The sequence below is a fragment of the Phoxinus phoxinus genome, assembly GCF_949152265.1.
Source record: "Phoxinus phoxinus genome assembly, chromosome: 11".
Classification (NCBI taxonomy): Eukaryota; Metazoa; Chordata; class Actinopteri; order Cypriniformes; family Leuciscidae; genus Phoxinus; species Phoxinus phoxinus.
The window spans coordinates 16,209,786-16,270,112 of record NC_136886.1 but is presented as its reverse complement, the minus strand read 5'-3'; the positions used below and the strand labels follow the sequence as shown (position 1 = coordinate 16,270,112).

Genomic DNA, 60,327 nt, shown 5'->3' with positions numbered 1-60,327 from the left:
ATGCCAAGAATCATTTGTACCTGCCTACAATTCAATGATACAGTAATATGATCATTGCGATGTTTATAACAGTATTTCTCAATCAGGGGGGGCGGAGTCCACTAGGGGGCCACAGATGATTTAAAATGATTATTCAAATTATCTAACTTTATGAAAGTGCTAAAAATAAAAACCACATAAAAATGTGTAAACTGATTGTTTCTTCCTTTTCTTTGCTCTTTTTAATTTCCCACCTCATCAACTATTGTTTTATTAAAGAACAGAGAGTTATTAAAAAGTCTGAAATAAAATATTTGAGGTTAATTAATATTAGTTCATTAATACATTGACGCTGCAGTTTTAAAATATAATTAGGCTAGAACATGCTGGAAGAAATATTATATCTTATATTAGGGGCCTATTAGTCAAGAAATTTGAGAACCACTGCTTTATAAGATTGTTATGGTTAACTTTATCATGCACTCCAATCGATGATGTGCATGCTGTAGGCTACTGTACATACAAAAATGAAATATGCACATTATGATATGCTAATTATGCAGAGTGTCAAAAGTCATTCTTAAATTAGGGGCATCTAATCTCTCTATAGCCAGACTTTTGACTGTCAGCATTAAGTCAGGTTCAGTTTACATCTTAATCTGGCCAAGAACCACACACAGGAAAGGTCTTTACTTGCAACTAAGTTGTTTAAAATGTGTACTTAGTTCACCAACTAGTATTAGTTCTTCCTCACAATGGAAATGCCTGCTTCAGACTAATCCCTGTTGTCATCAGCCACAACGTATATATATATATATATATATATAGTAAATTATACCGGCTCAGTTAGAGTTAAATGTGTGAAAATATATGTAGCAAATCACAATTAATTTCCACAATTAATAGTTCATTTGTTTTAAAATCTATAGAATGAAAAAAATAAATAAATAGTGAAACTGAACCAACATGAAATTAAACTTGAGAAGTCATATTCTAAAAGCCTTCCTAATATAATTCTTACATTTTACATTTATGCATTTGGCAGAGGCATTTATCCAAAGCGACTTACATTGCATTTCACATTTACATCCTTATCAGTTCTTGCTTTCTCTGGGAATTGAACCCATGGTCTTGGCGTTGCAAGCACCAACACTCTACAGGAATTTGTTTACGACTTGTAGCTTAACTTAAAATGTATGACTTGCAGCTTGACTCAGACTTGCCTGTCTTGACTTGGGACCTGAGTTAGAACTTAAATGCAAACAACTTGGTCACACCTGTTTTTTTGTGTGTAATATGCATCTAAAGGTCAGGGAATGGACTGTGGGTGGTCTAATATGTTCTGAATCTATGTGAATCTGAGACACATCCTTGATACATATCCATACTTTAAAATGCTCTTTGTTATTAGACAATCCAGTTGATGTGTTGAGTAATGGCCCCTGGTTTCAATATGAAGGGTTAGAAGTGCTCAGGTCCGGTTACAGCCATGCATTCCATGTCAAGACTCTTCACTTACATGCTTCCAAAGAAAGCAGAGTAACTGTAATTATACAGAACCACCGAAGGATGAAAGCTCTATTTATTTAAAGCAACACAAAACCTAGAAGTAACTTTCCATAAATCATTAAGATATTGAAAGGAAATTCTACATAGGCCTACATGCTGTGTATGAGCAGAGTACCGTGAACTGCATGGGGTTTTAAGTACTATTATTAAAATTATTAACTTAAATGTAATTTGCTTGGGTCATATATAAGCAATGCTGTGGGAATAAGGTTCTGAGACACAGAATAATACAATATAATTTGTATAGTATCCATTAGGCATTACCAGACAAGCCTAGGCTTGTCAAACTGTGTGGGCGGCAGAAGTATCTGTCAAAATTGTGGAAGCACTCCTCTGACATATTCAGTTGGCCTTCAATTTGTACACATTTTTCATAAATGGATCATTGTAAATCTGTGAAAATGTTCTGCTCGTATAGCCATTCATAACATAGTTTCTTTGTGTCTAAAACGCTCTGTAAAATAGCCTCTGACTCTAATGGGCGTCTGATAAAGACACCAGTGTTTGTGTGTGTGGCAGACTTCTCCCCACCCAAACTGTGGCAATGTGACAGCACCCTGTGACTCGACATCCACCCTTCACAAGATTCAAATGACAAAAAGCCATTTCAAAGAGCAAAACAACCAACAAAAGCCAAACTTAGCCATACTTTGTCTTTGCTGGTAACAGTGTGCCTTTGATAAGTTGCCTCATATGAAACAAACTCGGTTACAGAACTGGACGATTAAAACATGTGCTATTATTTGCACTAAACACTGAATAAATATTGATACAGATAAGTTGTGAAGGAATGAGCTTGTGTGACCAGTACAGTATTTTCATTGAAGTTGGCATATGTGAACATATTATTCAAATATTAATTTGAATAATATTAATATTTGAGGCCGGGGTCCCTGGGTTAAAGTTTATTTCAACATTTAGTGAAACATTATTAAAATCAAAAGTTGTGTATTTTAATATTATTTAATGAAATTGTGCTAACATGAACAGTTGTATTTGTATAATGTCACAAAATTAGTAATAGACTGCAACATTATTGTAATTAGGGTTATTGTAATTATTGTAATAGGCTATATAGTTCTATAAAGTTATTCATATATTAAAAACTTGACCAGTTAGTAAGGCCTAATATTTTTTTCTCCATCAATGAAAATAATTCCAAAAGAAGACAAAGCATTAAGCTCTACTTGTCACCTATAAAACTGTGAAATATTAAATATAATAAGAACTCTTGCACACCACTCAAATCAACCAAATGATGTGTAATAAGTAACATGAAATCACAAAGATTCATTTAGTCCTGGCTGATAGTACAGTAAGTAAAGCAGGATTTTGATAATTCCAGCTTTCCATTCAAGAGACTATAAACCTCAATCACAGTCATTTCATTAGCAGACACAGGACAATGGATTATGAGGATTGATCTGATGTCACTCTTCACCTAAATGTCAAACAAATGAGGGATAATGTACAGGCTACATAACTAAAAATGTCATGGTTAGTAAAGTTGTAAAATAAAACTGAATAAAATTAGCTGCATATTCTATATAGTAGGCTACTACCACAGTAAAGCTACCAATATAGCCTACTCTGAACGAGACTGATGTTCTATGTTTCTTATATAATTTCTCCAGATTTCATTACTTAAAGTGAGGATAAACTTAATAAAGACCTCGCTCTTTTACCGTCTGCTTCCTCGCAGCTGCTGAGTGAAGAAACCTGAGCGCTGATTCCTTTGAGCGCAGAGGGAAGGCAGTAGATCAGTAGATCATGTGATCTGTTTGCATATCAAGGTCGCCATTTTGCAGGAAAGTTTGGGAATTTCGGGCACACTAGAAGAAAGAGGAAGTGTTGCGCTGAAGAAGTTTCGCTTACGGACGTGTGGGGATCCAGGACTCCAGTCAGAAGGGAACAGGAGAGATGTATGGACGGCAACCCGTCTACGAGTGAACTTTACTTGCACTCCAACAGGGATTATTAGTATTTTTGCCAATTCTACCACTTCCATTGCAACAGACCGGAGGCAGTTTTTCCAAATATTTGTAATGCACACCGCGTTTTTCTGATTAACTCCATTCATTCGTCTGCAGAAAGTTGATATAAGTCCAGAGTTGTATGAAAGTGCCCACGGGGTCCTGCCGCCTCTGACAGCAGGTTATGAGTGAAGTGGTCGTTTATAGTTTTTTTTCTTGTATTGGCGGATTATTGCTATTGATCTTTCATTCTCACATGTCACTCTGACCGGGTCAGCGATCACCGGTTGTTGATCACTGCCAAATCAAAGTGACGCGACTCAAAGTGAAAGTGATCGGTCATTCATTCCAATGCTTTACAACAGTCGCCTTTTAAAAAGTGTGGGACTTTAAATCTTTGAGTCTTGATCATGCCAGTGAGAAAGAAAGGTGAGGTGTCTTTAAAAATGTAGCCTATAAATTCCGTATAGGCAATATTTTAGTAAATGAGTGAAATAAAGAAATCTTTTTTCTTTTCTTTCTTAATCTATATTTTAAACATCTTATTTTGTTCTGTTTGGCCAGTGTTTTTCAGCAGATTTTTATAATGATTTAATTTTATTTTTCAGATGCTCAGAGGGCACTGCAGCTTCTGGAGGAATACAGAACTAAACTTAGTCAGACTGGAGACCCTCATCTCAGACTTTCAATTGAGAGAGTCATCGACATATTTCAGAGTACACTTTTCCAGGCTCTTATAGGTAAGTTGCTGTTAGAACAACCAATTTTTTTTCCTCGAATAAGTTTCTTAGCATTTTGTCTTGTGCTGAAATGGTGGAACAGGTTTGACTTCAACATTATTTGTTTGACAAGTTCAGTGGTGTGTTACAGCAGCATTATTTTAGTTTATTTAACTGCAAATGACGCACAGCATTTTAAATTTGTTGTGGAAATGTTTTTCTCAAATAACAAATAGAGAACATTGAAAGAAGCAGGATTTCAATACTCACGGAAAGCATTATAAAATGGATAGTACACCCAGAAATTAAAATTCTGCCATCAGAATATGAGTAGCCCAAACAGTTGATGGATGGAGTTTGGTTACTCATATTCTTCAAAATATCATATTTTGTGTTCAGCAGAATAATGAAGTTCATAAAGGCTTGGAACAACTTGAGGATAAGTAAACTTTGACAACATTTTCATTTTTGTGTCAATTATCCCTTTAGGTTTTAGAAAAATCATGGGCATTTTGGGTTTTGCTTAGTGGTTTTTGTAGGTAGGCTATATATATATATATATATATTTTTTTTTTAGACCTTATCCAGTAATTACAATGCATGGACAAGTGCTGGAAATGCAAGAGGAAAAGGTTTGTCAAAAAGTGTCTTTGATTGTATTAACTGGGAATAGACTAAACTATGTTTTGTGTTTAATCATTTCAAGTAATTTTCGTCAATTTGGGAAAATCCTTTGAGTTTCGCTTTTAAGCTGGGTCTTTTGGGAGTTTATGTAATTAGGATAAAACGGAAGAAGAAATTACTGGTGATAAGCAATGTACAAAGTCCAACGGTACATATCCGGAAATAACTATGAAATAATAACTTGAAATATTTTTGTATATTTGTTTTATACTGCCTGCTCTGTGCACAGTGTTAGTGTGCATCTTTAAAAGGTGGTGGTGAGATATTTGACATGGATTTTTGCAGTTGTAAACTGTTAACAGTAGCATGGCCCTATTGTAATTTAGAACATCTTTATATGCCCACACTGACTTGACAAATCAAAGCACAGCGGTGCATACTTAAATCCCTCAATACTTAATTAAGAAGCATTGAAATGCATCATTGCTCTATTTAGTTTCCAGTTATGCTGTGCTCAGTGGGTTACAACTCAGTGCATTCTTACCATTATGTTTTCCATGATTTGAACTCCTTATTTTGCTTGGACTGATCTCTGCATGAATCCATGGAAGTGCTGGTAACAACCAAAAAAAAGTATTTGTTTCATGGTGTTATTATTAGTCCATTGTATTATTAGTCCATATAGTCCGTGTTGGCTAAAAACATCTATAAGGACTCAACATTATCTCTGAAAAGCCAAAATAATGTAAAAAAAAAAAAAAAAAAAAAAAGATTTAATCAGAATCTTATGCCACTCTGCACACAGAAATCCTTAGTGAGTTACATGCACATCGGCTGCTATGTGTGTGGGAAGACATGGTGTGCAGTGCAGCCCACTTTTACAAAAATGTAAAGATGAATTTAGTTGACATTTTCAAATAAATTCTGTACTGCTGTGTTGAAGGCAGCATAATGGTCAATGGATGGATGGCTCCTTTTTTTGGTGCAGCGCGATATATATATATATATATATAAATTATTATAAAAAATGTTTTACCATGTATTAGCAGTAATGCCACTTGACACTGAAATATATCTTTGGTGTAGATGGTGATAAATTAAATAATTTTGCTTGTAAATGTCTCCCTGTATCCCTTTATTAATGTAAAACACATTATTTTATAAATTTGCATCGCGCCCCTAACATGTTTTATTGTGTGTGCATTCATGTATGGATGTCTCTGAAACATTGGTATAAATTTGTTCTTGTAATTTATAAGGTATTTATAAGGTATTTTTAAGAAAGTTAGATTCTGTGATCATTTATAGGGATTATAGCTGTATTGGTGGCTATATAATCTCATGTACTTCATTACAACCTGTTAATTCTTTCAGATATCCAGGAATTTTATGAAGTGAGCCTCCAGGATAATGAGGATAAGCCCATAGAGCCATCAAGCCTTAAAACCAGAGAACATTTTCCTCCTGTTAATGAATGGAATCTCTCTGGCTCTCCCAGCACCACTGGCCTATCAGAAACTGTGCCCAACATCTGCACTCAAAGCGAAGAGGTAAGCAGAATATTATGTTGTTATATAGCCTATGCTTCATAGAATTTCATGTTTGCTGTATGCAGTGCATGTATCTTGAATGCTGTTATTGATTTTCTGCGTGCAGAGTAATTGCTGCCAATTATGACACCATTGTTGATGCTGAAACGGACAAGAATAAATGGTTTTATTCTTGTGAAAGTAGTTGTTGTTCATTCAATGATTCATTCAAAAATAGTGATTCATTCCGAATGAAGCACTACTTCTGTGTTGCTCATATAAACTCAACTGTTGATCCTTCAGGTTTGTAGACCATTTTCATTGGAGGATCAAAAATAGACAAGGTATCTGGCATTGTTGTCTAATATTAAAGTTAAATTAACTTTTTGTTTTTAAGCTGTGTTGATATTTGGAAAAGCAGGATGATTGTGAGTGTTATATTGCTTCACTATATAACTTGGATTGTGGTTGCTTTCTGTATTTGTAGAGTAGTGCTATGTAAGATCATTCAGAGACGTATCATAATGTTATTTTTAAAAATCATGGTAATGATTCAGCTCTGTTGAACCTACTTCAAAACCTCCAGTATTTGTTAAACTTGTGCTTAAAAAGAAATTGAGGATGTAATGCCCCTTAATTAATATGCATAATTCGGAATGTGTGAAGTTTTAAATCTTTGACTAAACTGATTGCAGTTTAAATGTGTTACTTTAAAATAGTACATAGGAGTTCTGTGACTCTATGCAGAATATTTAAAGTTTCCTTGTTATTTAATCATTTCTCATTTAAATTGTATAAGGACTGGTCATGCGTTTTTCATTTAAGTTGTTGCTCACATTTTCGAGAGTGGGTAGACTTTCCTTCTGTTGGGATTGGAAGTGATCTGCCACACTTTGGATAGAAATGAGACTATGCATTGTCAAAACACTTTCTATGAAGTCTCAAATGAATCAGATGAGTGTTTGAATGTAGATAATTTCATGTTTCCACTGGCAGGCTGGCACAGAGGATGTGCTTATAGCTTTGTGGTGTTTTATTTTTTCCTTCAAACCTCTGTCTCTCCACAATGATTGAAAGCATGTAAGCAACTGTAATTGGGTCTAACATACCCTTTTCCAAAAAATGTGTTTAACTATAGCTTTCTGGATATTTTTATGGAACTATGGTTTCAAATAAATGCACCTTTTAATAAGGGCAGCAGTAGCTTTTAGAAATGTGAAGATATTGTAACAAAGTAATTTTTGTTTGTTTGATTAAATGAATATTATATAGGCTAACTAAATTGATCAAGAAAAATCAGCTTGAAGGACTGCTGTAAGGATCGGTTGTTATCGACCAGTTTGCACTATTTGTCTACAGGCCTGTTCACACCAAGGACGATAACCGTAAAGATAACCATAAAGATATAGTTCTAAAAATCATTCTCAATATTAAAGAATAGATGAGTTCACACCACAGCTAAAACGATAACGGCACAGATAAACAATTATCGTTGGAATCACTTTGAGAACTATTTTATCCAGCTGATGAACATTAAAAATTTTTGACAGCCAATCAGAATCCATCCTGTTGTAATGAGCTTGAGCATTTAAAGTGATTGGCGAGCAAGCGCTGAGAATAAACAGAACCATGTTGTCCTCTGGTGTGGACGCTTTATAATCGTTCTTGGTGTGAATGGTCCTATGCTAATCAATCAGTGAACATTTTCCTGCCTTTGGCCCCCAAATGCGTTAAACTTATTTATTTAGGCAAAACACTAGGATGCAAATAATAGCCTACAATGGCATGTTTTTTTATTCATATTACTTGTATTGTAAATTTTGGTTTTGTAAATTAAAGTTTGTATCTTCCTTTGAAAAAGATAAAAACATTTAACATTTATGGGAACAGTGGCATTCTTTTAGATACCATCTAGGCACACAGGTGTGTATATATATATATATATATATATATATATATATATATATATATATATATATATATATATATATATATATATATATATATACGTATATGTATATGTGTGTGTGTGTGTGTGTGTGTGCCTACATAGACGGTATACTAAAAGAATGCCATATCTTATCTTTATCACTTCAAAAAGTTTTAATTGGGAAATGAATACCTTTTTTTACAGATTGTATCTCAGTATAGCACGATTAATCACAAACTTGGTTTGGTCAGGAATGGTGCAGAATTAATTAAACTTTTACACCATTTCGTTGTTGTTTGCGCGTCACCTCAAACATTTAGTGACCCCCCTCTCCCTCCCTCCCTCATATTTAATTGCAAAACATGAAGTCCACAGTTTGATGCTGAAACAGCAGAGTGAGGGCAGAGGCGTTTTAATGCTCGCGGTTACCCACACAGTGACGTGCTGTTGGCGCGCGTGTGTCCAGAGGTGAGGGGAGCACATTATGCTGGCCGGTCTCCCCGCGGTGCTCTTATCAACTCTGAATGCGCGTCAATATGAGTGCAGGCGTCCTCCTCCTCAGCATCCCCGACACACAGCTGAAAAGAAACATGAGGTGATGCAATCTTGACTTCTCTATGGATGCGTACGTTTGCTCAACTGAGAGTAAGTTCATGTCGCGCGCACAATGCATTCATGCATAAGCATTCGCATATTTTAGCGACAGGATAAGAGCAGCTGCTATGAGATGCTGAGAGGTCGCTCTCTGAAGAATGGACTGTTTATGTATCGTTAGCACAAAGGTAAGAAGGCATCTGGAGTTTTTTAATTTTTTAAATGCAGTTTATTATAATGAAACAGTGGCTGTAAGACGATGGCAGATGTGAAACTTTAATAGCCTACTTATTGGTTTCAGTACTATGGCTAGGAGCTTTACTGATTGTGAGACATTTAAAAAAATTTTTTTTGTTGTTGCTTAATTTCTCAAAGACATAGTCTACGATTTAGGATGGGTCCAATGCCCATAGGCAAGATTTACACACCTGCATTTTATAACTAAAGTGACTTAAGTTTTATGGAGACCATTTAGGTTGATTAGCGCTTTATGAACAAAGCTGTTAACTGTTGTCCTTCATGACAAATGTATATGGCATGAGGTGCATGCTTTGCAGATCATCTTTGCGGTCAATCACTTGTGTTAGGGCTTTCAGCATCTCCTAGATTAAGTAAAAATGGTGGTGTGGAACTCCTTTTGAGTGATTGCACGGAGGAGAAAGAACTGGGAGAAAACTAGACCATATTTTTTTTGGCTGCACATCTGAGAGCATGAAATAAGTTGCAGCTGCCTGACAATTTGGATTAGAAATTAGAATAAAAAAATGTAATCAGTAAAGATGCATTACTGTTGATGTTTACTATTATTATCTTATTGGCTGTACTGAAGGCTAATGTGAGTTTGAGATGGGGTGTGCTGATATATACAGGGCAATATTTATTTGTCCTTCCAGGCAAAGATGGCTATATGTGTGTGTGTGTGTGTGTGTGTGTGTGTGTGTATATATAATATTTAGGGATGAGGGCTCCCATTTCAGTGTGGCACAAATGTCTGTCACTCTAGAATTAGGTTAGTTTCAGGGTGTTCTTGGGGTGCTTGAATGTGAGTACTCTTGAGTGGGTGGAATTTGTAAAAGGTGTTTGAAAGATAAAGCTGTTTTCATCATTTAATGCCAATTATGCTCACTCACCACCCTAACAGCATGTTGAAGTGTTTTAAAAACCCAGGCATCTGGAATTACTGAAAGAAATTAGCATAATGAGATCATAATCTACTGTTTTTTTTTAATCCATCACCAGAATGTATTCAACTGGCTAAGTGTGTTTAAGCGCACACCTGCACCAGAGAGTCCTCTTGAATTCAACAGTTATCACAGGTTTGCAAGTAAAGAGAATGTTTGCAGAGCGTGGAACACTTGCAATGTCTGAACACTTACAGGCATGCACTTGAAATATGCTCAACTTAGGGTTATGTAATGTGCTGCTTTAGAGATGATTTTTCTATCTGGAGTGTGTTATATTTGTCTGGAGTGGCAAAAGCAGAACATCTGTGCTGCTGCAAATGCGCAGCCATGACCAACCCTCTACCTGAGGGTGAATCACCCTCCTTTCAAATCTAGCATGCTTGAACTTCCATAGACTTTCCTATGTTCTCATACAAACAAATGACCAGTTATGGATTTCTGGTACTTATTTACCATGGGTTGATTGAGTTATGAGTTGAATTTTTGATCGGATAATTTTGCATGGTCTTAATTAAGTTTAAATCATGACATTTAAAATTCAGTGCATGGTTTTGCACATGCATTTTTTCCCAACAAGAATGTCATTGGGTGTGCAGTGTAAGTGTTTTTAGTATGTATTTTAGTCTCTCTTTTTACTGAGTGGTTTGCCATTTTCAAGAACCTCTCTTTGAAGAACATAATAAGCATGGTTTGCAGAGAGTGGCGGACTGTCAGTTATGTGACTGGTGTGGATGTGACTAAAATATGTCATGTGCTCCTGATTTCAATCTTAGAAAGATACAATGAATTAGCTTTTTTTTCTTTTCAGGAGCTGCTGATTAATTAAAGGGGCAATAATTCATAATTGTATCATTCCTTACCCCATTTATAATGTTAGTCAAGGTGCCTTGTACCAAAAAATAGTTTACTTCTGCATGACCATTGTTCTTCCTTGCCTCGACTCTGGTGTTAAACTAAAATATTAAGTATTTTGCCCCACGATTTTTTTTCCCGTTGGAGGTGGGTGAAAAACCTGATGTAGTCAGTCGTCGTTAACAAAAAGGTTCCAAAAGGTTTTTTTCACAGTGATGCCATAGAAGAACCAATTTGGGTTCCTCAAAGAAATGTTTCATCTTAAAAAGAAATTAAAAAAATCTTACTTTGAAGAACATTTTAATAATCCAATTAACCTTTTTACCAATTAACCTAACGCAATAAAGAGCCATTTTTTCAATGGAAAGGGTCCATGGATGTTAACGTTTCTTCATGGAATAATGGACGGCAAGGCTGTAAGTAGTGGTCAATGCACTGCACCGCAATAACGTACAAACGATGTACGTGCAAAGGCTAGAGAATACCCATAGTGCACTGTGAGAGTCGCGCGCCAAATAAATTCCCACGTCTGCCCAGAAGATGGCGACCTCAGTTGAATCCTCCATCCATTTTCCAAACAGCTGGTCCAATGTGGGTACAGCGTAATATCATACAAAATGCATTCCTTTTTAATTTATAAAATTTAGTTTTATACAGTTTTCATGACAGAGTTCAATATAAATCTTTTCATCTTACTACTGGAGCTGCCAGGTTTCTATGTATCATACATGCATGTATGTATATACCGTGGGGGAAATAATTATTTGATCCCCTGCTGATTTTGTAAGTTTGCCCAATTACAAAGAAATTAAGGGTTTATACGGTAATTTTTATGGTAGGTTTATTTTAACAGGTAGAGACAGAATATCAATAAAAAAATCCAGAAAAACACATTATCTAAAGGTTGCTAATTGATTAGCATTTAATCGAGTGAAATAAGAAAAATTATGGACCTTTCATTTATTTGTATGTGAAATGTTTATGTATGTGTGTGTGCAACGATTAATCGTTGGACATTTGGCATTTTTAATTATTGACATCTGTATAAGTGTCCTAAGTGGGATTTCTAGTGCATTTATTCCCATTATCTGTAGTTTGTGTTCTTATAATAGTAATAGAAGGGCAAATACTGTAATACTTTCTCGTATGCCATCGGTATTAGCTAATATGCATTTATATAATTTAAGCAATTATTTGTATATAATAAATATTTAATTCTACAAACCTCACATACTTTAGCATATCCAGTGGTTAGATCCTCTGAGGTGCATGTGTAGCTTGCATCATAACCTTTGTGCTTGACTTAGTCCAAGCTGTGTGAATGGTATGTGGACTGGATTTCTGCGGTCACTCACGCATGTGACAAACTTTACATCCTTGATTTCAAACCATTCTGCACTATATCCAGTTGGCCACGGCTTTATATAGAACATTAAAGGATTCTGTCAATCGCTTCATGTATAGAGCCTTTAGGGGTTCCCATCATGGGGTCATTTTATGGGTGTAGTTTTTATGAATTAATTTAGTTTTAATTAATTTTTTTAACCAAATTTTATGAATTTAACAGCTGATAAACATTCTTTATCAATAGAAAATTTTTAATAACCAATAAAACATGAAAGTATTATGCAGTCATTAAGGAAATTGATATTTAGTCAAGAACCCCACTGAACCTAAGAGTAGGTCTATGTCATATTCACTGTTCTGTAATGTAAAATTAGCATTAGTTGCTCTTTTTTTTGAAAAAAAATTAATTATAACTAACTTTTTATTCATGTTTTAGGAAGTTCTTTATTTGTGAAAATACTATCATTTTTGTAATTTAAAGATTACAGTAGGTCTGTTTATTTAGCAGAATTTAAGTTAAAGTTTTTTCATATTGATAATTTTTTTATTTTTTTATTTCTAATTTAGCAAAACAATTTAATTGCAGCATGTGCTATTTACTATCTTTTTAATTAAATATATCATATATATATATTGGCTTTATATTGTCCGCTTCGCTTTCTAAGATATCATTGGCATCCGCTAAAAACATGAGCATGGATGGTCTGGGGATAGAGTTTTCAGTTAAAATGTCTACATAGTAAACAAAGAAAACCCTTTTATTTCAAACTCTTATTATCATCATCATCTTGTTGGCTTGACGCTTAACTGATTAAATCGACCTGTTTTGACGAACTATAATTCTATTCTATTTTAAGCTAATGTGTTCCATCAACAAATTCCTGAAATAGTTGTGGACCTGCACAAGTGTAATTTTTATGGATAACCATCAACACTCACATTATCCTGGGATTTGTGGATTTTGAGAGGTTCTCTCTCAGGGCTCTGGTTTATTTGTGTTCTCCTGGTTTTCAAGATTGTGTTTTGCAGATGTTTTGAATTTTCAGTCAATGATATCCTACTACCTAAAAAGCAACAACTTATTTTTGGAACATTTCTGGAACTGTTTAAATATTTTATTCAAGCTGTGATTTAATTAACTTCAGTAGCTAAGTATGTGTGTTCAGAGATGTTCTTACTACTTAGTGGTCTTCCACACCTACTTAGGGGGTCTTAAGAGTGCTGTTGAGAGATCTTTCTTAACTTGTGTAGTACACTCATTTACAATAAATAAATAAATAGGACTTTGTGATACAAATTAAATGCATGTATGAAGTTACAGTTTTTTAGTTAAATGCTTTATTATTGTGCCTATAAGTTGTCAGAGAAAAATGTCCGCCTTGGCTCACCCTTTAAGCTCTAAGTAGCTTAGCATTTATCCCTTAATTGTCTTTGGATAGACCTATTTTTGACTGTGCGAGAATTTGATCTTTGTCTTGGTCAGCTGAAATACACTTGCTACAAGAGTAAGCTGTGGAAGTGTTAATGAGCAGTTGCTTTACTCATTGCGTGGTGTAATTCGTTGAAGACTGGAGAGGACGTCCCCGACTAAATGGAGGATTCAGATGAGGGACAGAATGTAAAGTATCTTGCTTTTAAAATAATTGCTCATTTGTTATGCTGTTGTTATGTTTGTTGTTGTCTTTGAGTGCCGTTTATAGATATAAATATTGCTTGGTTATCCTGTTTTGTGTTGTCGTTTGGACCATGTAAGTGTGGATGTTGTGTACTGTACGGCTATGTGAAACGAAGAGATTTAAAGACTCTTTGGACATTCAAAGACTTGGGGTCCATTTTATATAATGTAGTAATATATTTCTTGGGGTCCATGTCAAATATAATAATGGGTTGTATATATTCTGTACAAATGAAGCAACTATTGTACATATCTTGTTGTTGAGAATTGTATCTTATACAGTTATGTATTACTGTGAATTAAAAATAACTGACTATGGGAATATTAGTGGTTTTTTCGGAAATTTGGGTAAGTGGCACCATGAGGAGGAAGTGATGTTGCTGTTTGTTCCAGTTTGAAGCTCTGTGTCTCGTTCTTCTGAATCTAGGTCTCTTTAGAAGTATGATCTGAGGTTTCACACGAGTCCTGCCTCTAACAGCCTATTTCTTTCAGCAGGAAAGACTTTCTGCTGAAAATATAGCACAAACTGACATTCTTATAAGTTGTACATTCTAAAATTATTCAATGTTAAAGATTGTCCTAATGCTACATCACCTGAAAAATGTATGAAGCGTCTCTAGTGTGTTCTGTCCTGAAAATGAACATTTGGCAGTGGCTTGTTGTGGTTGAACGACTGTCGCTGTGGTTGAACTGAGATTTCATGCAGTGTGGTTGTGTGGTGAAGTCAGCAGGGGTCACAGAGGTCAGCGAGGTGATGTGCGTGTGTCGGTGTCTAGAGCTGCTGGGGTGAAAGCAGGTGGGAGCCGGCGGGCGCTGTGTGTGAGTTCTGCACGCACACTTTCACGCTTAATGAGTCACTTCCCATTCACTTCCACTGGATTTCTCACTGCCCCCACATACACGCATTAGTGCTGGATGCTGTTGCTAAACATTTTTTTGATGATTTTCTTTTTTTGTTTGTTATAGGCCTACGATCCATCTTGATATTTGTGTTTTGGCTGTGCAGTGGTTTGAAGGGTGAATGTGATCATCCAGCATTTGCATTCTCTGACTTCATCTCACTCTTGTGACTACATGCGGTACTCTGTGTCCCCATTCTGGCTCTCTCTCTCTCTGTCTTTCATCTACGCTGTGGCGAGCTTGCAGAGTGGGTGACGCGTATAGGGAGATCTAGTCTGGTGCAGTGAGACCCCCAGCTGTTATGTCTTGACTATCATGCTGTTGGCTGTCTGCTTGAATGTGGACAGAGGAAGCACACTTTGTTGCTTTTGTGGAACACTATTTCTACAAAAATAGACGTACAGAGATGGTCAAACACTTAGCCATAAAACCGCTAGACACAAACTGGATTTATAGTATTGTGCACTATCGTTCCAAAGTTTGGGGTCAGTATGATTTTTTTGAAAGAAAGAATTATTACTTGTATTCAGCAATAATGCATTTAGTTGATCAAAAGTGTCAGTAAAGGCTTAGTATTACTATTTTTCTCTTTCAAATAAATGCTGTTTTTTTAAACTTTCTATTCATCAAAGAATCTTGTAAAAAAAAAAAAATCAGGTTTTCCACAAAAAAAGTTTCCCTTTAAAAGGGTTCACCAAATCAGCATTTTAGAATGATTTCTGAAGGATCATGTGACTGAAGATTTAATGAAGAGGAGTGGGCGGCTATTCATTGGGATTCGGGATTGGTGATATAGACTTAAAAATATATCACAATATTTTCTGTATTTATTGCGATAACTATATCAATGATGTTATAAATATAGTACCATTCACCCGCTGTTTTTGGCTACAAGTGATGGCTGCATGCATTCTTGAGAGCCTCAGAAACACAAACATTGATCTAAAGTAAAACGTTTAAAACCAGTGTTCACTGTGCGTCAAATACACTGCATTCATTGGGATGAACTGAAATAGTGCGCTTTACCAGCGCTCTCAAGCGCTCAGTCAGTGTTCGGTGAGTGAAAATATATAGTGTTTACCAATCCCAGATTGTAAAGGTAGTTCCTCGTTTAGCGATAAACTCCGCCACAGCTTCACGTTCGCCTTCCGCCATATTTGTTTTCACTCTGCATGTGAGCTGCGAATGGGTCCCAAACAGAAATACGTAATCAACTAGGATTTATTGTTATCGTGGGAAAGCTAATTCTTATCATGAGGATTCTTATCGTGCCAACTAATTTCAATTCCATTTGAAATTAGTTGGCAACAATGTTGGATATACTACTTTAGCATGTTCACATACTGCATTTAACATGCTAACAACAACTGCAAAAAGACCCAATCAAAGTGGTTATGACATTCCTTCTTATTATTGCTCTCATATGCTCCTGAGGTTCCCTTGTAGCATTAGTTTTTTCTTTCTTTCACACAAAATAGTTGTATATCTGCAACACTTTCCACCTGTATTGTGGCTTTGTTAGAAATGTTCTGTTTTGGTGCTCTGTTTTAGAGACTCACCAGTAATCGCCCTCTTGATTATTGGGTAATTTCATTGCATCTCTCGCCTCACTGCTCACCTTTTTATATAATGGCGCTTTTATAAAAAAAGTGTGGTTGATGATTTGTTTAAGAGATGGTCGATGGAAATGTCCACTATGGATAAAGTTGAAAAGGTTAAGTTTTTGAATGAGTTTCAAAAAATGCTCTTTTTGCAGTGGGATTTTTTTGTTTTATGTTTGAAACCTACAGTATGTTTTTATAGTGCATGTACATCTGAAAATGCGATTTCTTATGTCATATCCCTTTAAATTTTAAACGGGGACTTGGTGCAATCAATCAGGTTCTATTACACCTAAAGTAAGAACAAGTCATGTCCAGATGAAGTTTTACTCTGCTGGACCAGATTACTGGAAAAAGATAGAGAACTGTGTAGTCTGTGTTGTGCTATTGCTGTACTCTTATAGTTGAACTCCAGTGGAGTTGACAAGGCAGCACAGGCAATCTAATGAGACACCTGCGGTAGAGCTGGAGGCGACTGCCCACCCCTGAGTGCGACCCCGCCGGTCTGAGACGAATAAATTACCTGCCAGTGTGTGAGTATGTAGAGTAAGACTGTCAGCTTGTTTTATGCTGCTGGCCATTGTACATTGCATATTTTAAGCATCACCACAGTCCTTGAAGTCACTCTCAGGGGACTTCACACAAAATCTCCTGAAATACAGCTGCACAGGGGTGATGTTGTACAGAGTTGCCAAGTCCGCTTATATGCGACTGTGCTTGTTTTTAAGAAATACACCACTTCTGTTCACATATTGCTTTATTTGCCCACTTGAATGCGCAAGAAAAAGTGTTTATCTGTTGTTGTTGGCCCCCTTCTGCAAGTTTGGGCTAAGTAAAAAAAAAAAAAAAGTTTCACTTTCCACTAAAATATTTTAAAACAATTTAAAATATATTAAAATATAAATTGTAATTATATTTAACAATATTACTAAGTACTGTATTTTTTATCAAATAAATGCAGCATTGGTGGGCATAAGAGACTTAAAATAAAACATCATAACGACATAACTTTTGAATGGTATTGTATATCAGAATTCTGACTGGCCTTATGTAACATGTATAACGTGTTTCTTGGTCTCTGAGATGCCAGGATCTACTTGGAGTTATATTCATCATCTTCTGGTTTCCTTTGAGTCAGTAAATAATGCACGTAGCCATGGCATTGATTCTGTCAGGAGCATTATGTGTAGCCATTCAGAATTTATTTTGAAGCTCTCACAACTGTAGCTGAAATGACCATCAGATTGACTCACTGAATTTTTATTAGCTCCTCCTTGAATGTAGTATTTTATTTTAAATGACTAGATAGATAGATAGATTGTCAGCCAATACAGAGAATGAGGTTGGCAGATTATATTATGTGCCTCCTTTTTTGTGAGGACTTTAAATTTTGTACATTTTAAGAATGCTGGTGTACACATGGAGAAATATGTCTTTGGCCATTCTGTTGCATCTTGAGCAAGTTTTTTTTCTTGTACCATGAGTATTGTTTAAAAAAAGAAAGAAAAAAAGAAAGAATTTCTGATCATTGTGCGCTATGCATCGTTAACTGAAACTAAAACAATTATAGAAAGATTCCTTACTTGAAATAAAATAAACATTTAACCTTAAGAAAAAATAAAATATAAAAAAGTAAACCCATTTAATTACAGGCATTATACTAAAACTTAACTATAATATGAAAAAAAAAACCTAAGAAAAATGACGAACCCAAAACAAAATAATTAAAGATTGTATATAATAGTATCCCAGACATAATAAAGTAACGCTGGTGCAGTGGATGCTAAATCAGGCTTATTATAAAGGTCTTTAAAACCAACAAGTGGTTCAGACAACACGCCCTCTACTACTATGGCCGTTCATGTCGAGTGCGACGAACTGCTTCCCGTTTTGAGCGTCTCTCTTCCAAAAATGACTTGTAGGCCTCCTGAGAGTCCATTTTTGCACATCCATTTTTGGAATGTCTCATGCCTAGACAAATCCAAATCCCTCAACTGCTGGTCTTGTCTGTCCTGTGATTTGCTCTGAGTTATTGCATCGTGCTCCACGTCCTCCCAGTGTCACATGTCATAGCAGGGTGTTTCCCTGGGTCTGGCCCAACGTGCTGCTTTTTTCAGCTATGCAAGTTGTTCAGCTGGAAACAAACCATTCATCATCGTTTTGATAGGTCTGTGTTTGATGTTTTATTGAAGATGAGGGATTTGTTAATAACAAGGAAGGTTCATGTGGTGGTTGAGGAGAGACCCCGACATGACGTAAGCGCTTTGGGTGTACAGTACAAATGAAAAAGCGCCATTTAAATGACTCACTCACTCACTCACTCACTCACTCACTCATAGATTTTGAATATCACTTTGAGATTCAGAGAACATTTTAATAAAGTGACTGATTAAATCAAGCATGCACTTTAATGTCAGTCAGAAATCTAGTTTCCAGGGCAAACTGTTTTTCAGGATATGTGATGAAATGTAATTTCCTCTTGATCATGACATGTTTAACAGCTTGCTTCTGTGGTAAGTGTAAAAATATGACTAAATCATATGATGATTTGATTATAAAATTTGATTTAATTAATACATTTTCAGGACATCAATTGGCGCTTTTCCACTGCATGGTACGGTACGGTTCGGTACGGCACGGCACGCTTTGGCGCTTTTCCACTGCATGGTACGGTACGGCTCGGTTCGGTACGGCTCACTTATGGCGCATTTCCACTGCATGGTACGGTACGGCACGGCTCGCTTCGGCTCGCTTTAAATGGTACCACCTCTGTTGAGGTTCCAAGCGTACCGTACCGATACTAAATGTGACGTGAAAACACTGCAGATCACTGATTGATCAGACAGAATCGTCACTTCAGCGTCATTGTATTTGCGACACGAGACACTAAACCCGCTATATTTAAATAGCCAGACAACAGCAAACGCGGTACCACATGTTTTTTGAGTTTTTACTTGACAAAAAAAGTAAAAAAAAATCAAACAAGAAATGGCTGAATCGTGGTCAGTGGACGAGGTGCAGACGTTCCTCTCGTTGGTTGCCGAGGAGCGGAAGTAGCACAGCTCTTAGCCGCACACGGCTACCACCGGACCTACAATAACGATCAGTCCCACCCACTTTGAAGCGGTACTAACTGCAGTGGAAAAGCAACCGAGCTAAAGTGAACCGAACCGTGCCGTACCGTACCGAGTTGAGTCGTACCACGCAGTGGAAAAGCGAAGCGAGCCGAACCGCTCCGCGCCGTGTTGAACCGTACCGAGCCGTACCATGCAGTGGAAAAGCGCCAAATGTTTTATAACTGGGCTCAACAGTAATGATTTGTTTTCTATTGCCCCCATTTTGCGCTTGCTAACATTTTCACTGGTACATATTTTTCCTGACACATGATGCATACTACAAAAATAAATAACTAATTCACAACAGCAATGTTCAGGACATCACATGCACAAAATCTGTGTTTACATTTGGAAGGCATTAAATAATGTAAGATATAAGGAGATGCATTTGGGACACCAGCTTTCTAAATCTCTTTTTTTTTCTCCGTACAGTTTGAGGTCATCTCCCCACCACATTAGAAAGGGGATTCAGTATTTATTTTAGTCAACTGAAGCAGCTCTATTTTAAAGAGTTTCCTGTCAGTTCCCTTGGATTTGTAAACTATGATTATAGGACTGTTATATTGCGGCCTCAGTGAAACCATAAATAATGTTCAGCTGCATTTAACCGTTTTTTAGAATTTGAATATCTTTTATATAATCTTATCAGTATCTCGAGGATAATGTATTTTATTTTGCGATTAATAACCAGCTGACTATATTATTCTGCTTAATACACTACCTAAATAAATAAACAAATTTAAATATTCAGGACCACTGTTGGGGTAACGATTACAAGTAACATGTACTTTATAAATGTACACATTTATATTTGAGTTACTTTTTTAAGTTACTTTTCAGTTTAATTAATTTGCTTAAATGTATTGCATTAAACTACTGCATTAAAATATATAATAATTATAATTATCTTGCTAATAATTATGCACAAAATATTAAAGGGCACCTATTATGGAATTTTTTAATTTACCTTTCATGTAGTGTGTAACATAGATCTAAGTGAACAAAAACATCCTGCAAAGTTTGAAATATGAAAGTGCACCGGATATAAAGTTATTGTCTTTCAAAAGTAAGAGTCGACTCTGAGTCATTTTTATGAATCGTTAGAAGACCGAAGCTTTTTCTCTGACTAGATGACGTCAACTTGTAAAGTTATTTGAATACGATACACCCACTTATTGCGCTCCAAGGCCAGGGAAAATATCAGGGCGACGAGACGCTGTGTTCTGAAGTGCGACTCAAAAGCAAACCTTTTTCATCTGCCCAAGGAGGAGTATTTGAAGACTAAGTGGCTACAATTCACTATACCACAGAAGTATAGTCCGAGCCTTGTGCTTTGTTCGCGCCATTTTGAAGACGATTGTTTTACCAACTTAAATGCAATCAAACTTGGATTCGCGAGCTGGCTGATATTGAAGGAAGGTTCAGTTCCAAGTGTATTTGTATCAGCTTCCTCCTCCGTATCACAACCTGTAAGTGTTATTAATAATTTTTGCTTTTATATTTTATGTAGCATGCTTAATAATTATTTTGTTTGTTGTGTAAGCACCGTTTAGCTTCTAGGTCTTCAATGGCAATTGTATTGAGATATGTGAAGTGTTTGTCGTTGTTTTCGGAGTTGTCTAAAGAATAGAGTAATACCTCGTAGTAACGTAACTGCATTTTTTTTTTTGTGTAAAAACGTTATGTTTATGCATAGGGCTAATGCAAACAAAGACTGATTGTGCTTTTACAATATGAACTCTGGGCTATGCTCGCTAACATAACATTAAATTATTTATCTTATTTTTCGTTTTTTACTACAAACTATAAAGCAGTGGACTATAATCATTATTATAACACAATTTAATTGATAAAAGCATCATTGTACTCCGTGTTAAAAATACGTATTATCTCTGTAAACACTGCTGGGTCATCTGACCAATCGCAGATTAGCGTCGCGCAGAGGAGGGGTTTGGAAAAACGAGTCGTTGAACGATTCATTTGGGAGTCGGTGACCAAATCAGGTAAAAATAAATGCATATTATACGAAAACAAAAGTGTTTTTTGTCATTGCATGCATGTAAAACTGTTGTTGGGGACTCCCACAACAACATTAGGAACATTTTAAATGTCATAATAGGTGCCCTTTAAACTGCCATTATATCTCTGTTATTATGAACTAGGAGAAATTGATTCCAATTTCATTGACAATGATCTAATTACAGAATGACTTTCACACCCTTTTTTAGCATTTTATTGCACTCTTTATTATCACAATGGTCAGTGAATTTTCTTCATGTAGTTTTATTTTCAAATAAAACCCACCAAAAAAGTACAAAAGTAACAAAATGCATTACTTTCAATAAAAAGATTTGTACAGTAAGTAATATAACCTGTAATGTTTAGAGATATTTTGATCGTGTGTATATTATAGGCTGTGTTGTTGAATGCATTACTGAATTAAACACTTCTAAAAAAATAAAATAAAACCACACTTGCAAGACTTGGAAGAGAGTGAACTTAGAATATAAGTTAGAACAGCATAAAATTAACTAGTTACTTTTTTAGAGCGTACCATGTAATCGTAACACAACTTTTTAAAAGTTACTTTCCCCAACACTGGACATGACTTATTGATTTTTCTGTATTCATTTATTGTAACATTGTAATATATATTGTAATACAGAACCTGTGTGGTGAAATGATATGAAACTAGCAAAGCTTGGAAGTCAGATGCAAGGGTCATTTAGACAATTTAGTGGCTGTACATTTGGAGCTGATGTAGTGATCCTAGCAGCACTCGTTTTTATTCCTGATTTCTTTCAATATCAAACTCTGTGTTTGAAGTGAGTGTGCTTGCAGAACGGCGAGGTGTCTCTGCCTGCTGAGAGCTCATAGCTGTGGGCTGGACTGATGGAGTGGTGTCAGCGTGGTTTTGCTCGGTGTGGGCGGCAGGAAGGGCTGGAGGTGATATGAAGGAGTCATGAGTCAGCTTGAGCTCTCATAGGTCACCACCTGCACGCTATGTAATCCCTTCATGTTTACAGACAGAGAGACAAAGTGTAGTTTAAGAGTTAAAGAATAAATAAAGGTATTGATATTGGAACTATAAATTAGGGGAAAAAAATTAACAATACAGTCGCCGGAGTCACGAAAATATTCTTAAGAAAGAAGTTAAGAAATTACTACGGAATCTTACTTTGATAACTTTTAAAGGGCCTTTATTATGCTATTTTTAAGTTTACTAATGTTGTTTTGGAGTCTCCTACAACAGGTTTACATGCATCAAAGGTAAAAAAACGGTTTTATTTTCTCATAATATACATTTGCACATCACCAGATTTTCAATGATTCTCAAACGATTCTCCAGATGAATCAATCTCTCTAAATCCCTCCTTTCCACAAGCTATTCTGCTCTGATTGGCCAGACGGCTCAGTCCGTTGTGATTGGTTTACCGCGTACAGCATGTGTCGAAAACAAAAACTCCCATTGCCATAACAACGTCATGACGAACAATGACGTAGATGTTACCATATCAATGCTAGCGCGAGTCCGATGATGAAACACTGGAAGAACTAGTTATTAAACCCGAACCTCCATCGCAAGGACGACTCGAGCAGGACGTTTCTCAGTGATACACTAACGTTACAAATGTAATTCCTCAGCATCAGCATTAACAAGTGCATGTCCATCAACCAATTATTTTACTTGTACTAATTTATTTACTGAGTATTTTTCTAATATATTGCGGTAAACGCGTGGAAACTGTATCAATAACAGTGCATGTAAGTTATGCAATACATTAGCCGAGCTCTAGCGTGAATGACTGATGTAACATAAGCGGTGGTAAAACAAATCTTGCTTAATCTTTACTCAAATTAGTAAGAATGACAGACAATCTGCATTAATAGACACAGTTTTAGGTAATAGTGGCCCACAGCTGATCAGCAGAAGAATTTCAGTTAGACAGTGATAACACGAGTTAGCCAGTTAGCAGGAGACCTACTCAATGTAAAACTCAAAACAAAGTATTTTGAACACCGTCTTTCAAGATTCTTTACATGCTCGTCCTTGGGCAGTGAAAAAAGCTGTCTTTACCTTCACATTGTGGAGCACAGCGTCTTCTCGACATGATGCTGTCCATGCAGTATCCACAGGAATCAGCTGCCGGTTTGAGGTTCGAGTTTTCCCTGGTGTCTGCGCGCGCAATAAGTGGGGCGGGCAATATGCTAATGTTTCGTCTTGATGTCACGACGAAACGGCTTATGACTCGTTTGAAAAACAATAACTTTATATACGGTGCACTTTCAGATTTAAAACTTTGCAGGATGTTTTCATTCACTTAGAGCTAAATGTTACACACTACATGAAAGGTCATTTTCAAAAATCCATAATAGGGGCCCTTTAAGAAGTTCATAATGTTTCGTATTTTGAGCGGCCTGCAGATTACTGTAATAATCATACGTGTACACTCTATTTTCAACTGACTTGACAGGAGTTCAGGACTTGATGTTTAAGTTATTTTAAAAGAGTTTGTCTCAAGATGGAGTTGTCTGTTGCATTCGTTTGTCTATTTTAGGTTTTTGTAAAGTTGTTACTGAATTTGGCAAGATGTCACATCACGTATAATCATGACAGATCATTGTTTACATTGAGCACTGCTGTCAATGTATTTGTGCACATTAGTTATATACATATTATATGTAGCCGGTGTTATGATGAAATATTGCTTAATGACAATAATTCATTTGAAACAACCTAATAAATTCATCTTACTTTTAGGGATTTATGACAAGTTGCAGGTTATCCTAAGTTGTTTACGATGATTTTTTATTAAGATTCTTTTCAACAATCTTAAGAATAAAGCTGTGAACATTCTTGTAATATAAAGCATTACAAAAATGAGAAGAAAACAGCAGTTAAAAATAATGTTATTAAATGTTTTGTGAATCTGGCCCCAAAACTTTTTTCAGGTTATTTTGAAATGTGTGCGGTACCTTTTTCTAGTCTTTCATGTGAACACACACAAACCCCACGTTCTGTGGTGGGTTATATTTTTATCATTGAGTGTCAAAGTAATTTAACACTGCCCTCTGCTGTATCTAGTGAAACCAGGAACTAGTTTTTGGTGGGGGAAAAACACAGGTTGAGTTCTGGTTTAGAGTAAACCGTAAACAAAATCTGAATCTTTCTGATCTCAGAAGTTGAAACGCTGCTGCTCTAAATTCAAGAATGGCAGTGCACAATATGTGTTGCTGCTTGAACTGACATTGTGAATGGTAGTAGAGCCGCACTACTTTAGAGAAGTCACCTGAGAAATATGTTTTGTTTACTTTACACCATTGCTAAAAAAAGCAATGAGATTTGCTTGTAATGTGAGAATGATGTGATATTTGTTTACAATTACAAGGGAATGAGACCCAAAATTATTTGTTTGTTTGTACCGGTAGTTTTTTTTTTCCATTTTCATTTATCTTACACTATAAAAAAGCAACCAATACTTGTTTTTATTCATATTAACATGCTTTTTATTAAAACTAAATAAAATTAAAATTCATTTTTAAACTTTTTGCATTCATTTAAAAGTAACTACAATAATAATATGCAATTAAATGCATATTTCTTAACTGTTGGTTTCCTCATTATTATTATTATTATTATAACTTATTTATATAATAACTTTTTAATGTATTATCAAGTCTGTTGTGTTTGCTTTTTGCCTGTGTTGGCTTTACTTTTTTTGTAATATTCGTAGATTTGGTTCATTATCTTTTTTTTTTTTTTTTGGAAGAGGCACTGTTTCTGCCATTTGCAGAATTATTGAAGCGATCATAAAAAAGTGTCACAGGTTAATTGATAAAACGGTGAGAAACAAGTTGTATATCGTCAAAATGATTCTGTGCTTCACGTTTTGACCACAGAGGGGAGTTCCTCATCTTCTTCCAGAAGTGAAACTGAAGCTCTTTGTGGATTGTAGGAAAGAAAGAGGCCTTTATATCAGTGATACCTCCAGAGCTGTCGCCATAGGTTACCAGGGCTATCCCAGAGAGCTCCCACGTGGCTGTGAACCAGCAAGCGTTCGTCTGCGTGACAGATTGCAGATCGGGGAGGGTGGAAGAGTCAGTCATGCAGACAGGGCCTAAACATACTCTATACCTTTCTGTGGGCTGGAAATCAAAGCAGAGAGGGTATGAGAAGCCAAATACTTGCTGGACTGAATAATCTAGTTTTTGTCATGAAAGACAGAACACTACTACTTCCATCACATCAATGTTCATAACAATGCAACATTTTAAGTGTGGTACCCTCGTGATGTTTCCAGTTAGATGGCCTTAAATGAACCCGTGAGGCATTTCCCCTGCGAGGTATATCCCGTACCGGAGTGTTAACAGGCTTAAGTGCGGCTCAGTTATTCTAAGAAGCCTGACGAGCTGTCAATCTTAATGATTTCCTGCTGAGAACGCATCCCTGCAGCCAGTGTCAAATGCCACAGTGCTAGTGTCATCAGAGGACCTATTTTTAACAGCCTTTTTAACTTGATAATTTAACATTATTAAGTGCAGATTTGTAATTATTTGCCTTGTAAACTTTTTTTTTTAACAAGGTTTGGGAACAGGATGTCTTTCTGTCCTTGTAAGTTGATTTAAATGTACTGTTTTGAAGAGTTGGTTTCTTTACATCTAGCCGCTTGCTGAGCTGCAGTCTTTTTTTGAATGTAGTTGACAGATGGTCTACCCTTGAGGTTAATAATGAGACTGTTGAGTTGGTACAAATGTTCTTCATGATCCATTTTTGTTAGCGCATTTATGCTTTTCTAGCACACTTTTTCTTTTCTGGTGTTACATTTTTCCGAAAACATCTTAAAAATGCAAAGTTATATTTTACATATCAACCATTGTTATTTTAGTGTCACTGAGATACTAGTTTTTAATTTATATTTTTAATTGGTTTATTTTTATATTTTCCGTTTTCATTTTAAAGTTTTAGTAATTTTGTCTTTGTCATTAAAAAAATGTCTAATTTTATACATTTTTTTATATTTTTATTTAACACATCAAGTCAAACTAAATGAAAATGAGATGTTGCTTTGACAACAAGTTGGAATAAAATAGTTATTATTATAGTTATATATATTTTTTTTATTTCAGTTTATCTAACCTGTAATGAAGAAAATTATTTATCAAAATTTATTTTGTTATACATTTAAAAAAATTATTAATTCATGTTTATTCATAATACAGTAATGTTAGTTCATTCATACAACTTGAAATGTTAAAACAATTATTACTAAATGCATATAATACCATTAATATACATTAATAAATACTGATAAAGTATTGATAATTTCATTTTATTAAAAATTAAAAATATAACCCTTATTGTAAAATATATTACCAGTCTGTGTGTATGAATTATGATTTATTATTATTATTATTTTTCTGCATGTGGTCAATCATGGCCAACTAACTATAGTCTATTCATGTTGTTTGAGCATCCCACCATGCTGTTGTGTTTAAGACTGTGTGTAAACTTTAAAAAATTTGTCTTGAGACCCTGAGTTCTGTTCCGTTGCGCTCCATCTAGTTTTTCTATTTCAATTTTTAATGCAAGAAGCATCATATAAATGTCCTGAACGAATCCAGCCTCCATCAGACTGATTAATCGACTAGTCGTTCCGTTCTGATTTTGAAAATATGTAATTTTGCACATCCCTTCTCTATACGTCTTAAATATTTACATGCTCCTTGTCCAGCTTAATGCTATATAAGTTATTTATGAGTACTTTTGTATTAAATCTCTCTGTCTTCTGTTTCATTAATGTCAAAGCTGTAACACAATTGGATTGTTTCAGACCGGTTTCATCACGTCAGCTCTTCCAGACATTCTTTGTTAGGATATGATCGAGAAGATAAATGGCCTGTCACCTGGATTCCTTACCAAAGAAAATGACTTGGTGTCTCACTGAGTATTATATAGAAATACCATGGAACTGTAGAATTACAATATTCATGTACCATGTCCATGGTATTTAGATGGTACGTTGTTTGAGTGCATTTCTGTTCCTCTTCCTGAACTGTGCTTTCTCTGTCTGACACTAATATCTGACCACTGTGTGTCATCATAACACTTAAGTCCAGAGAGTGCAGATTCTCCAAACCAACCAAACCAAAATAAATACACGATTAAAAATGAACTCCTACTGGAAATAAACTTAATCCCACTGATTAAATGTAATCTAATGTCTGTCCTCTTCAGCTAAAACAGTGTTCATGTTGGAATTAACACTTTATTCCTACACTGTAAAGAATGTTTTTAACAAGAACATACTATTTTAATTTTTCTACTTCAAAATTGCACATTTATTTGTGGTACTTGCCATTTATTTGTTTAAAATAATATCAAAGTGACTATTTAAAGGGATACTTCAGCATTTAGCTTTAAGCTTTGTAGTATTTTCGAATTACAATGCTTCCCTCCCTCATGTCCCCCTGAGACGAGAGATTTATGTATTTTTTGTCTGTAAAAAATCCTCAGATGATGCAAAAATCGTCATTTTGCGTCATCGGAGGATTTTTTGGCCAGAGGCTAGAGACTACAGCCAGTAGATGGCGCTAGATCCGCATGTTTACACCCCGCCCATAGAGGGTGGGATCTCACTCACAGAATGTACAAATAGTGTCAGCCATCTTTTTTTGGCAGCTAAGCTAACAGGTTCTTGTTCTGTGGAGAAAGCTGAGTAGTAGGGGTTACCATACATCCTTTTTCCTGGACATGTCCGGCCGTCGAGATCGTCCAAAATGTCCGGGATTCGGCTTTTGCTTTCTACAGTTGCCATTCATAGTTTACATGCACACCTTTTGTTTCAATCTAACTGAATTCATTCCGATTGGTGAATCTGAATGCAGTGTTTACATGAACGCTAAACAAGTGATCGGTTGATGTCCGTTTTAACATTGCTAAGAAAATTCCCACTCCTCCCTGAGAGATACGAGACCGGTGCGTCTCACAGGTGTCGCTCATCAGTAATCACGCCACCGGCATCGCGTCGTTCTCCCGCGGCCCTCAGCCTTGTCCTGCTCGCCACAGTAAACATAATAAATGGCGACTGTAGAATCCCGAACATTTTGGGCCAATCCCGTGCAGACTTGTCACGGAGACTCACGATAAAACGGCGTCTTTTAAGTTTCGAGTCAACTAGTAGCCTAGCCTAGTTGTTTAACTGCGCTCCTTACCGGTAGGCGTGGCTTGGGAGTGGCCTCGTAGGGCAGTGAAGCAAATGCATTCTGGGAGTTGTTGTCTTTCATCCACATGAGCCAAAAATACATTTCTCAGTCTAGGCACCAACTTCAAAAATAATTTCACATTTCTACTACATACAGTGCTATGCATAAGTTTAGACACCCATGCTAAAGTTGACTAAAAAGAGGAATAAAAAATCATATTTTGGAAATTAAACTTAATGCCTTAATTTAAAAAAATAGGAAAAATCCAACCTTTAAGGACACCAATTTTCTTTGTGAATGAATAATGTATCGTAAATAAATAAATGTTCTTCCTTAAAATACAGGGTGCATAAGTTTGGACACCACTATGTTAAATTCCCATAGAGGCAGGCAGATTTTTATTTTTAAAGGCCAGTTACTTCATGGATCCAGGATACTCTGCATCCTGATAAAGTTCCCTTGGCCTTTGGGATTAAAATAGCCCCACATCATCACATACCCTTCACCATACCTGGAGATTGGATGGTTTTATTTCAGTTAGCCTAACAGCTGGTTTGATTTGCATTGAGAGATGATCTTATGGAAAGTACTCCATGCCAATCTCTAGGTATGGTGAAGGGTGTGTGATGATGTGGGGCTATTTTAATTCCAAAGGCCAAGGGAACTTTATCAGGATGCAGAGTATCCTGGATCCATGAAATAACTGGCCTTTAAAAATAAAAATCTGCCTGCCTCTATGGGAATTTAACATAGTGGTGTCCAAACTTATGCACCCTGTATTTTAAGGAAGAACATTTATTTATTTACGATACATTATTCATTCACAAAGAAAATTGGTGTCCTTAAAGGTTGGATTTTTCCTATTTTTTTAAATTAAGGCATTAAGTTCAATTTCCAAAATATGATTTTTTTATTCCTCTTTTTAGTCAACTTTAGCATGGGTGTCTAAACTTATGCATAGCACTGTAAATGACCCATTTTAAATACACATTCATCTTTCCAGAGGAAAATGGATTATGGATTTATTTATTTAAATCATCCCTTTAAATAAATAAATATTTATAATTGTATATTATAACAGCATAGGCTGATTATAATGATGGACACTTCAGACTTGTAAAATGTCACCTTCACCTTTAAACAATAGCTGAATTTTCTGAGCTATGGGACCATATTCCATATGGTATATTACCATATCTGTCATAACCTTGATAACTTTTTGTAGTTTTTAACTTTTCCCACCATGTCATCACATAGGCTTTTTTCTTTATGGCATCTAGGTACTGAAAGTGAAAGACAAATTTCAGCATAAATGAATGTTGGAAGTTCTTGGAACAAAGACTCACCTGGCCAATGAGAGACGAGTTTCTCTCCGCTTCATGGACATGGTTCTCGGCACACACCGTTTCTGTCTTACTGGTATCTGATTCTTTGATGGTATCATGGGAATTCAGCAGTCTACCATCTAGATATTCTCTGAGAGCTTCTGCAAAGCAGTCAAATGATTAGCATCAGCCTGCGTACACAATTTATAGGGAGACGTCCTCATTGTTCTCACAGAAACTGCTGAGCACACAGCAATACACAAACTTTTGCTTGAAGAAATGCTTCAACACCAAGCCAAGTTTATGGATTTACGTACACGTCCTCCTTTTCTCCTTGAAACTCTCAGCGGGAGGGATTGATTTAGAAGTTAATAATAAGCCTCAGCCTTGGATGAATAATTTTTTCTGGATCGGAACTCCTACAAAAGTCATTGTATATATCACCAATGTCACGCTGTCAGATTAAATCACTGTTGGAGATAGGATTGGATGATGGATAGTGTTTCTGTTTTTTTAATGCATTAAAAAACACAGAAATATTTTTAGCAGAGAAGCAATGGATCTTTTCTTTACAATGTTTTGGCCGTTAACAAGCAATGACCTTTCACTGTGGCCTTTTATTTAATGATCATGCACACATTTAATGATCAGAAGAATATGACTCAGAATTCCACTCATATTCAGTCAGTGAACACATTAATGCATATCCTGTTTAGTTCCCAGTTTTCAGGTGGTCAAATTGCATGAAAAAAAGAAAAGAAAACTACTATAGGATGCATTACTACTGCTACTACTACCACCACCACCACCACTACTACTACTACTACATGGAATAAGTAGCATTTTGCTGTATAATGAAGAGGTTGATTTGACTGATTTTCCTCCAGTAGCCAGATGAAGCTGTCATGTCCTGCAACAAATGCAGATTTTGTTTATAATAGAGAGGTTAAGTGAGTGTGTGTTTGTGCTGTAGTAGTCTGGGATCTGCAAGCCTCCCTGCACTCTGATGATGTAACAGTTCACATGATGTAGTGTGGCAGGAGGGAGGAGGGGCAGAGGAGAAACGATCACACTCCGATTTATTACAGGCTGCTATACCAATGCTTCATAATTTACCAAATTAAGATTTAATGGTATCTATTAAACTATTAGCCATTCTTTTTTACATATAGGACAAGATTATTTTTCAAGCAACGTGTCCATGGAATCCTGCTTTGCCTTTGGTTTGATCACTTTGATGTACATTATCAGCCAAGAAGGTTGTCTTTTTGAAGTTCATTTCGAATTTTAGGTAGGACTGCATGATTTAAATTAATTGGAATAAAACCCAAATCGCAATATGGTTTAGTGTGATTTATCCAATCCCAAAAGCTACAATTTAATTAAATAAATATATGCGCTGTGTGTTTCAAAGTGAAGCGGTGCACTATGTTATCTTGTACGCGAGCAGCTCATAATTCGGTGTTTCAGAGCGTCTCTGTTCTTATAAAGTCATTTCTGCATCTTCTCTGAGTTTGGGTTATAGTGTGTTTGGGAACGCAACATGCACCAACTATCCTCCTAAACTTGTAATGAGTGCTTATAAACTGGCTATTGTCAACAAAAGAGTAGAATTAAGGGTTCCTGCGGGTTTCTACCCAAAAAAAAAAAAACTCAATTTTTTTTTTCAAAATACAATTATTATTGTATTATTTTTCTGAAATGCTCCTTTTTTATTTTGTTTAATATTTGTATTTAATAATAATAATAATAATCATCTTCATAATAATAATTATTATTATATTGTGCATTCCTTGAAATTGCAATATTGCAATATGAAATTGCAATATACACTCAATATTTCCCACAAATCATGCAGCCTTTTAGGGTTGTCACACTCTTTAAACAACGCAACTGAGTAGTTCTTTGGTCATGACTTATATTTGACATGCATATTTCTTTGAACTACTTTTACCTCTGTGGGAAAATTCGTTTTTTTGTATTATTTCTCCAGAACACAGTATAGTGATGCAGGCATGGAATATTGCTCATATTAGGCTACAGATAAAATATTTTCTTAATTCAAAAGTACATTTTTAGAACTTTGTTTAACTCTAGAAAACAATTGGTTCTAGTTATTTATCCGCCATGGGAATGCATGAAGCATCTTTGTATATGAGTTATTGTCCTCTGTTTCAGATCATTGGGTTTTTAACTGACATATTGCTGTTTGAGATCAGATTTCATAACTGCACATCAGAGGTCATACTAGCTGCCTTTTGATTTAGTATCTTTCCTTCTCTGTTGTCCTTGTGATTGTAAATTTGTTGAGAAAGCATTACGTGTCCCTCCTTTTCACCTCCAAATGGCCCAGATAATTTTTATCCCCTTCTCTGGTCTGAATGCTGCAACCTTCGGTTTAAAAACTCTTCAGTTTCTCTCTAGTGAACTGTGTAATAAGCTCGATGCTATTGCTCGCCCCTCCCCCTCCAGTCTGCTTACCTCTCCTCTCTCTCTCTCTCGCACCGCTCGGTGCGTCTTGTTTGGATAGTTGAGTGCGAGACCGTCCGAGCCTGCTCCTCTTTCCTCCGAGTCATGGCAGCAGTTCCTTTGCAGTAGGTGGAAGCGCAGCAGCGCTGATGGATCGCGGAGAGTCCCTCGCGTTGTGACACGAGACCCCGCGCACTCCGCTGCCCTTTAACCCTCCTCCTGCTCCTCCTCCTTCTCCCACCGCAACACCCCCTGGTAACGGCAGGCAGCATGGCTCCTCCAGAGCTCTCGCAAGTGCAGCTCTCTTCAGGACCGCTTTAATCTGTCGGACCGATTGAGTCAAGTCAAGCGAAGAGATAGGACGGAAGAGCGGTGGACTCAACTGACAAGGGCTCGCTGGATGAAGGCATCACGTCGCCGCTTCTGCTCCCCTTTCCACGGACCGAGTCGAGAGATGAGGGTGCCCGTCAAGAGCAGGCAGCGGGCAGAGCTAGTGGAAGCAATTGGCGGGCACCTCAATCGCTGATGGATTGAAGTGCCCCGGCGCAGAATGTCTCCCAGCATTAAAAACTTGGATTGCTTTTCGCCAATGTTGTGCCACTGTAAAGTAGCATGCACCAACAGCACCATCTCACTTATGTTTGGATGCAAGGTAGGGGATTGTTTCGATAGATCTATCAATGATGCATGAGCGACAGTTGCTTAAACTTAGTTGCTTAAATGGTTCCTGGACTCTGAGCTGCTAATTGTCTTCTCACACTGAGGATCATTTTGTTGATGACACCTTTAGTGGGTTAAGATCTGAACATATGCTGCAGGTTACACCCTCATGGCAGTGATCCATTCCTTGGCATGTGATCCTATTAGTTTGTGATTTAGGTTGGAAGTCTCACAGAGTCTCCATTTGTCTAGTTTTAGTCTGACAAAATGAAATGCTTAATGAGTGCTCTGATGATGGCAAATTAAAGGGCCGTGGGCGATATTCTCCAAGCAGGATCTCTTCACATTTCAGAATGTACCTAGCTTGCATGCGTGTTCCATTCTGTCTTTAATTCCACCACTGTGGTGCACAAACCACTAGTCTGGGAAAGAAATCCTGAGGGACTTCTGGGCTTCTGTTTGCTGAAACGAACTGATTTCAGCTTGAAGCCAAATAAACACAGCCCAATCGATGTGTTCATTCCTAATCTAGAGTAAAGCTCAGGCACAGGATTCCTTTTGGTCCATTTTCTGCTCATCTAGTTCAGAGCGGGATAGCAAGTTATTTTAGTTATGTAACGGCCTGGTCCTCTGGGTATCTTAGCCTGCGTCCCAATTATATCTACTATGTGCGAATGGGTTGTGGGGAAGAAGCTTGTTTTCCCCCCTGTTATTTCACGACTGAATGGTTAGTCTTCGTTGTCTCCATCTACCAAGCATTGCAACTTGCACAGAGCATAGAGGATTACGGCTTGTCACTTTGCGCCTACACCGACTGATCAGTCCTATAAAGCTTCTTGTCATTATAGCTGAACCTTCTTTTCTTCTAAGCGTGAGATCAGAGGGCTTGGGGAAGCCCTTGTTAACTCCTAATGACCGTCAATCCCCGGCAAGCACAGAGATGACCCCTTGCCATTTGAGCATAGCAGAAACATGGCAATGGATGTTTAAATTAGTTTTTATACTGATGTATGTGTATTAGTTTTAATTTTCAAAAACCTGTCTAAATAAAGATGATGCCCGGCTAAGCTAAAGAGTTTCAAAATGCATCATTGGCTGCAATGTTTTATTTATAGGTATTTCATCTTGTGTATTGCACAATAATGAATAAGTAAAACTACATGAGCTTACAGTGAACGCAAAGCATTTCAAGACTTAACAGTAACACCTTACAATAAGATTATATCATGATCTAACAATGAACAACACTTCTGTTCATTTCTACATTACTCCAGTCTTCAGTCCTACATAATCATTCTAATATGCTGATTTGATGCTCAAGAAACTATTCTAATAATCAACATTGAAAACAGTAAAAATGAAAATGTTTCAACTGTCATTTTTGATAAATGTATTGCACTATTGGTGAATAAAATTAATTTATTTTGTACAGTACTGCATAACCAAATCCATTGCTCATTAATGTAGCTGTAGAATCATTGTGACAAAATGGCAAGAGTAAATTGGTTTAGTGACGAAAAAGAAACTGATCAAGACAAGGAAATAGTTACACACCAAAAATCCCTGATAAGAATTAGCCTAATATCTTAAACATGGGCCTTGAATTTGAGTTGAGCTATTGACATCTGTTTTGAAAATTGCATTAGCTTCTTGGTATCTGGTGGGTTAATATAGTGCTGAAGAGATAAAAATTACAGTAGGTTTGTGGGAAGGGGGCTGAAGATTGTTTAAATAATACAGCAGCACCTCTTCCCATGCTGTCACCCAGCTCTATAGATGCCTGACTAAAGTTAGCAATGTGAGTGAAGCCTGTAGGATACACAGGATTCCACATTGATAATTAAAGCTCACACGCATCCTTCTTTAGAAGCTTCTTTGCTTTGCCTGGACTCTGTGCATTTGTCAGATGAAGTTCCTGAGCTAAGCTGTGCTCTGCGTAGCATTGATTTAATCCTGCTGGGATGTGCTTGTCACACAGAAAGTGGTGAAAGAGTCTTTGATTTGCTTCAGTTTTTTCATGTGTGATGTGAAAGTTTGCTCTTTTATAAATTTAGGGATTTTGTAATCGGTTTTGTTCTGCTTACCGTGAATGTGTATCGCCCGTTGATTTGATTATTTCAGTGCAGACGTTTCAGTTTTCCTAGCTGATTTTTTTTGTTCTAGGATGTGTGAACTTATGAGGTTGTATATCTTTTGAAATGGCATATTTTTCAAAACAGATTACATTGTGATGGGTTCACAAAACAGTGCTTTGCTATAAGAGCTAAAAGTTATTAATGAACAAAAGCAGTTGGAAACTATATTTGACCTGACAACAAACCCGCATTCTGTGTGTACATGCATCAGAGCACTGTTTTTTATTAATTTATTATGCATTGGACATGGGAAAAGTGCATTGAAATTTAACGTGCCCCTATTATGCTTTTTCGGATATTAGGGTACAACGGTGCTAAAGGCACACCTTAAAAATATATATTTTTACTACTCCCATAGAGTATGATTACAGAAAAAAAAAGCTTTTATTGAACATTGTTGGAGCAACATTTTGTGTGAAAATAAATCATAAAAGTGATTTGTTTGTTTAAAAATCTTATAAATGTATGAAGTGGCAAGGTGGGCCTTTTACCCCGCAGACTGGGTAAGGCTCACCAGTATGGGGTGAAAGGAACAAATTATTATTACTACTATAATTTAGCTAAACTAATGTTTTTATCCATGTTTAAGTTAATACTTGTTAAAAACAATCACTTTATTTAAAGTTTGTACTTTCTTCGGTTAATTTTGATAAATAAAATTCATTTTTGTTCAATAAATATACTGTCATTAAAATGTTAATTTAAAAAACCCAGAAAAGATTCTGAAAACATTGAATGAGATCCCATGGTAATTTAATATAGCTTTACAGTAGTAACTGTATGTTTTAATATCATATTTTTATTTTTATATTATGATTATCTCTGAGGTGGACACCCAACTTGAAAAATTATATTTACCATCTGAATCTAACCATGTCATGTAAACAAATGGAAAAGTCAGTCAGCTGTTTATTATCATGTTTATTATCGTGCCTTGACCTAAACGTCTACTTTGACCTGCCCTCAAACAGTAGTTGTAGCTGAAGAAGAGTTTGGTTTGTGTTGTCTTCTGCGCTGCGAAAGCAAATCCGCTTTGTATGCACTTCCGAAGGACGAGGACTCAACTCAAGCTTGAATTGATAAGGTAAAAGCGACACCGTTGTTACTGCTTGCATCACTGTGTATGAGGAAGTGCCGAGGAAGCCTTCTGAGCTGAAATTCAGATATGGTATGGGCGATTTGTTTCCAACACGCGCTGTTATACAGTAGTAGACCAATCACAACAGGCTGAGCCATCTGACTAATCAGAGGAGAGTAGGCTCTCAGATAGGAGGGGTTTAGTGTTTAGACATGGTAAGAAAAAAGGTGACGCTGCAATGTATACTATGAGAAAAAGCTACTTTTTTTTTTACCCTGCATGCATGTAAAAATTTAAAATGGGATAATAGGGGCACTTTAAATTCTGGTTGCTTTTAGCAACAAAAACAAGTTTTTAAAACAATACTAACTATATAATTGGACCTCAAATATTTGTTCTCTTGTTAAAAACATTTATTTTTATAAATTATATATATATATATATTTTTTTTTTTTAATATTTATTTACATTTTATTTATTTATTTTTATTTATTTAAAAATAAAGGCTAATTTAAATTCTAGCCTTTCTCACTTCAGTTTGAATTGCTTTCCCAATGATATTGCAAAGACAAATTTTTCTATTGAAATTGAGTATAAATGAGGTCTAATCATTTTAAGTAGATGTTTTCTCTAAAACCCCACGGCACTTACTGCCTGTTGATTGTGTGATTTAATTGGAGTCTTTTTGGACTTTATTTGGTTTTCAATGTTCCAGCATTTGGAGTGTGATCAATGAAATGACCTGTCTCTCATTCAATCGTTGATTCTTTATATTAAGATGTTCAAATTGTGCTTCTCTTTTTGTTTCCCTCTTTATAAGCTTTGGAGCAGCTACAGATCATCAGAGATACTTTTGTGTTCATTTCCGTGCTCGTTGGCAGCTATAGCGGTTAGTAGAGCTGATGTGAAGGTCAGCAAATGGATGTCTCATGTCATACCAATTCCTTCTCTCTCAGGGATGTAGATTGTAGAGGAAGCATGTTTGGTATGCTCCAGACAGCTTGTTTTCTCCTGGCCTGCAGAGCTGTATATTAGGTTTTAGTGTCATCCCCATTCCTCTCACTATCCCCACCTGCCGTTTTTGTCATCAACCGCTAATGTGTTCTTAAATGGAAATCGCTGTGAAGATTCAAATGGCAAATGGTATGAAAATTATGCTTTACAACGGAGCTGTTCTTAACAGCCATCACTTACTAATAAACTAAATTGTACATGCATGACTATGACCCAGTGATGAAACTAGGATGGAATAACAGAAAATTAAGGTAAATAGTTATCATCTCTACATTTTATTTGTTATTAGTATGAGGGGTTTTTTTTGTACTGGAGAAGATTCAGCTATAATATTGCAACCTGCCTTTTGAATTATATAATATAAGCTAACACAAATTTAAAAATCAGGAATGACAGTTTTTTTTAGTTTTTTTATGTTTATACACATATATACATATATACATATAACAACCAGTCTTTCCTGATTTTTAAATTTGTGGCACAAAAATATGTTATTGCTGAATCTTTACCGGTTAACACTAGGGGTGTAACAATATATTGTGTCACAATATATCGCAATACAAAAATGCAACTATGTATCGTGGTGACAATATGTAGTTCACCCAAATAGTTTTGGAGTTTCAGTACTACATTAAACTACCATATATAATGTATAATAATTAAATGGGGGGATATTTGTGGGTCCTGATAATGCCAAATATCTTATGTTACCAGTAAAAAGTGGCCTGCATTATTTTAAATGGATCCAGTCAGTGACAGAGTGCAAGCATATTCGTCTAAAATAATCTGGATTTTCAGCTTCAGAATCATGAATATATTTTATTTATTTACTTTTGTTTAGTTACCATTGTCCTGTGCATTGGGTTACCAGCACAAGTCCAAGCTTATTGATTTCCACACCCAACGTAATACCAAATATAGCATTTCAATCAACAGTTAATTTTTTGTTAACCTTTTACCAAATGCCTTGGAGTATCGCAATAATATTGTATCTTGATATCTATCGAATTGTGACATGAGGGTATTGTTACACCCCTAGTTAAGACATTTCTACTGTTTTTTGGTTTACAGACATATAGTTCTGCCTAAAATAATTAGTAATTATAATTCTGACTAATTAGCAGAAAGATGCTAATTCCTATCTGAAATTTAAATCACTGCCATTTAGCTCAACTATTTGCTGTACAAGGTGCAATCTGATGTTTTATTCTGAAGATCTGCATTGGGCATTGGGATCCTTTTACTTATTGACTTATATAACTGAGCACTTTCCATTTAGTCAGTTAACCGTGAAGCTCCTTTTGTGACCAGCAGTTCCACATGCTCTCACATGAGCATCATTCATTAGCAATTAGTTACGTAAGGCTTGCTAAAATTGATCACCCTCTACGTCTTTGTTGATAAGCCATTAGAGCAGCAGAGGGAATCCTACTCAAGTGTGTAAAACGTCTTACAATGCGGCTGCCCCGAGTGCATATGATGTAACGAGGGCATGTACGAGGAAAAAAGGGAAGGAAGGATGAGAAGTAAGACCAGGGAGACAACAAGCTATGCTTTTGTATGGAAATCTTCATAGTCCAATCCAATCACACTAAATTTTAAGCATGCAAAATTACCCTACAACAAACATGAGGAACAAGATATGTCGTCATGCTTCAGGGTGGCAGTGTTGAGAACCACCGATTTATTCAAAACAAAGTAACAGTTGCTGCATTTCAATTCACCTTGTACACTTATATGCCCTAAAAGTACTGTTTTTGTAAAGAAAAAGTACATACTTTTGACTGTAGCTGAATACTAGGCACATTTTGGGCCATACAGTATAATTTTGTCATAGTTGCAGCTTTAATGGGCAGCTCTGTTGCTTGGTTATGCGACATGTCACTGTTTAAATTGCCCTGTCAATCATCTTGTCGCAGTTAAAAAAAATCCTCCACATTCAATTTTATTTAATTTCCATACCATTTGGGAGAGAATAGTAGCACGTTGATCTGCCAGTTGCGGCTCCTTCATGTGGAGAACTTTCCTAATAGCATAATGATGAATTTAAAAGACTAGTGCAAAAATGCCCGTGCAAAATCAGTTTTTGTGTGTGTGTTTTTAGTAATTGTTGGCTTGGTGTCTTTGATTGGTCATTGTTACAATTACACAGCAAAGGTTCAGTGACATTTTTATTTGTGCATGGTAGAAAGCAAATTCTGATACTGACCTAATGATATACAATAAATATGGACAATTTAACTCCCGATTCAGGGAGCAGGCTACACGGTGAACTCCAAGAAAACGCTAATCTCGTGCAAACAGTTTGGGAATAGTCTACTACAAATGATGGCTGTGAAAGAGACTGAACACATTGAATAGGATATGTTTAGTTGGTGAATAGCATAGGTTACTATTACACAGTAGCGATAACGTTAAGCGCACCAGAATAAAATATAATATTCAGAAGTAAACCGTGTAGCTGATTTACAGATTAAGTTAACTTCCACAAATGAATAAGCACGACGATTCAGGGAGCAGGCTACACTGTGAACTCTAAAAAAACACTACGCTTGACCAAACAGTTTGTGAATAGGCTACTACAAATGATGGCCGTGAATAAAATATAATATTCAGAAGTAAACAGTGTAGCTGACTTAATGTTTAGCTGACAGAGTGTTTATGTCAGAATGTTTATTTTTAAACCACAACCTTCTAAACATCTTCAACGTGTCCCTATTTTACCGATATACTGTATATTTAACGATATCTTTTGCATTTCTAATCCAAACAACGTCAAACTCGGCTCTGCACTTACTCGTGCCCGAGACACCTGTCAAGTTTGAAATCCATCGGACATCGGTTCGAGAGATATGCGAAACACACACACACACACACACACACACACACACACACACATACACACACACAGACGTTCCTGTAATTTATAGATGATGACCAAACTTTTTTTTATATATATAAAATGTGGATAACATTGAATAAATATATTTTAATCAGACTATTATTCACTCAAACCCCTTTATCTAAACCTCTCTACTTAACTGTCGGTCTTGTAAATGGTTTTTATTTTATTTGTTTTACACTTTTTTTAAAACCCTTTTTAAATAGATATGCACTTCAGATTCTAATCTGAAAAAGTAGACTATCCAGGTGTCCTTTGAAATACTTATTTCAACACTACAATTTGGGAGGCACAATTCTAATTTTGAATACTATTTAGAACGAGTAGAATGCAAATTGGGACACAGCAAGTGTTTTTCATTTTCTTTAATGCAAACTTAAAAGGATACTGTAGTTACCCCAAAATTAAAAAAATTTCCTACACAAAATGAAAGTTAATTGGACCCTAGCACAGCAGGTTTAAAAAAACTTGCATGCATGAAAGTATGAAACATTTATAGTAACATTTAAAAATGATTACAGTGTATTTGCTGTCCAATTGAAACGCATTAATACTATATCTTTTTGGGAGTAAGAGGTAGTGCAGCCAATTTTCAAAAGTGTTTTAGTCTACATTATTGATAGACTATCATGCTCAAACTGAGTCTAGTTTTTCTAAATTCAAAAGCTACTCCTTAACTACATTTTCGTAAAAATTGACTTTGAGGTGAAATAGAATAATTTCCATTGTCCTGCCTTTTGTTGATTGAAAACCCAGCATTTGCTCATGGCTGTCGTCCTCGTCCAGTTTGAGCCTTCACAGTGATACAGAGCTTTCCCATAAGGACCTACAGCTGGCTTCCTGCTAGTTAATTATAGTCATCTCAAGAGAGAACTGCCAAGAAACAGACATCCGTCTTCTTTTTTGATGTGTAACGAAAACAAAATGTGTGCTCTATTTGTTTTGTTTTTTTTAGGATTTGTGCTTCTAATTCAAGCAGTAAAACCTGTCCTTGTTTGTTTTTAACCAATGCTTAATCATGAAAGACCTGGAACAGTTTTCCCAACCTTTTTTCTGGTCTTTTATGTACACCCAGATCCCCATCAGTAGGTTCAGAAAGGTTTATTCATCAGACATCCGGAAATAACCAGAAATATGTTGCTTTTAACTAAAAAAAATTTATACTAAAGGTGCAGTAAATGATTTCTTAGAAACACTGTTGATATTTGAAATCAACCCAAACAAACACACCTCTCCCTTCATTACTCCGCCTCCAAAACGCACAAACACTGTTATTTCAGGGAACTTTTGCAAGTGACCATAGCGTTTTTTTGTTGCTTTATTTGTATTTTTGTCTGGTGTTTGAGTGTAACGAAATTCTGGCGGCTTCAGTTCTGGATGAGCAGTTGCAATGTGCTTTGAAAGTTTAATTTTAGGTTTTGCAGTGGGGACAGCTGGGAGGAGGGAGGGCCATGATGTTTCCTAGAGAGACAAGAGGCAGAAACTATTTTAATTCTGCTCACAGCACACTGTCTGCTAAGATGTCAGCTCTTTCTTCATCTCCCAGGTTTAAGCACAAGTCAAAGTGGATGTGGTGATCTCATGTCTCGTTCCTGTCTGCCCTGTGGATCTCAGTAGGAAAAGGGCAGGGAGAGGAAGTAGCCTACTTATTACACTGCACTTATTGGAATGGTATATGAAGTTGTAATCAAATATGCTCTCTATTTTTAATTAATTTTACAACCCTGTTGGAAAATATAGCTTAAGCTATTTTGGAACATCAAAGTATATTTGTTGTTAGTCCAAGATGGTCTATCAGCTTGGTCCATAGAAGCCAGCTTCAATGTTTAAAAAACTTCTTGGTTAAAAGAATAATTCACACCCATACTCAAATAATCTTACTATGATCATGTTTCTGCTGTTTTTTTTTTTGTCCATATAGTGAAAGTCAATGGGTTGCAAAAGTTTCAATCTCCATAAAATGCATAAATATAGTTTAAAAGTAACCCATACAAGTCCAGCAGTTTAATCTAAGTCTTCTAAAGTGATACAATTTTAGAGCAGAGTTTTTAGAACTGCATGATGGTGCATAAATGATGACAGAGCTTTACTTTTTGGCTGAACTATCCCTTTAAGATTAATTTTGCAGCAATATGAAACGTACATTTATCAAAATATATATACAGAATAATATACACTATATTAATATTTTTTTTATTCTGCAAGGCCACCACTTTCAATTGATCAACAGTGTTACAACATACTTTGATTTCAAATAAATGCTGTTCTTTTGAACTTTCTATTCATCAATGAATCCAGAAAAAATAAATAAATCACGATTTCCACAAACATATTTATTAGCAGGATGACTGTTTTCAACATTGATAATAAGCACCAAATCAGCATATTATAATGATTTTAATTTTAATCACGGCCCGAACAAAAATGCTACACACATGAAGCATTAACATTTTTATTTTTATTAAATTGTATAAATTTATAGCAATAACGAAAGGTCTGACTTAATATTTGTGAAATGATGCTACATAAGACACCTGCACAAAACAAAAACAGCAGAAGCAAATGCAAATTTGCGTTCTGACAGTAGGTGGCGCTTATGGAACATCAGCGATTTCTTTGGGTACCGCATGCAGCGCTGCGCTAATGAACACTACTTATACGGAGGTAAGAGGAAAAGAAAATGCCTTTGAAGCTTCTGAAGACAGTCAGTTTCCTTCAGAGATGCATTCATATAACCCCCCACCATCAATTCAAGATTTCTTTCTTTCTTCCTATATTTTAAGTACAGGTGAAACTCGAAAAATTTGAATTTAAAAGTTACATTTAGTTCAAAAGTTAATTTATTTGCAGTAATTCAACTTAAAAGGTGAAACGAATATATTATATAGACTCATTACATGCAAAGTGAGATATTTCAAGCCTTTATTTGTTATAATTGTGATGATTATGGCTTATAGCTTATGAAAACCCCAAATTCAAAATTAGAATATTATGAAAAGGGTTTTAGCTGTAAGCCATAAGCATCACAATTATAACAAATAAAGGCTTGAAATATCTCACTTTGCATGTAATGAGTCTATATAATATATTTTAAGTTGAATTACTGAAATAAATGAACTTTTGCACGATATTAACATTTTTCAAGTTTCACCTGTATTTGCTCTGCTGGTGTGTCTGTGGTTCTTTTCTTTGCGTCCGTCTTCAGCGCGTCCCATCTCTGGCCTGTTAACATCCTGTTTACAGACTTTGTAATATTTTCACACCAATTACATTTTGGGAAATTACTGCAATGCAGTTTGTGTGTAAGTCTCTGGAATAGAGATTGGCAAAATAAAATTGTGTGTTTGGCGCAAAATACGGCCTGTCCTGATTTATGGCCGGTTGACCGGTGACTCTCATTTTGTTTTTGACAAAAATGCTCATCTGGCCTGAAAAGCTGGTCCCCACAATGCAAATCCTTATTGGTAGTATAATGAGGTCAAAGGCTCTCAAATGGGCCTGTGTTTCTTGGCAAATATAGCGGTTTATAAATAAAACTTGTTTTGAGGGGGGGGGGGGAACTCATAGAATTCGTTTAATTAATGTTCAGACTTTTATTGTCCAATAGTATGTTTGTCTTTTGTTTGAAGGGCCACACATTTTGGCTTTCAGTAAACACCTGCTGTGTGGTTCAGCCGAGGTGAATGTGCCAGACTTCATAATCCCAGATTATGCTGATTACGCATTTATCATGCAAATAATGCTTAGTATTGTGGAGTGAACGCAGTTGTTTTGGCAGCTCTGGGATGTGCAGCCGTGTTACAGAGCTCTCCCGAAGGTATTCAAGGTGAAGTGTCTATAATAAAGTGCTGTGTTTGCTGAGCTCTGGGCCTCTGTTTTCTGCCCGATAAACAGACAAGAGCTGACAGCTTTACAGCGGCACGGCTAGACCCGAGACAGAAGGGGCACGAGGAGCAGGCGCGGGGCTCTTCCACTCCTTGAGATCCTCCACAACATCCATCAAACTGCATTTCTAACAGCCGCGCACCTCTCAAGGTTCACCCTGCTCTAGGCAGGGACATTGTATTGCAGAGGACGTCGCCTGTGTAAAGCCTGTCTAGCATTCGTTTTTCACTGCTGTCAAGTTTTCCGAGACCTGTCCTCCTTGGTTGAATAGCTTTGTGAGTGATCTCACTGCGTTTATTCGGTTTTACTGACGTTAGCTCGGCTTGGACGGACCAGCACAGAGTGAGAGAGCATTGAGCCAGTCGAGCAGCTCATTATCCAGGCAAGCTGGCCCCACAGTGAGCCCGAAGCCGAGTCACTGAAGCACTCAGCGGTGTAATAACATCTCAAGAACTACTCCCCGTCTGTCCCTTTCTCTCCCAGCAGTGGCTCTGAGTTCAAACTCCCCTTTCAATTTCACTGGCTTTGTGGCCCGCTGAGAGTTGAGTCTGAACTTTGAGTTGTTCGGAACAAGGCAAAGAATTCTGTGCACAGGGTTTCTGTGGTCCCCTTAACCAAAGTGTCAGTAGTAGCACACTTCTCTTCTGTTTAATATATACGCCAAGGCTCAACAATACGTTTTTTTTTTCCTGCTGGGCTGGGGTTTCGTTTCACAAAAGCATCGTTAGCCAATTATGGATGCAAGTTCTGTCGTTTTTTTTTTTTTTTGCATAGTTCAATGAGTCTGTGTGTCCTGAAAACATATCCAGCAAACATTCGCAAACAGCATCGCAAAGTTGTGTTGTTGGAACTACAGCTCTCGACCTGTGGTTAGAAGCAGAGTTTCTTGTTTGCATGACATGTGGACTCAATAAATCCTTATCTTGAGCCTAATAAGCAAGCTGACATTCAGTACAATTTTATTTAGAATACATACAAATGTCATCTGCATCTTTTAGTTTGTCAAGAGATTTAGGGCGTTTTCACACCTGAAAGTCCGCATTAAGGTCCGAACCAAAGTTCATGTTTTGATATATTTTATACATTCGGTAAGTTTTGGTTTGGTTTCACACTGTAATTATGCGAGCGCACTAAATAACTTTACATGACATGTTTGCGTCCTGTTGTCATCTATGTGGGATGCATCTTGACATAGATTGGTTTGTAAACGGACGTGTGTCTGACGTCAGCGTGTTGTCAATTCGGCGGGTAACTTTGACAAGAATGAATGAACAGACGCATATCGTTAATAATAATTCATTACATTTATATAACACTTTTCTCTTCACTCAAAGCGGTTTACTAAGATGGGGATAACGATATTACGTATCGTTGCCACTGTACTGTTATTATTATGGCATTACTGCCTGCAGCACCAACTATACTCGAGGCTAGTTCAAATTCGCCAAATGAACGTCCTCGTGCGAACATTTTATCGTTGCCGGCAGGAAAGAAGGCTGTAAGCAATCCTGCGAGAACCACCGGAACTTCCTGTAAATGGTCTGAAAGTCCGAACCTTACAGACAATGCTTTCACACTAGAAACGAACCAAACCTTTGTTCAGTTTGATCCGGACCGAGACTACCTCTTTTCTTCGGACTAAATTTCGTCTGTTTGGTCCGGACCGTGGCCCGGTAGGTTCACACCCGTAATTTTGATTCGGATCAAACTGAAAAGTCTGAAAATCCAGACCAAACAAGGTAGGTGTGAAAGGGCCCTTAAAGCGTTGTTTTTGAAGAGTGCGCATGTGCGAACATGCTCTAGATCGTAAGAACGAGTCTATGATTGAATCTGTAAATAAAGCAAAATAACTGAGAAAAATTATAAATAGTTCTCCGATGCAATCCGATTTTTTAGCAAAACATCTAGCATTAATTCGATCTCAAACTGATTCATTAAAATTTGTTAATACTCCACCACCTGCGTGACGTCATTAACCAACGTGGTTGAACTACCAATTTGCGATAATATGGTTTGGCAAACAGTCGTGATTAGCTAGTTGATATCTTCATCGATGCATCGTACTATAGTAGTGAAGCAGCGAGTTACGTCGTTGTACGGGAAACGCACCCCTGGTTAAGACAATAGTTGTTGTTTTTCACTGGTCCCTCCACAAAATAGACCATTGCATCAAAAGCAGCTTGTAATGTTCTTTTTTTATGCAGTGGTCTAATTTTAATTCAGTTTTTCAGGACCAATTTTCAGTGCTAAAATAGGGCACAGGATTCTACCTTGAATCTCTCCATATGGGCAAATCCACTCAGTCTTCCCCCATGCTGCTCGGAGGCAGTGACGTTACTATAAGCAACCAGTATAAGACCCCAACTTGGAGCTTGTCCCACTTTTTGGGCATCTACCTTCTCTTAAAAAAACTGCCCTCTTTTTCTTCCCTCTAGACTTGTGTTTGCATTTCCTAATCCATATTCCAATAATGCCATAGAGGCGGGTATATGTATCAGGACAAGATGGATGTCTATGGATAAAAGGCACTGCTGAATAATTTGCATTCCCGTTAAGAAAGTAGCAGAACAGTGTTTCACATACAGTCATGGCAGATTGGGGTCGACTGTGATGACTGTGTGGCGGGTAGGATCTGGGGGTGCCTGGCTCATTTAAAAAGTGTTTCCCATCTCAGGAGTGAGGTCTTGAGAGAAAGAGTTGAAATAGTTTCACAGTCCTGAACCAGTGCTGGATTTAAACTTCATGATGTCTGTTATGTTACACTGTCTAGTATGTTACACAACATGACTTTCAAATTCAAACTGCAAAGTAATTTTTACAATAATTATATATATATATGACAAAAATACGTCACCCTTACTTTTAATTAAATGTATTTTTTTGTCACCTGAACATATATAAAACAAACAAAAAAAGATACTGTTTGCAGATTGGTTAATAAAAATAAATGTCATTTAATTTAAAGGGACATTTTGTAAAAAAAAAATTTTTTTTGCACTGTAATCAATAAAACGTAATCCTTTTATTCAACATTTTCTCATCTATCTGTGGTTTGAGCATTAATCTTTACCTCTCGCTAGTTGAACATCAACTTGTGTATCAAGTTCATGTTTGGGTCAGTGTAGCTGCAAGAAAGTAATTTAATATATTATGCTGGTATAACTGTACACATTCTCTCTCTCTTTTTCTCTTTCTCAGAAATATAGATATCAGGATGAGGATACCACGTCTCCTCCAGAACACAGCTCTCCACACCTACCAGGGGATATGCGTCCTCCTGAGCTGGTGCAGGTGTCGGAGAAGAACATCTCCCAGATCGAGAATGTACACGGCTATGTTTCCCATTCACACATCTCTCCGATGAAGGTAACATCTCCCAGAATTCCTCTGGCTCCATGACACGTTTCTGTGCTGCATGGCATCTATTCTATGTCTCTGTGCACTCTGTAAACATGCTTCAATGTTGCTTGTGATAGAATCTCCATCAGTGTCATGTTTACAAACAAACAAACAAACATACACCAAATAAATAACATTCACACACTAAATCAGAGACTAGGACTGCAACTAAGAATTATTTTGATAATGCATCTGTTGATTTATTTCTCAGATTAATTGATTAATCGAATAATTACTAAAACTCCAATAATTACAAAGTATTAATAAATGGTATTTATAAATTTAAATTCATTTGAATGTATTCTATATATATATATATATATATATATATATATATATATATATATATATATATATATATATATATATATTATTCCACATCCTGCCCAATGTTGTCCTTTAAGCAGTGTGCAATTTGAAGGCTATGAAAACAGTCAGGATAAGCCTTTATGCAAAATGGATATAATCGCGCATTTCTAACTTTAACAGAAACACAGAAGCAACACACATCTGTCAAAGCACCTGAAAGGGCAAGATATGTCAAACTATATGCTTTACTTTGAAATGCTTGACATAAAGCATTCTCTATAAATGTCCTTAGAAATCTGTTTTTTTTACTACTGAATAGTGATGTGACTGACATGTTTCCTGTGCATAGTTTGCACACACGATAAATCACATGCGCATTTTCAGTATTGATTATTATCGATCTTATCCATTACTTTTTGCAGACCTATTAGGAATAATTGAGTGAGTTCATCTGTCAAAAAAATCTGTCAGCAACAAATTTAGGATGAATAGTTTTCAGTTTTGTAGTTGCCAAAGCATTTTTATTAATCAAAACTACAAAAAAACCCATATAAAACCCAAATTGGGCTCTGATGCAGTACACAAATAAAAAAGTCTGCACACTGAAATTACAGCTCCAAAAATGTATTTATAAACAGCGCAACGTCTTCTTCATCAGGCACAATGTGTGTAAAATTGTGCTTGATCAAGACATTACTGGTTGTATCATTGCACTGTTATACATTGTTGGAGCTGTAATTTTAGTGTTCGTTTTTTAGCCTAAGCTAGTTTGCTGGTTTCAACTGGTCTGGCCTTTTGGTTTTAAAGGTTTGTGGGCTAGCTGGGAAACCAACTTTCAGAGCAGCTAAATCAACTGAACACTAGCTTGACTGGCTTAAAGTTGCATTATGTAAAAATGACAACTAGTGGTTGAAATAGGTACTGCAGTCAAATTCAAAATGATCGGAGATCGTCTTTTCTCCCGCCACCTGCTCCTCAGACTGGACGGCGCTCACAAGGGTTTCCAGTTTGAGCACACGCAACAGGAACGAGCGCAATGGACAATGGAAATTGGCAAATAGGCAACATGCAGTATCACAGACCAAAACAGTAACAAACATAGTAGAGTGAAAGTTACATACAGCACCTTTAAATCAGCTAAGACCAGCTAAGCTTAGATTTTATTTTTTTTGTGTGGTCATCATTAATGCACTATAGCCAGTTTACAGAGACGTTCTGCTGTACAATGACAGTTTTCTGCAGTAGTGAGATGGAATAAAATATGTATGCGGAGTGAAACGATTGTCAGAAAAAGATTTGCCTGACTATGTATTCAGTTCCTTATGTTAGCGGTCACGCTAATGGTTTCAGCTGTGAAATATTTTGTTTACAAGCCAACTGAAAAAAAATTCAGTGTTGGAGGATACTTGCATTTTTGAAAAGAAAGTCATTATGATATGGCCCACACATATCTTTATTCACTCTTTTCTTAATTGATGGATTTTGCAGAATGGATGTTAAACTGATCTTGGAATACCTTCATAATGATTGCTGAAATCAGATTAGAATCAGAATATTGAATAAAATGTTAGACCGTGTCCTAACCAGATGTGATGCAACAATTTTATATATATATATATTTGCCAGTGTTTGGGTCAAAGAGGATTAAATAATTCATGTTTAATTTGTCTGACTTGTTGCACAGCTATAATATATGTAATATTTGTGATTTTTGAAAACCATTTGCACTAATTCACACCGCGGAACCATTTTAAAATAAACTAATGAAGGTTTATATGAATATATTTATCCTGAAGGATATTTATGATTTAATATATTTACGGTTTAATATAAATTGTGAAAAAAAAAACAGGAATGGGTAGATGGACAATTTAAATATATACATTTATTTAAACTTTAAACTAAAAAGGGCATGTTATCTGTGACCTACATTTCTTAATAATGACCTAGTGTTCTCACTCACTGACGTCTTGAACAGTTCTCCCAATAAACTATTATTATTCTTCATTGTAAAACCCATGTGGTGCAGACATTCAAAATGAATGTGTCAGTTTGAAACTGCACAATTCCCAGCTCACTGTGAGCAGTGCTGATGTTTGAGGAGGAGGAGCTGTGCTGGGCTCAGATCAGTGGAGCTCCCTGCATGCCGACAGAGCAGCGCCTGACAAGCCCTGCCTGTCACCTCCTATCAGCCTCAGCTGCGCAGAGCACGAGCTAGTGCTCTCTGTCCCCGCACACACACACACACACACAAAAACACACTCGCTCTGTCATCACTATGAGCCTGCATTCCTCCTAAATCAGTCCATGTGCTCTAGGCTGATGGTGCTTTCTGGCTGCTGGCCCAGCTGATGCGCACGCTCTCTTAACTCTCCCTCACAACAATATGAGCTCTGAGAACGCGTGCATCATGCTACAAATATGCACCTATGCAATTGGTTTGTTTTCCTTTGCAAAAATGAATCATGTTGCCGCCTCGCTGACCGCAACAGCCTTTGATAGTTCAATGACGATTCTGGTTGTGATTTGTAAGATGATGATGATGATTCAAAACAACTTCCTTTGAATTAGGCTGGTAATGTGATGAGCTTTCAGTTTCTGTCCCTATTAGTGACTGCAGTGGTCTTACCCCACCTTCTGGCTATTATTTGTAATGTAAGGATCATTTGCAGTTTGCAGTATGTTATTTTTTTCAATATTTAATATACTGTATTCTATTCTATCTTAATATGCACAGCCAGATATAGGGAGATATAAGAAGCATTAAAGAAACCGCTTACAATTATTTAATACTTTTATAAAAAGATACACAAAATGATACATAGTCTTGTCATTCTGTTTTGGTGATCCTGTGTAGTAAAGTAAAAAATGTGTTTCCATATATATTAAGTCTTTTTTTCCTACATTTCTGGATCCCATTTAAACCAACAGTCACATTTTTAGCTGTGTTTGTGTCTCTTTAGGACTTTTAAATGTAAATGGTAGTTTAGCAGTGTAATTTCTTTGTCTCTCTGCTTTAATACAGAACATCGAATTATTTTTGTCAGTGCTGATCATGTTCCCATGAATCAGATCTTACTTCACGTTCTCTCTGCCCTGATGACGACGTGACTGCATGCTTTCTGCAGCACACGACACATGAACCACATGCCCCTGGTCAGGTTTCTATTTACAGACCGCTCTTCTGGCAGTCAAGATACAGGGATGCTCCCATCCAGAATATCCCATTGTTTAACCTTTCTTGAGTGGCACACAGCCTGGGTTTGTCTCCTAAAGCAGATGCACTTGTTTTAACGCCATGCTTGCTTCTAGTCGTTTGAGATATGGGCAACGTTCGTTTGAGGTTTTAGCTTTTTGCCTGATTATGGGATTGTGTTATGATTCCCTGCATGCTTGGCTGGAACTGTCGGCACAGATGGGGATGACATCTTGTGGCTCCCCATGTCCCACAGTTGTAGCGTCCTGTGACTGGCCTGCGTACTTGTAGAGGCCTACAATGATATCTGTGCTGAAGCACAGCAAAGCTCTGCTGTGATATTTTTATCCGAATGAATAAATAGTTTGTTTGTTAACATAAGTCCTGCACTAAGAGAAGTGGGTCACGTTATATTACATATTTTGGAAATACTGAGTGATATATTTTCGATTTTTGTGATGAATTTCCAATTTTGAATTCTTTCAAGGCTACATTTATTTGATAAAAAATTCTGAAAAAAATAGTAATATTGTGAAATATTATTACAATTTAAAGTAAATGCTTTAAAAATATACTAGAGGTAATATATTTTAAAATGTGCTTTATTTCTGTGATGGCAAAGCTGAATTTTCTTCAGAAATCATTATAATATGCTGATTATCAATGTTTAAGCGTTGAAACGAAAAATGCCTAATTTAATATTGCTTAATATTTTTGTTGAAAACAGTTTTTAGGATTCTTTGATGAATAGAAAGTTCAAGAGTACAGCATTTATTCGAAATGGGAAGCATTTTTTTCAATTTAATTCATCCTTGCTGAATAATAGTATATACATTTGTTTAATCTTATTGATCACAAACATTTGAAAGGTGTCAATGTCAGATTTGTCAATGTCTGTGCTGACTAAATATAAATTATACCTGGCTCTAGGTGCAAAGCAGCTTTGGGGGTATATTCCAGTCATAAATATGGCAGATAATGAGAATGAGAAATGAGAAAAAGTAAACGTGTAGAGAGTACTGTGCTCTTATACTTTTTTATAAACTTTGTGGAATTTTTGGTGGGCTTGAGTGGCTGCAATTCCATGATGACCCACCTATGAGTAATTGTTACAATCTTTAAAAATAATTCCAATGTGGTTTACATACCAAATTACATATAAGATTTACACCATCTTAACTTTAACCCAAAAGTGCTGTCACACACACACACACACACACACACACACACACACACACACACACACACACACACACACACACACACACACACACACACACACACACACACACACACACACACACACACACTTCATGACTTATCATCTAGATTAGAATGATGCACAGCTGACACATTGTGACCCATCTGTCAAAGCATTCTCACAGTGGCTGAGATGACATCATTTTCTCACTGTCTTCTGCCACACAACTTCAATTGTGTGTGTTTTATGAGTGTCTGCGGTTCATCATGATGATCCATGTTTTAATAAAAGTGCTCTGTGCGCTGCGTTATGAACGATCATCATCATGACATATGGGTGATTAGGGTTCAGTCATTAGACTGAACTCGCCTCATACGCACATTGTTTTATTCCTCACTTGTTTTTGCATTTGCAAATGCATTTGTTTGTTGCTTAGTGAAGTTGTTGTGTTGTGGCAGTAGCTGCATGGGTTTCAATGAAGGGCACGATGCTTTTACACACTTCTGTCATTCTAAAGCTGCTTGTGGGCACATTGTTTGATAAATATATATATATATTTGTGTGTTCATAAGTGTTTGGTACTCATATTTATCACCTGAGAAACTGCGTGCCCCTCTTCAGGTAGAGTCTCTGGAGTGCGTTTATGATGGGCCGTCAACATTAGGAGGTGAGGAGGTTCCAGCCCCCGCCTTTGCCACACTATACTCGCAAAGTGACACACTGATGCAGGTAACCCGGTGCAATTTTAATGGTCTCCATTCACACGTTTTTCATCATCATTCATATTATTCAAAGCACAACTCTCCATGCTAAATGATAACACGGATGGCACAAGCTTAGAGTTTGCTTTGTAAACACTAGGTGGCAGACATGTCACAGTGTAAGATGTCATGGATGTATGTTGGAAATGTTGTAGTTTGGATTATATAATTTATCCATTTATTGTATTTTATTTATACAGTAAACATGCAGTCAAAATGCTGTCAATTCCCTCTTTACTTCCTTAATTTCCTGTTATTTCATATGATCATTGTATTATTTAAAAGAAAAACAATTGTCTTTGTAAGTTTTAATTAAATATAATAAGATTTTTCCTCTGACGTCAGTTACGCTAGGCTACTGGATTGTTTTAACCAATAGCCAAAGAGTTATGTTATGTAACAGCCAGCATCTATTAAATTTTTACTTATTAAAAATGCATCACATTACGAAAGTAAAAGGTGCTGTGAACACCAATTCACATTGACTTTAATATTTGGTGTCCTGTGCTATGTATACATTGGATTCAATTCTTATGAAATCTTTAATTTCTTTTAAAACTCTGAATTTCTTGTTTTCAGATTTTTGTTTTGAGCAATGTTTTGAGGTATTTTAATCATTAGTAGCTAATATTAGTAATAATTGTGACACATTTGGGGCAAAGACAAGTACAGCTAAAAACACTTTTTCAAATTTTTATATCAGTGTGAATTGTATGTTGCTAGGGTTACCCTTTATGTTATTCGGAAAGAAATGACCATATCTTTTTGTTGTTGGCACTTTTGAAAAGGTAATTTTCTCAGATAAAATGGGCATTTGCCAGTGTTTGGGTCAAATAGGATTACATAATTCATGTTCAATTTGTCTGTCTGACTTGTTGCACAGCTACTCTAACAAACCATGTTCATCAGTAGGTCAAAGCATTTGGTCTCTTTGGGGTGTCCAAATATGATGTAAAGCTTAAGAGATACGTTTATCATTCAACAAATGAAATCCGTTACCGACTATGTATTGTGTAGAAAGCTTTGCTAGATTATCTTCGGTGTATATGCATTTGTTGTATTTTCAAGAAGTGGTGTGTAACTCTAGCCTCTCTCTGTTGATGCATTCAGAGAGTTGTTTCGTGTTCACTGAACAGAATGTCAGACCGCCTTTTTAAAGTGGGCATTTGGTGCTTATAAGGTTTGTGGCAACAAATGTTTTTCTGGAGGAGGTTGTGAAACAGGACACGCATCGTCTTTATATTAACATGCCTGCAGACTTCTACGCAAACAGATGGTACAGACTCAGAGGGCCTGCGTATATCTCAATTACTTAGTTATTTAATATCAAAGTTATGTTGTTTAAAAAAATTGGCTTTTCTAAAATATGACATTTGTCACATTTAACCTTAACAGAATAAATTAAGTGTATTTTTCATGCACATTTGCCTGGCAGTTCTTGTATTGGCCTTTCCATGATTTTACACATTAAGAATAGAAGATTACTATTTTCTCTTCTTTTTTTTCGTCTTCTTTAAAAAAAAAAACATTTATAGTATTTTTTTTTTAAATGGTCGGTGTTTACTTGGTCCTTTGGGGTATTTGGATTTTCAAAAGTTTGGGGATGGTAATTTTTTTTTTTTTTTTATGTTCTGTTTCTCAAATAAATCTCTTATGTTCACCAAGGCATTTATTTGATCAAAATACAGTAAGAACCTAAGATATTGTGAAATATAAGAATTTTATATAACTGTTTTCTATCTTAATTGCCATTACAGGAATACAATTTTAAAATGTAGGCTAAGCTGAATTTTCAGCAGCCATTACACCAGTCTTTGTCACATGATCCTTCAGAAATCCTATTAAAATGCTGATTTGATGCTCAATAATCATTCCTCATTATTATCATTGATGTTGAAAACTAATCCATTTGTTCTTAAAGGATTAGTTCAGGCCAAAATTAATATTTTTCACTCACCTCAGATTAACGGTTCTGTTTAGTTCTATGGACTCTTATTTTGATATTCTGTTTCCTTTAGTTCCTCTTTCCTTGCTCTGTTTAGTTTCCATTTCCTTGGTTTCTGTTTGTTTATGTTCGTGTTGGATTCCATGATTAATTGTGATTTGCGCGTGTCTCGTTTAGCCTTATCATTTTTTCCCTGTGTGTATATATATATATATATATATATATATATATATAGTCCTTAGGTATCAGTCCTAGTTCTCCTTTTTACCTCAAGTGTTTATTTATCCCGCATTTCAATATATCGGTTTAGTAATTTTTTTCCTCCTCTGAAATTACAATACCACTATAAGAAACACAACACTGAAAATGCAATTGCCATATAAAAATCCATTTGCCCAGCTATCATGTTCTAGGCCGAGAAACCAACCAAACTAGTCATAGAGAGGGATTTTTCCGCTGATGATCACTACTGGAAGGAGCAAAGGAATCAGTGTGGACCCCATCAAAGTTGTTAAATAAAGCTACACCAGCCAGAACTTCATCTAGATACATACTGGATAAGTATATCCTGATCTAACCGGCCAGATCCACACACACAAAAAAAAGATGCACTAAATCTGGTAAAACACATTTATTTGTTGCATAGAGGGGAATAAACTAGTCACTACTTAATTTATTTTGGTTTAAAATATTATTTTTACATCTAAGCTTGTTACTTAGGTTAGGTGATTATATTTAGCAGACTGAATGGGTCCTGTAGAGTAAATTACATGGCATGTCTCGGGCAAATTGAGAGCCGATCACAATAAGCAAAGCTTATTGGTTATTTAAAACATGCTTCCATCCAATGTAATTGCACATAGGCTTTCCAACAGATGTAAATCAATATTTACACTGTATAGTAGTAGTACATTTATCCCTCACACGTGTCCTGCAAAATCACATCTACTGTCCTACAACAGAGCAACAACCTCCCTGTTTGTTTATTAAAGGCTATTGAATTAATAACCTCATAATGCGTGTTGACTACACCAATACTGTGGCACTCAGTGACCCTGTCATTGTATGGAAAGAGCTGCGTGAAGAAAAGGATAAACAATCTCCTTTTGTGTTTCACTGAAGAAGTAATAGTGTAGCATAGACATGTTTGGCAAGACCTCATGGTTAAGGAGATGATGACTGCGTTTTTATTTTTGGGTGAACTAATCTTTTCATATTCTCTGGTCTTGGGCTTTTCCATGTTTGTATTGTGTCCATGTCTTTAGTGCTTGTCATCAGCAGTGGAGAGTTATGCAGTAATGTGGCTGGAGCTGCAGGGCAGTAAGTGCATTAGTTTTGTCCAGCCATATAAAGTAATGGGAGCTGGAGGTGGAGGCGTTTCTGCCTTGAATTCTAATAAGGTGCTTTTCTGACTCAGGTACAATCAGTCATTTGTTTTAGCTTGTAGCCTCTGTGGGGACAAGTTGATCTGTGATGGGGCACTAAGTGTACTGTGAGCATGAAGACTTCAAATCCCATGTGTTACCAAATAAAGTGACGCATGACAGCTGATCACAAGGAGACCAAATGGCTGTCAGTAAGCTCTGACTCCACTTGGTGTGTTCCTTGTGTGTTAAATCATGCCATATTTTGTACTCTTTTTGCCAAGGTTCACTTGCTGTATGTTAGTTACTAAAAACCAAATATAGATCACTGCTGTTTAAGTGAGGCTGGTTTTGTGGTAATTTCTTAATGGTGACATTGTTGAAATGGTGACAACTTTTAAGCTTTCAGAGCAAGCGGTCTATTTGCAGTTTAGTGTCAATAAATAGGCTTTTTTAAACAGCTTTTCCTGCTGAGCTATAAAGATTTTGTCTCGGTCCTTGTGGATTTTAGTGACTAGTTTAATTAATTTTTTATTGATTGTAATTACAACTTTATTTGTTACAAATATCTTGCAATATGAATTATAATCTCACAGTCTTATAACTTTATATAGTCTTTATATCTCACAATAGTAACTTTGTAACTCAACATTCTTCAAAATATGTTGTTTTGTGTCTTAAGAAGAAAGTCAGTCATACAGGTTTGGAATATCTTCAGGGTTAGTAAATGATGAGCTCAAAAATTATGTTTACATTATCATCCCCACATTTAGTGCAGATCAGTTTGATCCATGAACGTTACTTGGTACTTTTCGTTTACTGCTGCAGAACCGGCATCTGAATAACCTCTTTGGCGTTGTAGTCTTATAAGAGATTGGGCGTTTTGCCTGAGAGTTGAAGGATGTGACCTCATAAAAGCTGCAGTCAATATTTGGAACATCTACAGTAGCTGTCATTACTCAAATGTGCTCTTCTCTGAAATTGGTGCCAACCGTTTGGGGGATATTTTGGGTCTAAAGAGGTGATATAACCTGGTGGTCCAAATTCTCTATTACCAGAACCTAAACATTAGCATTCTGAAGTTTGTGTCATGATATGGCAATGAGGTATTAGACAGGAAAGTAAGACCTGTACAAAAGTTTGGGGTTGGTAAGAATTTTTTGAAGGACGTCTCTTGTGCTCACCAAGGCTGTATTTATTTGATAAAAAAAAAAAATATATATATATATATATACCCGTTATATATACCCGTTATATGTGTAACATTTATATTAGATCCGTGGATTACACTAGGTCTTAATATATAGGCTGTCTGACTCATTAATGTTAATCAATCAAAAAAAGTTGAATATATATTTTTCCTATAGATATGGGTTTTGACTTGGTGTGTGCCAAATAAATTTTTCCCTGTCTGCTGCCTTGGATGTCCGCTCCGGATAGTCTTGTCACTGGTAAAAAAAAAAAAGGTGAGATTTCGATCAACCAATTAGTGATGTAATTTTCCAGTATCCTGTGATTAGTCACATGACATTTACAGCTCTGGTGATTGGCTTAAAAATGATGGCCCAGTGAGCAAAGATGGAAATATTAGTTGCATATACTTCCAGGGGTTCCTGCTTCAGCCTAGCAGTTGCCATTATTTAATTGTTTATAGACCTCAATGCGTTGTGTGTAACTTTTGACAAGATGTAGCTATTATAACATGACACCCAGTTATGCCAGTCTGCCACTGATTTTGTTTGTGTTCCAACCACGTTGTGGTCTCTGCTTCCAGCATAACCACGTCCTTTCTGAGTGTGTAAACCTCCGTTAGTCTAGCTGAGAGCAAAGAGGAGGATCGCAGGGGAGGAGTGGGGGGGAGAGAGAGACAGCATTACTGAAAAATGAGCTGTGTCATTCTTGGGGAATCTAACAGACCACAGTTTAGAGTCCTGTAGCACCAGCCGTCCCCTTACGGCCAGCATGCAGGTCCACGTGTTCACCCGTGAAGCTCTTTGGCGGGCTCAAGCGGGGACAAGCTCCTAGCCCCCTTTCTCACTGTCCTATCCTGCGTGCACTGCATCATGGGATCACCTTGACGCAGCTTCTGGGGGTGGGTGGGGAGTTCGGATCAGAGCTGAGGAGTACCTTGCTGAATCGGGTGGTCTGTCAAACCCTGGATGCCACGCTGTGCCGGGTTTCACCTCAGGACTAGCAAGTGACATGCTGGCCTCCATTTGGTACGCCAAAAAGATGGGACGACGTCTGATCAGTAGCATTAGGAGGACCAAGAGATTGCAGCTGCAGTTGCTGGTGGGTAATAGTTAGTATTATATACGTGAAGCAGGTTTGTGGAATGCATGCCCACAGGACGTGTTTGCTCCAGACAGAATGACTTTGAGCTGTGCATGTAAATTACTGGACAGATAAGCAGGGGGAAAGATTGCCTCCGCTGTAACATCCTCCTTTCTTTTTAAATGCAACGCTTTACGGACATGGTTTTAAAGGTGTAAGTTTATCATTTAGTTTTTGTTAGAAGCAGTATTTTCTATGTACTTTCATACTGAAGTATGCACAGATGTGGACTGTCCAGTTTAACTGCAAAGTAACTGCAGCATACATCTTGTTTCTTTGTTTAAAGTTGTCCTATTTTTGTTATGTGTGTGGTTTAGTTTTTTCTAGTTTTTTACAGAGCTCCCTAAGGGGACGTGGTGATGGACAAAAATATGAGAGGGGAGGAAACATTGTATTTCATTGTTTTTGCATTCACTCTCAAAAAGTATTACGTGCCTCATTATTTCACTCACAAAGGTTTTGCGAGCAGACACTACGTTATTCAGGGGAACAGAGAGAATGCATAAGCATTGGAATATAATTTTTTTCCCATAAGATTTGTTCCCCATCACCTTATCCCTTAGGGTGTCCGTAGGTTTTGTATTTTGGTTTGGTTGTGTTTAGTTTGTTTTCAGTTGGTTTTGGTTTGTTAATAGTGGTAGTAAAACGTTTTTTTTTATTTACTTATTATTTTGCCTTGCAAATATTGTAAGTGGCACACAGTTCTTTTGTTGAAAAGAAAAGAAAAAAATATGTTCATGCTGTGATTGCATTTTTTTTTTTTTTACTCCATTAGCATGATAATTAACTTCTTTAAAAAGCGTAACCCTGGTTTTACAGACAAGGCTTAAGCAAGTCTCAGACTAAAATACAAGTTTGAGCTGTTTTAACTGAAAGAAACTTGCACTGACATATCTTAAAAGATGTCACTCCCATTGTTTTGTCTCAAGAAAGATGCACACCAGTAATGTTTTTGTCTAAGGCATGTTTATAAAATCTACTTAAATGTCCTAATTTAATTAAGGCCTAATCCTGGCTTAATCTAAGCCCTGTCTGTGAAACCGGGCCTTAAAGTGACAGTGTACCCAAAAATGAATAGTTATAATTCTGTTTTTTTTTTTTTTTTTTTTTTTTTTTACCTTGCTTCTGTAGAATGCAAAAGGTGTTGTTAGGCATAGAGACAGTTCAGCTGTTTCCATACAACAAAAGTAGAGGTTTATTTATAATAGCTTCAAAGTGTCAAAAAAGCACCATGAAAGTATTATGTAAAGAGGTATATGATTTATGATTTTTTTTAATGATTCTTTATGATACTTTTTTTTCTTTTCTCGAGTTTGGCATAATTTGAACGAGAGCTGCTCTGACATTCTGCCATGTATCTCCTTTTGTGTTTCACGGAAGAAAGAAAATATGTAAAATTATATACGGTATATAATTTTACATATTTTCTTTCTTCCGTGAAACACAAAAGGAGATACATGGCAGAATGTCAGAGCAGCTCTCGTATATATATATATATATATATATATATATATATATATATATATATATATATATATATATATATATATATAT

At 36.4% G+C, this 60,327-nt stretch overlaps 1 protein-coding gene across 1 annotated transcript; it reads left to right on the top strand.

Annotated features, from left to right (window-relative positions):
* The first annotated feature begins 3,354 nt into the window (after positions 1 to 3,354).
* On the top strand, positions 3,355 to 54,639 carry LOC307007426 (disks large homolog 1-like). The gene is made up of 5 exons (XM_079629468.1): positions 3,355 to 3,950; positions 4,130 to 4,261; positions 6,239 to 6,414; positions 47,463 to 47,630; positions 52,991 to 54,639. The coding sequence occupies exons 1-5, from the start codon at positions 3,932 to 3,934 to the stop codon at positions 53,180 to 53,182; spliced, it is 687 nt and encodes a 228-aa protein (XP_079485594.1). The 5' UTR covers positions 3,355 to 3,931; the 3' UTR covers positions 53,183 to 54,639.
* The last annotated feature ends 5,688 nt before the right edge of the window (positions 54,640 to 60,327 follow it).

Bases quoted from the DNA above. Each gene is read 5' to 3' on its own strand.
- LOC307007426 (XM_079629468.1), top strand. The intron at 4,262-6,238 runs GTAAGTTGCTGT...TAATTCTTTCAG, and splicing joins ACTTTTCCAGGCTCTTATAG to ATATCCAGGAATTTTATGAA. The intron at 6,415-47,462 runs GTAAGCAGAATA...TCTCTTTCTCAG, and splicing joins TCTGCACTCAAAGCGAAGAG to AAATATAGATATCAGGATGA.